Source organism: Lathyrus oleraceus, chromosome 2 (assembly GCF_024323335.1).
Source record: "Lathyrus oleraceus cultivar Zhongwan6 chromosome 2, CAAS_Psat_ZW6_1.0, whole genome shotgun sequence".
NCBI classification, from domain to species: domain Eukaryota; kingdom Viridiplantae; phylum Streptophyta; class Magnoliopsida; order Fabales; family Fabaceae; genus Lathyrus; species Lathyrus oleraceus.
The window spans coordinates 451,831,404-451,903,492 of NC_066580.1; the positions used below are offsets into that span (position 1 = coordinate 451,831,404).

At 36.7% G+C, this 72,089-nt stretch overlaps 3 protein-coding genes across 3 annotated transcripts; 1 reads left to right on the plus strand and 2 right to left on the minus strand.

The window, feature by feature from the left end:
• Positions 1–36,254: 36,254 nt before the first annotated feature.
• LOC127120282 (uncharacterized) lies at positions 36,255–38,917 on the minus strand. Its single transcript, XM_051050692.1, has 2 exons — positions 38,607–38,917; positions 36,255–38,504 (listed from the first exon to the last, which is right to left on the minus strand). Exon 2 carries the CDS (start codon positions 37,485–37,487, stop codon positions 36,366–36,368), a length of 1,122 nt encoding a protein of 373 aa, XP_050906649.1. The 5' UTR covers positions 37,488–38,504; positions 38,607–38,917; the 3' UTR covers positions 36,255–36,365.
• Positions 38,918–39,117: 200 nt separating this feature from the next.
• Positions 39,118–41,268, minus strand: LOC127120284 (BES1/BZR1 homolog protein 2). Its single transcript, XM_051050693.1, has 2 exons — positions 40,849–41,268; positions 39,118–40,362 (listed from the first exon to the last, which is right to left on the minus strand). The coding sequence occupies exons 1-2, from the start codon at positions 41,071–41,073 to the stop codon at positions 39,589–39,591; spliced, it is 999 nt and encodes a 332-aa protein (XP_050906650.1). The 5' UTR covers positions 41,074–41,268; the 3' UTR covers positions 39,118–39,588.
• Positions 41,269–62,218: 20,950 nt separating this feature from the next.
• Positions 62,219–63,208, plus strand: LOC127123679 (uncharacterized). Its single transcript, XM_051053880.1, has one exon. The coding sequence runs from the start codon at positions 62,219–62,221 to the stop codon at positions 63,206–63,208; it is 990 nt and encodes a 329-aa protein (XP_050909837.1).
• The last annotated feature ends 8,881 nt before the right edge of the window (positions 63,209–72,089 follow it).

Sequence of the window (72,089 nt, forward strand, 5' to 3'; positions counted from 1 at the left end):
CAAAACAAGCACTAACTTCCAAAAATCATAAATCAATGACAATACATGATAAATGAATGGGATCAAAACCACAATGACCTATAATGTGTCTACAATCACTCCATCAAATTTCATATCCATACAATCAATGATAAGAATTTCACAAGCAAAATACAATCATGTGTCACACAATGTCACAAAATGAGCCAACAGAAGAGAAAAATTCCAATCAAATAGGAAATGCAATCAAAAAATCCAGAAAAAATCACATGTGATCTCCACATACATATGCTCATTCATGCAAAAAATTGGCTCAATCTAACATCCCTAAGCCAGGCAAATAAAATCATGAAGTTCATCAAGCTTGGTGTGACACAAATTGTCACACCTCTATTCAAAAATTCCTATCTCAACAACCAGGTATCCAAAAATTACAAACTCTACATCAAAATCACCATCAAAATGTCCAGAATATGCACAAAAAATTTCATCCATTTCTTTGAAAGCATCATCATTTTATGAAGGATATGGCAAGACATATACAAATGTGACACATTCAATCAATCCCTAAGCATTTTAATTTTTTACGCGTGCACAAAAATCACAAAAATCATGATTAAATTCTACACATCTCAAGGAGTATCATGAAAAAAAACCTCACTCAATTTGGATAAAAAATGAGTTCTCTATGAATTTTACAAGTTCATGCATCAAAATGAAATAACAAAAATGAAAAAGAAATAGAAATAATATAAATAATATTCAATAATGGCAAACTTGTAATTTTAAAGAACTTGGCCAAAACGACGTAGTTTCAATTAAAAGCCATGGCGCTCTCTCATTGGTCCAGGCGCGCGGCAAACAAGATTTTGAAAAGGAAATTAGCACGAACGGATCAAACGCGCTTCTGGCCATCGTTTTCATCAAGAACACACACAAATTCTCCAGAAATGCTCATGAACAAATTGCAACCAAATGCATCGTGCCATACATCAAAAGAACCGTCTTCCAACAAGGATTAAAGATATGTAAACGATTTCTCCTAATTCTTAACATGGCAACGGGATCGAGCGAAAGAAGAATCACATCCAAACATTCAAATCAATATATCTCTCTCTACACTTAACCAAATCGAAAACCAAAAGCATCATGTTAATCTACACTGAAAGATCTACAAAAGCCATGTGATAGTTCAAGCAATCGAAGAATTCGAATCCTAACCTCTTGAAGATGGCAGAGGTTGATTTGTGCTTTTCCACGTGTAATTCACCAAAACAGAAGAAGATCCAAGCTATGGAAGTTGATTAGAATGATCAGCTTAGCTCGATGATGCTTCAATTGCAAGATTCAACCATTTGCCATTGTTGTGCAAGCTTTGGACAGTTGGAATTCTTGAAGCTTTGGCCACGAATTCAGCAAAACAGTTCCTCTATGATGATGATAGAAGATGAATCCAAGAAGAATGAACCAAATTGATGAAGATTTCTTGAAGAAATGTTGAAAAATGATTGATGAAGTTTTTGAGAATTTGAGAGAATTGGATGAAAAAGTTTGTTAGATCCTTGGAGAATGTGATGTGGTTAACAATTTCTGTTATGATTAGTGATATATACCATCTCCTAATCCCTTTCCTTAATCATAATTACCAAATTTGAAGTGATTAGCACAAATGAGATTTTAAGTGCAAGGGCAAAAATGACCTTTCCAAATAATGCAATGTGACAGCTCATGACAGCCCCAACATGTTCTATTTGGCATTTGGAGTGTGTTGGAAGTGGTTTCATGTCCATAGGCCTTGTATTTCTCAATTTCACTATCTCACACCAAAAATGCTAAATAGTCCACTTGAAATTTGACTTTTTGCTATGACCATTTTTGATGAATTTGGACCATACACCATGAAAGTACATGTGAAATGGGGTTTGCTCACAAAAAGATCACCCAAATTGGACATTCCATGTGAAAGTTATGCCACTTTGATTATAGGCATTTTTGGAAAATGAATGGACCATAACTTGTCAACCATACATGGGAATTTCAAGTTCTTGGACTTTTTGGAAAGGTGAGAGCAAGATATACAACTTTCATGTTGAACAAATTTTCATTTGAAGCATTTTTGGACACGTAGTCTTGAGGTGAAAAACTTTCCATTTTTGGAAACTTCCATTACAAGTCACTTTCCATTTTTGGCAACTTTTCTCCTGATTTTATTTTCTTCATTCTTGAGGTTTGAAATGTCAAATGAAACTTGTTTCAACATGAATGAAGTGTATCCAACTCTCTCCCACCTCCAAATCCATCAAATCAAACACAGTTGACCACAGTTGACTTTTCCAGCTGATAGATGAATTTGGCAATACACTGCTCAAGTTGAGCCTCAATCTTCTGATGAAATGGCTCAATGATGAAACCCTAGCTTCCACAAGCTCAATATAATCACATGATGATCCCCATATCCATTGTAGACCCCATCCCCTTGCCATGCCCTGATTGGCCCAATACAACTGATTCAACTGATTAGGGTTGACCAGTGGTCAAAACCCTAATCCCAAGGCATCTGATCAATCTCTTGAATCTCTTGATGATAACAAGACCATGATGATGATGATGTATCATTTCAACCAAGATAAAGACCAATCTCCCTTGAGAATCAAAATCCTAATTTTGACACACATCCTCAGATGGCTAATGATCCAGCCCATAAACCCTCAGGCTTGAATCTCAACCTCTTATCTTCTGATCAAGACCTAGGAGGATGACTTGCACAATGTTGCCACATGATATGCAATATGCAATGCCTAATGACCTAAAAAATGATATGCAATATGTTAAGCTAGTCCCAAGAGAGGAGGGCAAATTTTGAGGTGTTACAGATACCCGTCATCGGTAAAGATGAACATATCAAGGATAAACCAACTGAACAAAAAGTAGGAATTACATCTATCGAATACTGGATAGAAGACCATCAAAGAGAAAATCTATCACCGGTTAGGATAAACATATCAAGGATAGACTCTGTTAAGGGGAAGAGCAGGATTTACAACTACTGGTTACTGGATAGAAGACTGCAAAGAGGAGGAAATCCGTCATCGGTTAGGATGAACATATCAAGGATTAACCCTCTGGGGAACAAAATAGGGATTACAACTTCCTCTTTACTGGATAGAATACCAAGGATGAGAATATCCATCATCGGTTAGGATGAATATATCAAGGATAGACCCAAGTAAGGGAAGAAAATATCCGTCATCGATTATGATGAACATATCCAGGATATACTTCCTAGGGAAACGTGAAAACAAATTCGCTGGGGAGAAAAAGTTGCTCTTGGCGGGTATTGGGAAAAAGTGAAAAACATGAGAAGAATATTACCAGTTATTGGGTAATAGGCTCTTAGAGACCAAAAGCATCTATCTAGGTAAGATCTAGAAAGAAAAGGTCAATCAAGACTCAACCCAATGAGGATATAGCTCAAGGGGAGTAATTCCATCCAGGTACTCAACTGGGGAGGAAACTAAAACAATAATCATCCACGAGGAAATAACTCAGTGGGGAAGGGAGAAAGGTTAAAATCTTTCTGCTAAAGGGGCCGACACTCCTATCATTGAGAGGACAGACACCGAACTTGTATGGGGATGAAGTGAAATTCTGGTATCAGATATGAGATGTCGAAGGTAATGTCACGACACTAATATCTGAACAATACAAACAGGATAAAAGATAAAGAACAGTAATGCAAGAGACACAAGCAATTTTTAACCCAGTTCGGTGCAAACTCAGCTACGTCTGGGGGTTACCAAGCCAGGAAGGAAATCCACTAAGCAGAATCAGTTCAAAGACTCTCAGTAAACAACTTCAAGTTATAGTCTTTTCACCTAATCTCTACTCGTGTGACTTCTACCTAAGAACTCTTAGATATGAGATCCTACTCACTCCCCTTCAATCAAAACAGTGATATAAAACAAGAATTACAATGAAAAGAAGACACTCTTCAAAGACACACACTTGATCTTACTTAAAAGCTTCAATCAAATAGACACACACTCATGCTTCAAAGCTTAGAGTGGACAATTACAACTCAAAAATCAGACTAATTCAATCATTTATGGATGAATTGAATGGCTTACAATTCACACGACCACACAAGACTAAAACCCTTATTCTCTCTCAATATTTCATTCGTTATTTCTTGTGTATAAAATTAGGTTTTCCATGTCCTTTTTATAGAAGCATTTGGATGGGCTTGGACATCATAAAACCCTAAAACTATTTTCCATTCATATCTTCTCATGACAGTTGATTATATCTCCTTGGAAAATAAGTCAATCTAGTTGTAATTACTGATTGATAGTGTGTTCAATCATCTCATTAATCATACACAGATTGGCATTAAAAACGCAATCACATAATACATAACATTCAGACTGAATGTTCTGTATACAGATGTCATGACATCGGGTCTGACATCTCAGTAAAATCCTGCATAATCACATTTTAAACATCTTGTAGGTACATGATATCTTATGTTAACACAACACATGTGACAACTTGTGAACACTCTAACTTTTACCAAAATTGCTGCCAACATAAGAACCAACAAACTCCCCTTTTGGCAAATTTTGGCTAAAACATATATCAGTCCATTTGTTCACAAGAGTACAAAAACATATCAGCAGTTAAGCAGCAGCAGACGTAATAACCACACAATTACTAGCTATAATAGCAACTAGTAATAAACACACATCAAACACATTTGAGCTTCTTCTCCCCCAAAGTCTGTTCAACATAGACATCTCCTTCAACAACACCTGTAACATTCAGACTTACCCCATCTGACATCTCCTTCAACATCACCTGTACAACACAGAACATTATTCTGTTCAACATCAGCTGTCATCTCTTTAGCCTAGCTACTTCAGCATTTATTAACTACAACTCTCCACATATTAATTGCAGTTCTCCACATATTAACTTCTCCCCCTTTTTAGTCAAAATAGACCAAAGAGACAAATTAGACAAAATAAATGTCAATTAGTCCAGCAGAGAATGTCACATAGAATGTTATAACATATAAAATGTTAAAACAAATTGTCAGGTGTTACAGAACCATATTTATACACAGCTATATGAGCTGAGATAAAAAGAAATCCAGAGAACTCACAAAGAGCCCAAAAAAATTACATCAAGGCATCAATCAAGACAGCCCAAAAAACACAAACATCAAACAGCAAGCATCAAAGCATCCAAGCATCCAAGCATCCAGAACACACATCATTATAACAGGGGGGACTGTAGCAGGGTTTTCGTTACCTTTAGGTTTATTGACTAAACCAAAAGTAAACATACAATTCGAGTCGCCACCACACTTTTATTTATCCAAAGGAAAGGTTAAAAAGCGAACAAAAACCAAGTAAGAAGTTTTATCAAATCAAAAACTAATAAAAATGTCAGAGATTTGGGTAAGGGGTTGGTTATGAAATGGGAAGGTTTTACGCACCCAAAACATCCTTAGTACTCTAAGGGAACCTCTTTTTGCAAATGTGTGTTGTAGGTTGGTATTTGTGAAAATATGTGCAAAAGATTTGGGGGATGAGAAGAGAATGGATTATATTTACAAATCTTGTTGTTTGAATGGATGAACCCATTGTCTACGTACCATTACAAAGGTAGGATCAAAACCTCGTAGTTCGGGGTAGAAATCACAAAGATTGGTGAATTGATTCGATCAAAAACCTTAAGGTCTTTTGTTATTAAATGAAGAAAACTCAACCTAAACCAACAATCCACCATGTGAGGAGAGCTTCAACATACTAGTGAGGGGTTAACCCTATAATAAGTATGGAAGACTTATAGCCCAATCACTAAGGATGAGGTGAGGTTTACATCAACCACTATGATAACTCAAACCTATGACTAATGTTTATGAAAAGGTTTTTAACAAAGGTGGCCATTGGAACCACAAAATCAACTTGAAGTGAGTTATATTTACAAGTTAAATTTATTTACAAAATGAAGTCAAAGTTGGATTAATGTTTATTCATAATGAGTATTAATGAAAAGATTTTGAAAAGTCAAAGGTATAAGGCCTAGTTTTCTAGTTTGAAACAAAGTCAAAGTTTGAAACAAAAGAGTTTGGCTTGGGTTAGAGTGAGGAGAAGAAGAGAAGGGATGGTCCTAAAGCATACAAAGATAAGAGAGAAGATAAAACCCTTAGAGTTCCTTTTCTTGAAATCATAGAGATGATTCAAGATGCTCCTTTCCCTTGGACTTAGCACACAATCAAGCAATCAAACAATTTAGATTCAAGCTCCTAGGATCTCCATTTGGCTTGTCTCTCTTAACTTGGCTACTCATGACAATGGTCCTCTTCTATCTCAAGATGGAATCCCTATCACACAAGAGCAAACATCAAAAAGTTCACAACATAATAAGAGGAATGGACAAAGAATGAGTTTTGGAAAGGAAGTCCTTTGAAGTCAACTTTGAAATTTAGCATTCTAAAGGCATGAGGCCTAGTTGCTCTTCAACAAATTTAGCATTCTAAAGGCATGAGGTCTAGTTGCTCTTGAACTCCTTTAAGCATGGGTGTCATACCCCAAAATTTGCCCATTAATATTTCAAGACATTTCAGGGCACTCCGACTCATTTTTATGACACTTAAAGGAACTAAGGCCCAGCTCGCGAATGACCCAAACTGGCCTACTCGCTACACGCTCACCTAGTGATAATATGAAAGTGGTTTATTTGGAAGTGGAGGAAAAGGGGTACAAAAAGGAAAGAAAACGGACCAAACAGCAAAGCCCAACCCAAAGTACAAGAACACGGGTGTGGCATCTGTGACGAGCGTCACAGAGGCTGTGACGAGCGTCACGCCTCGCACACCCCTGTGACGGGCGTCACACATGGTGTGACGAACGTCACACATGGTGTGACGAACGTCACACCATTCCCCTACTTTTTGGGCGCAGATAATGCTTCGGAGACTTGAAGATCCGTTGGGCCCTATATCCACGCGCGCGTTGAAGACCTTTTTGGGCAACATGCATGACCTAATGACACTAATATAAATAGCCACCTTGAAAACCTAAAAGGGGGGCTTTTTCACATTCCTTTTTCCGTGGCCGTTTTCGCTTTTGCACATTTACTTTTCCAACAGCTTAGGCATTGTGTTTTACAAGACTACTGTTTAACTTACCCCGGGTAACCCTAAAGGAAACCCTGAAGGAAAAGTCGGCGGCCGCAAAGCTACCTCCGTCCAATTCAATCCGGCTCGCCAACTCAAGGGTGCAATTCGATTGCAAACAGGTTTGCATTATTATTACAGCTTCATTTTCTCAATTTGCATGCGATATCGCTTTATGTTCTTAACTTGCGTGTGATATCATAATTTAACTCATAAATGTATTTGAGGTTTGCATGTGGACTTAAGTATGCCTGGATACTTTGAATTGTTATAATGGATGCCGCTGTTTCTTCGCTCTGTTTTGATCCTTGCCCACCTGACCTGTTTTACTATAACTATGCTTTGCTTACCTGATACTATCACTGCTTTGGTGTAATCTTCGATTACACCCCGATTTGGTATTCTAACCCGTTTGCTGAATTTTGCAAAGGTTCATATGTCCCAGGAAAAGATTGCCGTTAGGTCTTCCACTTTATTTGTGGGATACCATTGTGAAGGCTCACCCTAAATTGCCTAATTAATTTTAATATGTTAATTTTAATAATTAATTTTAATGTGTTAATTTTAATAATTAATTTTAATGTAATTTTAATGTATTGATTTTAATGTGGAGGCTCACCCTAATTACCTACTTAACTTTAAAACATGACCTTTAAATAAGTGATCTTGGACCTCTTTTTGCTGCCTTACGGTACTACGGTAGAAATCGGTCATGTCCCGCGAATGTGGGGATACCCTTAGCAATGGCCCTGCGATTAAATCATCATAAAATAAATCATGGTCCCTCGGATGTTGCCTTCGAAAATACGATTTTGTCCCTCGATGACCCTTCGGCGTAGCCTACGGTTAAATGATGATAGTCCCTTCGAATGTTAAGGTATCTTCACAACTGTTGCCTTCAATGACCAATCGATGACCCTACGATGACCCTTCTACATCCCAAGGATAAACTACTTGCTTCTCAATAGTAAGGACAGTTTTACCCTCATAAGGATGGGAAATGCCCGGAAAGACCTCGGACAGGTACAACCTTAATTGCTCATTCATAATAAAAAATACTTTTCCCACCTTACACCTTTCAAACATCCTTTTTTAGAAAATCACCACTTAGCATACATCCGTACTAGGATCATTGCCAAGTTATATTTTTCTAAACCATTTTCTAAATTAAACGAGATAACCACTTTGTATACATTCATGCAAGAATCATTACAAAGTTAAATTCTCATTTTCAAAACATCTTTCATACATTTCTCAACCACTTTTTCAAACCTAGAAAACATAAATGATTGAGCAATTAAGAGCCCATGGATAACCATGGATACGAAGGGTGCCTAACACCTTCCTTTCGTATAAAGTACCTCCCGAACCTAAGAATTTAAAATTAAGGTCTTTCCTGTTCTTTTCCACCTTTCCTTATGGGATAAAAAAAAAGTCGGTGGCGACTCTTGCTAACCGCGACATTGCGATTACAAATCCAATAAAGTCCAGTTCACCGTATGACAGAACTGGCGACTCTGCTGGGGAATACAAAGAGAGGTCCATCTTAAAAAAAAAAAAAAAAAAAAATCATTTATGTTTTATTATTCCTTCTTTTAAGGGGGCTTTGAGTGAAAGATCCTACACCCGGATCTAGTGTACCTTAGGTAAGTAGCAATAGATTGAGATAACTGACTTCGGTTCCGATTGAGGTTGGTTGATACTCGATACTACACTCTTTGAGATTGGACTTTAGGGAAGCTTCGGTCAACCCCTTGGTGTTGCACTGAAGTGGACCTAAAGAAAGGTCGATGATCTGAGATCCTTCTAGAACCCGGTTACTAGTCTAGGACAGGTTGAACCAACCAAACTTCAGTGGGGAGGGTACTTACCTATGGAACTCATGCAAGCCTTAAAACCTAGGAATAATTGTTGTGTGACATGCTTGTGCTTGCATAACATCATAACATCATAACATCATCATACTAACCATTTCAAGGACTTAGGAATTTAGCTTTGCTCGTTGAACAGGTTATGGCTTCCAGGAAGACTATCCGGATCAATCTTGTAGCAATCTCTCCTCAACTCAAGGATTTGGTGTCAGAACTCCCCGATCATGCTCAGTTCAACAAGAAACATGGTCATCTCCTCAATCTGGTTACCACGGGTTTCAAAGAAGATATGATGAGAGTCCTATTCCAGTTCTTCGATCCTAAGCATCATTGCTTCACTTTCCCAGATTATCAGTTGGTACCCACGTTAGAAGAATTCTCCCAGCTGCTTGGGATACCTATCCTGGATCAAATACCCTTCAGCGGTTTAGAAAAGATGCCAAAGTCGGAAGAAGTTGCCGCAGCTTTACACATGACGAAATCTGACATTGAGACCAATTGGGTAACAAGAAGTGGAATTAAAGGTTTACTCGCCAAATTTCTGATAAGTAAGGCCCGAGAATTCCTAAAAGTTATGAATGTTCATGCTTTTGAAGATGTTCTAGCATTGTTAATCTATGGTTTGGTGTTATTCCCTAATCCAGACCAATTCATAGACATGAATGCTATTAAGATATTCCTCACTCATAACCCTGGGCCTACCTTGCTTGGAGATGTTTTGCATTCCCTTCACACTCGTACTATGAAGAAGCAAGGGACTCTCATGTGCTGCGTACCATTGTTGTCTAGGTGGTTTATTTCGCACCTCCCTCAATCAGTCTTGAAGAATGATCAAAATCTGAAATGGTCTCAAAGGATAATGACACTCTCCCATTCAGACATCCGGTGGTGTTCTAACCTCAGAGAAAATGTTATCATCATCGACCGTTGTGGAGAATTCCCTAATGTACCCCTCATGGGGATACGAGGAGGTATTACTTATAATCCTGCCTTAGCCCTACGTCAGTTTGGGTATGCCCGAAGAGATGGTCCACATGAAATGATTATTCAAGGTACAGTGTTCGACTATGACAATGACCCTCAAAATCTCCGTCAAAAGTTTGTACGAGCTTGGGGCATGGTGAAAAGAAGCAATTTAGGCAAGAAAAATTCTATTCCTATGGAGCCTTATCTCAGATGGGTCCGCGCCAGAGCTCGTGAACTTGTCATGCCATATCTTGCAGTCGGACCATTGATTGTTGAATCGGAGGTCGAAGGAGGTACTTCCCAGATCATTTCTTACCCAGATATGCCTACTGATGCTGAGGAATTGAAAAGATCCTGGACCCAGTTGAGAGAGGAGAGAGATACTTTCGAAGCTCAGTTCAATGCAGAAAGGAAGAAAGTATTAGAGCTCACCAGTCAGCTTAATGAGGAACGAAGACTCAATGCATATCTTCGCCCAAAAAGAAGTCGCCCCTGGGAGATTTGAGATGTCATTGTATTTTACTATTATTCCTTTTGTAATGAACATTGATTAAAAAAGTAGCAATAAACATTTCTCTCTTATTGGTGATTTATGCAAAGTTAAATTCCAAAAGTCCTTGAAAACATTTCATGCATTGCATCACATAACATAACATGGCATAACAGGTATTCTAAAGGACCATATTCTCACGGTCTGCCTCTCAAACAGAAAAATGGATCTCGAGCAAACTGTCAAAGATCTCCAGACTCAGAATGCTCAGTTCAAGGAGATGATGCTAAGCTTATCCAAGGGGCAGGAGGAACTGAAGGCTCTTTTGGCCGAAAAGAAGAAGGACAAGAAAGCTGTGAGCTTCATTAACCCGGGCAGAAGGCGTAAAGGACAGGCTACGGGAATCAAATTTGGAATCCCGAATGGTCCAGAAGAGGGGGCGGAAATTGATTCAGAGGAGGAGAATCCTGATTTCTCTAACCCTGAGGATGAAGATGAAGAGTATGAAAATGAACAGTACTCTCCAAGAGATGATAAGTACAAACTGCTGGAAGAACGCATGCTAGCCATGGAGGGTCAGAAGACACCTGGTCTGGATTTCGAAAGTCTGGGTCTGGTCTCCGATGTGACCATTCCCCGCAAATTCAAAATCCCCACTTTCACTAAGTATGATGGTGCGTCTTGTCCTCAGATGCATCTAAGGGCCTATGTGAGAAAGATTCAGCCGCATACCACTGATAAGAAACTGTGGATCCACTTCTTCCAAGAAAGTCTGTCTGGCACTCAGTTGGAATGGTATTATCAGCTCGAGAGCTCTGACATCCGCACCTGGACTGATTTAGCAACAGCTTTCTATAAGCAGTACCAGTACAATTCTGAATTAGCACCTACTCGGCTACAGTTGCAGAACATGGCCATGGGATCTAAAGAAAGCTTCAAAGAGTATGCTCAGAAATGGAGAGATTTGGCTGGCAGAGTCAAGCCCCCTATGACTGACCGAGAATTAGTAGACCTGTTCATGGGTACCCTGACTGGCCCATTCTACAGCCACCTACTGGGGAGTTCTTCATCAGGTTTCACTGAACTTATACTGACAGGCGAACGGGTGGAGAGCGGCATTCGGAGTGGGAAGTTACAGGCAGCTATTTCTACAAGCAGCAAAAAGTCCTACCATGGGAAGAATGAATCGAATGCGGTGTATGGTCAGAAGAATCATAATAAGAAAAATGGTGACCACGCCGTTGGAGCAGTGACGATCGCAGCACCGCCATCTCAGAACTTCCAACAAAGACAAGACAGACCAAGAAGGCAGTTCACCAGGATCAATATGACCTTGGCACAGGCACTGCAGGGAATGCTAAAGGCAAATTTGATCACCCTCAGAGATCCTCCTACAAATCCCAACACTTCCTCTTCTCGTTATAATCCCAATGCCAGGTGTGCGTATCACTCCGATAGCCCCGGGCACGATACAAACGATTGCTGGCCATTGAAGAATAAGATTCAGGATATGATCGAAGCTGGAGAAATTGAGTTCGAGCCTCCGGAGACTCCTAATGTCATCACTGCTCCTATGCCTAATCATGACAAAGCTGTTAATGCTCTCGATGACGGTTCTCTCATCACTACTGTAGCGGACTTAACATCTCCTCTCCCGATCATAAAGAGGAATTTATTGCAAGCTGGTTTATTTCCAGGTTGTACTGAAGATTGCAATCTCTGCATACTCCGGCCCAAGGACTGTCTGAAGTTGAAGAATGGTATCCAACGACTGATGGACGATCGTACAATCCTCTTTGAAAGGGTTTCTAAGGCAGAAAACCCTATTGAAGAGATATCTGTGATTGCGAGGTCCAAAATTCCAGTGAAGATTACTGCTCCCAGAATACCTGTAAAGATTATTGCTGAGCCCAGAATAGCTCCCCTGATCATTACTGCACCTGGCCCGATCCCGTATTCCTCAAGCAAAGCTATTCCGTGGAATTATGGAGGTGATGTTTACATCCATGGTGTAAAGCAAGTTGGCAATTCTGCTAATCCTAATGACATTGTTGGGACTAGTAAAGTTACTCGAAGCGGAAGGATCTTCTCTCCAGAGATCTCACCTCCGGTTCCCGAAAACCGAGGAAAAGGACCAGTCAACCCTTCTCAGTCAGAGACACCGATCGAAGCTACTACTGAAGATGTTGCCAAACGAGAAATGGAAGAAATGCTGAAAATCATCCGCAAGAGTGATTTCGATGTGGTAGAACAGTTGGGGCATACTCCTTCCAAAATCTCGATGTTGTCCTTGTTGTTATCCTCTGAATCTCATGCCCATGCTTTGATGAAATTCCTGAAGACTGCCCATGTACCTCAAGAGACCTCCGCCGATCAATTCGAAAACTATGTTGCTAACCTGACTGTTGACGACGGCCTAGGTTTTTCCAATGCTGACCTGACACCAGCAGGAAAAGACCACAACAAGGCCCTGCATATTTCTATTGAGTGTAAGGGAATCACTTTGGCTCATGTGTTGATTGATAATGGCTCTTCCTTGAATGTGCTACCGCAAGTCGTGCTCGATAAACTTGGCTGTAAAGGCATTGAATTGAAGCCTAGTGATATTGTGGTACGTGCTTACGATGGTGCGAAGAGTGTTGTCCATGGCGAAATAGTCCTCCCTATCAAGATAGGACCTCAAGTCTTCAATACTACCTTCCATGTAATGAACATTCGTCCTGCCTATTCCTGCTTACTGGGACGCCCTTGGATTCATGGGGCAGGTGCTGTAGCTTCGTCTCTCCATCAAAAGGTGAGATATCCGATAGAGGGTAAGATTGTCACTGTGTGTGGGGAAGAAGAATACATTGTCAGTAGTGTGCATACCTTCAGATACGTTGAGATGGATGGTGAATTCTTCGAGACTCCAACTCAGTCATTTGAAGTGGTTTCTCCGCCCGATCCTGTCCTTAAGCCAACTCCCTGTGTGCCCAAGGTTATTCGTGCTCCTCCTGCTATGATTTCTCTGAAAGATGCTCAAGCTGTGGTCGAAGATGGTGGCTGTACTGGCTGGGGTCAACTGATCAACGTACCGTACAAGTCTGACAAAGCTGGTCTGGGATTCAACTCTGAAAAGATGGTCAAAGATCAAATCAATGCTGTAGAAGATGCTGACAGTGATGGCGACCTGGATAATTGGATCTACCCAACAATTGGCGACGGACTCAATAATTGGAAGGCAGAAGACACTATCCCGATTTCCTTTAGGCAGGAGTAATTGTTATTGTCCATTTAGTATTGCAAATCTTTATTTTTCAATTGAACCTCTTAAAGCATTGTGTCTACGCCCGGGGCACAATAGCTAATTTGTTAAGGGTTTTGTCATTTCATAAGCATATTCATATTCAATAAATCAATGGACTTTTTCGCATTCAAATATTGCGCTCTTTATTTTTTCCTGCCGTCTTTCGAACAAGCTATGCTTTCTTACACACACTCACGTAACAAATTGCAGATCCGTATCCACTCTGGATCCTATTGATAATAATTTCGCTACTGTTCATTATGACTTTGAAAATCCGATCTACCAAGCCGAAGATGGAAGTGAGGAAGATTGTGAAGTCCCTGGAGAGCTTGCCAGATTGTTACTGCAAGAGGAAAGGACTATACAGCCGCATGAAGAGTCCCTCGAAATCATAAACCTGGGTACTGAGGTAGACAGAAAAGAAGTCAAAATAGGAGCAGATTTGGAAAGTAGTGTGAAAGTAAGGTTGATCCAGATGTTGCACGACTATGTGGAGGTTTTTGCTTGGTCTTATGAAGACATGCCCGGGTTGGATACTAATATAGTGGTGCATCGGCTGCCTACGAAGGAAGACTGCCGTCCTGTCAAGCAAAAGGTTCGCCGCATGCGTCCCGAAATGTCTGAGAAAATCAAAGCCGAGGTTATGAAACAATTCAATGCCGGTTTCCTAGCCGTTACTTCTTATCCTCAATGGGTTGCTAATGTGGTGCCTGTGCCAAAGAAGGATGGTAAGGTGCGAATGTGCGTAGATTACCGAGACCTGAATAAAGCAAGTCCCAAAGACGACTTTCCGCTCCCGCACATTGATGTTCTGGTAGATAACACCGCTCAACACAAAGTATTCTCATTCATGGATGGGTTCTCGGGTTACAACCAGATTAAGATGGCGCCTGAGGACATGGAGAAGACTACGTTTGTGACGCAATGGGGCACGTTCTGTTATAAAGTAATGCCATTTGGTCTAAAGAACGCCGGGGCAACGTACCAGCGTGCTATGGTGGTTTTGTTCCATGATATGATTCATCATGAGATAGAAGTATATGTGGATGACATGATAGCTAGATCTCATACTGAAGAAGAACATCTCGATCATTTATACAAACTGTTCGAGAGGTTGAAGAAGTACAAGTTGAGATTGAATCCGAACAAATGCACCTTTGGAGTAAGATCCGGTAAACTCTTGGGCTTTATTGTCAGTGGTAAAGGAATTGAGGTGGACCCAGCTAAAGTGAGAGCTATTCAGGAAATGCCAGTCCCCCGTACGGAGAAAGAGGTCAGAGGTTTCTTGGGACGTTTAAACTACATTGCTCGATTTATCTCCCACTTGACCGCTACCTGCAAACCCATCTTCAAATTGCTGAGGAAGAATCAGGAGATGATATGGAATGACGAATGCCAAGAAGCTTTTGACAAAATCAAGAACTACCTCCAGGAACCTCCGATTCTGATACCACCAATTGAAGGAAGACCTCTAATCATGTATTTGACCGTGTTAGAAAATTCAATGGGGTGCGTATTGGGGCAACATGACGAGTCTGGTCGAAAAGAGCATGCCATATACTACCTGAGCAAAAAGTTTACCGACTGTGAAACAAGATACTCACTGCTCGAGAGAACTTGCTGTGCTTTGGCCTGGGCTGCTCGCCGACTAAGACAGTATATGTTGAATCATACCACTTTGTTGATTTCTAGGATGGATCCCATCAAATACATGTTCGAGAAGCCTGCCCTCTCCGGAAGAATAGCGAGATGGCAGATGATCTTAACAGAGTATGATATCCAGTACACTACCCAGAAAGCCATCAAAGGAAGCGTGCTGGCTGATCATTTGGCTCATCAAGCGGTGGATGATTACCAATCTATGAATTTTGAGTTCCCAGATGAGGATGTCATGGTTGTTGCTGATAATGAAAAACCTAAACCAGATGAAGGACCCGAATGGGGATCCCGATGGACTATGGTTTTTGATGGATCTTCTAATGCATTGGGCCATGGTGTTGGGGTTGTACTCATTTCTCCTGAAGGTTACCATACGCCTCTCACTGCTAGACTATGTTTTCATTGTACCAACAATATGGCTGAGTATGAAGCGTGTATTTTTGGACTCAAAGCTGCTATAGATTGGCGAATCAAGTTTTTGAGTGTGTACGGAGATTCAGCCTTGGTAATCAGTCAGATCAAAGGGGAATGGGATACTAAACATCCAAATCTCATCCCTTATCGAGAGCAGGTGATGACATTAATCCCATACTTCGAGGAGATTACATTCGAACACATTCCACGAGAAGAGAATCAGTTGGCAGACGCACTGGCTACCATGTCATCTATGTTCAGAGTCAGATGGGACGGTGAAGCTCCTAGGATCACTATTGAACGATTGGATGAACCAGCACACTGTTATGAACTTAACACTGAGGAGGTACAGGAGAAACCTTGGTTCCACGACGTAAAAAGATATTTAGCAGCTCAGGAATACCCTGAAGGGGCATCCACCAATGACAGAAGATTCCTGAGGAAGTTCTCCGCTAAATTCTTTCTGAGTAATGGAGTGTTATACAAACGTAATCATGATTCGACTCTGCTTCGCTGTGTGGATAGAAAGGAAGCAGAAAGGATTATGGAAGACATGCATGATGGTATTTTTGGGACTCATTCTAGTGGACATACAATGGCCAAGAAGATCCTGAGATCAGGGTATTATTGGTCTACCATGGAAGCGGATTGCCACCATCACTCCAGAACCTGTCACAAGTGTCAGATCTATGCGGACAAAGTACATGTGCCTCCTGCTCCATTGAACGTGTTAACAGCTCCTTGGCCCTTTGCAATGTGGGGCATCGATATGATTGGAGAGATTAAACCCACGGCTTCTAATGGACATCGCTTCATTCTCGTCGCTATTGATTACTTCACAAAGTGGGTAGAGGCGGCCTCATTCGCTTCTGTCACCAAGAATGTGGTGGCACGGTTCATCAAGAATAGTCTTATTTGTCGATATGGCATCCCTGAAAGAATTATCACTGATAATGGTACTAATTTGAACAACAAGATGATTACTGAACTCTGCACGCAGTTCAAAATTAAGCATCACAACTCTTCTCCGTACCGGCCAAAGATGAATGGCGCCGTGGAAGCTGCTAATAAGAATATCAAGAAGATCATACAAAAGATGACGGTAACATACAAAGACTGGCATGAGATGTTACCGTTTGCCCTTCACGGTTATCGCACTTCAGTACGCACTTCGACAGGGGCAACTCCTTTCTCTTTAGTCTATGGAATGGAAGCCGTTTTACCAGTGGAAGTTCAGATTCCCTCCCTAAGGATCATGAAAGAGGCGGGCTTAGATGAAGATGAATGGATTCAGACACGACTCGATCAGATAAACTTGATCGATGAGAAGAGACTTGCGGCTGTTTGTCATGGACAGATATATCAGAAGCGCATGACCCAGGCATTTAACAAAAAAGTCAAGAGACAGGTGTATCAAATTGGCGACTTGGTGATCAAGCGTATCATTCTACCCCAAGGTGATCCCAGAGGCAAATGGACTCCCACATACGAAGGGCCATTTGTAGTTAAGAAGGTATTCTCTGGTGGAGCCATGATACTTGCTACAATGGATGGTGAAGACTTCCCACATCCCGTGAACGCGGACATAGTTAAAAAATACTACGCATAGAAAAGACCCGCTAGATCGACGTATCTAGGCAAAAGTAAGGGCATCCCGGCGAACCAAAAGGGTTCGGGCAAAAATTAGGGATATATATATAAAAGATGTACACCCGGCAAGTCGAAAACCTGAAAAGGCGGCTTGGGCAAAAAAGGGTATCCTGTTGGACTGAAAACCTGAAAAGGCGGTCCAGGCAAAAGTTAGGGATTAAAGCGTATGACTATGTCCCGTTTTCAGTCAACTTTCATCCAAGTTCAAGGGACTGACCAAGCCAATCACTTCTATCCGACAGCAGAGGATGAGATGCTTGAAGACATAATGGCCGTAGTAGACTTAAAATCAATAGGACTTTTTCTGCATAGTTTTCTCTTTGTTTCGACAATTTCCTCTTACCAGGATTTCTGTCTCCTTGTACACAAATTGCCTGTTTATAGGCCTCCTTTCAAAATCAATACAACCTTCTTGCAAAAAAGATATTTTTGTTTTTTACTTTTTCCGTCTTGTTTGCGTAAACGTCCATTGATTTAATTCGAATTAATATGTGCATTTGAATATGATCAATGTTTATCAAAAATATGTACATAGAATAGCAATAGCAGTTACTACAAGACTTTGGGATCGAGGATAAGGTCTAATCATGCTCCCGATGAGTCCACTACCAATTCTCTTCCCCCAGCAAGCCTGTTCTTCCCCAGAAGAAGTGGGCAGTATTCCCCGGCACAGCCAGCTATCCCCCAACAGAGGTTGGCACCATCAGACAGATTGATCCTCTCTTCCATCCCCAGCCAGGCTCTGTTGAATATTTCCGCCATCAGACCAAATCAACAACCCCCTGCCGCGAAAGGGTCATCATTACAAGTATCTCCAATCAGTAGATGGGGGTTTATTTTCCCCAGTAGAGTCTCCAAGCAGAACTTCTCATACGCATAACTCATTCCTTACATCATTTCACATCATACGCATGCATACAACATTCGCATTTATTTTCGAAAGCATAAAACATCTCATGCATCATGACATGGCATAAAGCTAACCTTTCTTTGCAGGTTAATTATCCTCCTGATATAGTCAAAGTAAAAGGCTCATCCAGGCAGACGCCTTTATCAATCACAGACAAGATTCAGATACATATTCCAGATGCAATTCACGGGAACATTCATTCAGACAGACACCTCTATCAATTATGTACAAGATCCAGATATGTATCTCAGATACAATTCCCGGGACATTCATTCTGACTACAGTTCAGTATCTTCCTAACGATGGCATCTTTAAGCCCATCCCAGACATTTATTGCAAGTACAACATGTACAGATATTATCAGATACAGCCTAACATACGGTTCATTCTGATTCAGCCCAACATATGATTCCTTCAACTATTTCAAGACGGTCTAATGTACGACCCAATTAAGACCTTTGTCTCCTCAGATGCTACCTAGTGTACGGTACATTTCTGAAGCGTAGTCTAGTGTACGACTACCCCCTTTTTATCATCAGATTCGGCCTAATGGACGGCTCATTCTGCTCTGATACGGTCTAATGTACGACCCAATTAAGACCTTTGTCTCCTCAGATGCTACCTAGTGTACGGTACATTTCTGAAGCGTAGTCTAGTGTACGACTACCCCCTTTTTATCATCAGATTCGGCCTAATGGACGGCTCATTCTGCTCTGATACGGTCTAATGTACGACCCAATTAAGACCTTTGTCTCCTCAGATGCTACCTAGTGTACGGTACATTTCTGAAGTATAGTCTAGTGTACGACTACCCCCTTTTTATCATCAGATTCGGCCTAATGGACGGCTCATTCTGCTCTGATACGGTCTAATGTACGACCCAATTAAGACCTTTGTCTCCTCAGATGCTACCTAGTGTACGGTACATTTCTGAAGTATAGTCTAGTGTACGACTACCCCCTTTTTATCATCAGATTCGGCCTAATGGACGGCTCATTCTGCTCTGATACGGTCTAATGTACGACCCAATTAAGACCTTTGTCTCCTCAGATGCTACCTAGTGTACGGTACATTTCTGAAGCGTAGTCTAGTGTACGACTACCCCCTTTTATCATCAGATTCAACCTAATGGACGGCTCATCCTGCAACTCCAATACAGTCTCTCATAAGACCCATTTGGATCTTCAACTCAGATACAATCTAGCGTACGATCCGTTCTGATTTTTCATCCTCAGCAAAGTCATCTGCCTAATGGATAGCCCACTCTGGTCTTCAGACACGGTCTAATGTATGATCCATTCTGATCCCTTATCCCCAGCAGTATAGCATACTCTGACTCCCCGACGAAGTCAACAGCATAATGGAGGGTTCACTATACGGTCTGATGTATGACCCGGTGTGACACCCAGGTCTCTAGATATCGTCTAATGTACGACACAATCTGGAAATCTCCTCAGCAAGTTTCTTGGATGGTATCTTTAAGCCCATCTCCACCAAGACTAATTGGTAAGTGCAAAATTTTGGGGCATTCTAGTGTTCAATAATCTTTCACCTCTAGACCACGAGCGGCACATACCATTCTACTCTCTCGGCTCAAGAATATTGAACAGGGGCAGCTGTCATACCCCAAAATTTGCCCATTAATATTTCAAGACATTTCAGGGCACTCCGACTCATTTTTATGACACTTAAAGGAACTAAGGCCCAGCTCGCGAATGACCCAAACTGGCCTACTCGCTACACGCTCACCTAGTGATAATATGAAAGTGGTTTATTTGGAAGTGGAGGAAAAGGGGTACAAAAAGGAAAGAAAACGGACCAAACAGCAAAGCCCAACCCAAAGTACAAGAACACGGGTGTGGCATCTGTGACGAGCGTCACAGAGGCTGTGACGAGCGTCACGCCTCGCACACCCCTGTGACGGGCGTCACACATGGTGTGACAAACGTCACACCATTCCCCTACTTTTTGGGCGCAGATAATGCTTCGGAGACTTGAAGATCCGTTGGGCCCTATATCCACGCGCGCGTTGAAGACCTTTTTGGGCAACATGCATGACCTAATGACACTAATATAAATAGCCACCTTGAAAACCTAAAAGGGGGGCTTTTTCACATTCCTTTTTCCGTGGCCGTTTTCGCTTTTGCACATTTACTTTTCCAACAGCTTAGGCATTGTGTTTTACAAGACTACTGTTTAACTTACCCCGGGTAACCCTAAAGGAAACCCTGAAGGAAAAGCCGGCGGCCGCAAAGCTACCTCCGTCCAATTCAATCCGGCTCGCCAACTCAAGGGTGCAATTCGATTGCAAACAGGTTTGCATTATTATTACAGCTTCATTTTCTCAATTTGCATGCGATATCGCTTTATGTTCTTAACTTGCGTGTGATATCATAATTTAACTCATAAATGTATTTGAGGTTTGCATGTGGACTTAAGTATGCCTGGATACTTTGAATTGTTATAATGGATGCCGCTGTTTCTTCGCTCTGTTTTGATCCTTGCCCACCTGACCTGTTTTACTATAACTATGCTTTGCTTACCTGATACTATCACTGCTTTGGTGTAATCTTCGATTACACCCCGATTTGGTATTCTAACCCGTTTGCTGAATTTTGCAAAGGTTCATATGTCCCAGGAAAAGATTGCCGTTAGGTCTTCCACTTTATTTGTGGGATACCATTGTGAAGGCTCACCCTAAATTGCCTAATTAATTTTAATATGTTAATTTTAATAATTAATTTTAATGTGTTAATTTTAATAATTAATTTTAATGTAATTTTAATGTATTGATTTTAATGTGGAGGCTCACCCTAATTACCTACTTAACTTTAAAACATGACCTTTAAATAAGTGATCTTGGACCTCTTTTTGCTGCCTTACGGTACTACGGTAGAAATCGGTCATGTCCCGCGAATGTGGGGATACCCTTAGCAATGGCCCTGCGATTAAATCATCATAAAATAAATCATGGTCCCTCGGATGTTGCCTTCGAAAATACGATTTTGTCCCTCGATGACCCTTCGGCGTAGCCTACGGTTAAATGATGATAGTCCCTTCGAATGTTAAGGTATCTTCACAACTGTTGCCTTCAATGACCAATCGATGACCCTACGATGACCCTTCTACATCCCAAGGATAAACTACTTGCTTCTCAATAGTAAGGACAGTTTTACCCTCATAAGGATGGGAAATGCCCGGAAAGACCTCGGACAGGTACAACCTTAATTGCTCATTCATAATAAAAAATACTTTTCCCACCTTACACCTTTCAAACATCCTTTTTTAGAAAATCACCACTTAGCATACATCCGTACTAGGATCATTGCCAAGTTATATTTTTCTAAACCATTTTCTAAATTAAACGAGATAACCACTTTGTATACATTCATGCAAGAATCATTACAAAGTTAAATTCTCATTTTCAAAACATCTTTCATACATTTCTCAACCACTTTTTCAAACCTAGAAAACATAAATGATTGAGCAATTAAGAGCCCATGGATAACCATGGATACGAAGGGTGCCTAACACCTTCCCTTCGTATAAAGTACCTCCCGAACCTAAGAATTTAAAATTAAGGTCTTTCCTGTTCTTTTCCACCTTTCCTTATGGGATAAAAGAAAAGTCGGTGGCGACTCTTGCTAACCGCGACATTGCGATTACAAATCCAATAAAGTCCAGTTCACCGTATGACAATGGGTATGTCCTAATTCTAAGTCCTTTCTCCTTTTTTTTTGCATTAGGTTCACACAATACAAAAGCAAAACCAACACAAGACAACAATATATTTATATACAATAATGAGCTCAAATGAGCAAAAGGAAAATGACATAAACATAAAATATGTGCTCAAGTGAGCAAAATGAAAAGCAATATGAATAAATGAGAAAGAAAGTAAATTGAATTAAAAGTAAATTGCAAGAAATTAAATGCTCAAATTAAAGTTAGTAATTAGTATGGTTATGTTAGTTTGTCATAAGATAATTTAGCGCTATGTTAAGCAATCGTAAGTGGACTAATGTAGTAGTCACACCTATCTGAGGCCGGTCAATAAAATTATAGGCAAATAAACACAAGTTAGAGATCATGACTAGTAAGTCAAGCTCCAAAAACTTGTCATGCCAAAAGAAAAGAGAAATGCCTTGTATGGACTTTAGGTTTTTTGCTTGACCAATAAGCAACCTATCTTGGACAAAAAGCAACTCACTTGATCTTGGATCAAGTTGAGTTTGATTTGGATCAAAGAAGGTTAAACCTCTCATTTGTCAAGACCAGCCATAAGACATTAACTCATTGGCCAAAAATAAAAAGAAATGAGATGAAGATGAAATGAATGGAAAGAGAAATAAAGTGTCAAATACAATTGGTCAAAAGTGAATCAAATCATCATCAACCAATGCTAAACAGAAGAGAAATGAAGATCACAAGTCAACAAGTCAAACATATTTTTTTTTGAATTAAAAATAAGTGCAAAATAAAATGAACAAAATATGGTCAAACCTCAAATTTAATTCAAATCAACTTCAATAAGTCCAATTAAATTCTCATAGGTCTAACATGGTCAAACAAACTTTGACAAAAATTTTCAACAATTTTTGAAATCAGAAACTATTTAAAATCAATTAAAACAATAAAAATAACACAATATGAATTAAAATCTCAAATAAATCTCAAATCAATTAAGAAATTGATGAGACTACTTTTCATTGACTTATCATGATCCATAGGTGTTAGGAAAATATTTTTGGATTTTTCAAATGTCAGAAAGTATTTTAAAGTGAATTAAAACTATTAAAAACCAAATAATTCACAAAAAATATTAAATGAAATCACAAAAATAATTAAAAATCAAAATATGAAACTAGATTTTTCAAGAATTTTTTTGGCATTGGTCTCATATTTTTGTGACTTCAAATAAAATATTTATGAATTTTTGAAAATAAAAGGAATTAAATGAAATTAAAACAGAAATAAGAAAATCAGGAAAATCCAGCACCCTTGGATCAATTCATTAATTGACGTGGCAATGATCTCATGGTTCAGAGGCGCGGTCACATGGTGATCCTTGGTCAAGCGCGCAACACATGGAATTAAAATAAATCAACACGAGCAATTGCCAGGATTAGAACGTTTCAGTGAGATCCAAGGGTCCTGAGGCTCCCACGTGGGGATGGTGGTGGAAACCACCATCTTCTCCGGCCACCACGCGCAGAAATTAAATCTTAATAAAAATGAAAAAGGAAGGTATCAAAATGAAGCTGAGGTGATGTACATCACCCCTGTAACCATGGATCATTCTCAAAGTTCCTATTTAAAGAGAAACATGAGCTTGAAGATCATGGTGCTTGATCTGAAATGGCACGATTTGCAAAATTGAGACCACCACTGGCCTGCCTCATGCATGAGAACTTCAGAAAACAGCACAAACCAAAGAGATTCACATTATATTTCAAGATCTGAATCAAAAAAGTTTGGTGATATACCTCTGAAATGGAGCTTCAAACAACACGTATTGTTCAAGCTCTTGATCCAATTTTGATCTGGAAGTGTGATGATGATGCAAGGTTAAGGAATTGAGCTGTGAAGATCAACTAAGGATGTTGAAATTCAAGCTTGAAAATGAAATAGAAAAACTGAAATTCCTTTAGGTGAGGGTTTGGTTTTCAATCCAGCAACACTCCAGATCTCCTTGTGGTTATCATTTGAATGAGTATGAGCTTCTATTTATAGCTGGAATAGATGCGAAACAATGCTTTCCCTCGTGTGCATGAAACTTGAACTCTCCTTGCATGGGCCTGTACAGACGCATGTAAGGCCCAAGAATGAATGCAAATCCATGATGAACTCAAATGGAAGTGAATTGGACGTGCAATTGGCCTGGCATTTGCTTGCACATGAAGTTACAAAGTGAAATGCACAAATGAACATAAACATTGAGCTCTTCGAAACTCACTCATGGAAAGTCCAAAAAATTAATGTGAGTAATGGTTGGTAAGCCCTTGAAATAAGGAACAAAAGTCATCTTGGGCAAAAGTTCATTTGGATTTTGGAAATTTATGAAAACTGGCTGTGAAGTTTTGGGTATAAAACATGTCTAGGTTCCCTTTGAAAATTTTCAACAAAAGCAACCACTTTCAAGCCCTTCTGTTTCCATGATGCAAGCTTCAAATGGAAAAACTTTCAACATCAAAGTTGTAGATATTTTCAAGATTATCAATTTAGACTTAGATTTTGCATCATTTGGATTTTTCGTGAGAAAGTTATGGGCACTTGAAGTTGGACATTTTTCAAATTCAATGACTTAGGTCCAAAGTGACCTATAATGTTTTGTATTATCACATGTGTTTCTTTTAGGATTATGAAATTTTATCCAACATAAAATTTGATTTAGACATCTTAAGATTTCCAATTAATTTGGTCTCTCCTCAAAATAATCAAAACTAAGGAAGTTAGGTCCTTGGGAAGTTGACCCAAAATTAGGGTTTCAGTCAAAATGACCTATAATGTTTTGAAATTAATGATGACCTTCCAAGTTTCAAATGGATTTTTGATGAACATGAAAGTTGTTCATATGGTTCTTAAGAACATGTTTACTCTTGGGGTCATATTCATTTGACAAACACATCACAAGTTGTGTCTCAGTGGTCCTCAGTTTAGTCAGATGACTTGACTCGTCAACTTCTCAAGGCCAAACTTCAAATCTTGATGAATGAATGATTGAGGAACCTCAAATAAGCTCATATATGCATAAAATAATTAATAAAAGAACTTACCTTGATTAAATTTGATCATAGGTTGAGGTTGCTTTATGAGCAAGGCACAGTCAATGCACAGTTGAATTAGGGTTTCCTTGGGAAACAATCCTCAAGCCCTTTGGGTTATCTTGATCAAATTGGCAAATTGAGATACTTGGGAGACATATATCATGCTTAAGAGCTTTGTGGACCATTGTCATGCTTGTTCTCATCTTCATCTAGCCACTTCATTGAGCTTAGGAGCCTCCTAGGAGCAAGGGAGCACATGATCACTTGAGCTTCAAAATAAAAAGAGTTAGTGACATATTTTTGTGCTTTTGGTTAGTAAACAAAATAAGAAAAACAATAATATACAATACAGGAATGCTTGGTGGTCTCAAACCAACTCACACAAGTCCCACCCCTAGGGTTAAGGAGTCACACATGATATGATCCTTGAGGCAATGCAATGAGCAATGATATGATGCCATGAGGGATCTTAGGGTCAAAATTAGGGTCTTATAGATGCCCCTATTTAAGGTCATTCTAGCCGAAGATATGAAGGTTAAAATCTTCATCTCGACGAGATAGAATGGGCTTAAATAATAACAAAGAGACGAATATTGGTCCCTAAGAGACCTCATGATGCAAATGTATGCATGCAAAATAAAATCTTCATGACGAATAATTGTCATGAAGGAAAAGAAATCGGGGGAAACTGAAAGTCCACAGGAGTAACACACTCACTAGGGAGACAGATACTCTTGGGGAAATAAGGTAAAAATGCGTCAGCAGGTCACGACTTGAAAACTTGCTGGGAGACACGAAGGGATTCCACGAAAATAAATCGATGGAAAGACTCGAGCTGACGCAAAGATGCATGTATTGGGGAATATGCCAATACAGCAAAACTATCCACAAAGGACACATCGGATAAAAATCCGGACTCAGACGAGGATGTCCACAAAGGACTCAGCTGAGGAAGAAACAATGAGATATTACTGGCTATCGGGTAATAAACTCAAAGAGAGACATGTTATCAAAACACCGGTTACTAGGTGAGAGAACAATACGCCCAGGGGGAAAGAATATCTAAGATCGGTATAGGCGAGAGATATCAATCCTCCGAAACATTTGAGGAGAACCTAAAAGGCACATCTCAACTCAGGAAACTCTGACTCCATAGGGGACAAAAGTCATAATAGGGAGCAGAAGGAAGGAACACCAGGGATACCGGTTACTAGGCATATAATAGGTGACCAACCAGGCGTGAATTGGGAATATATCCAAGACACTCATCATCCGAAAGGAGGGCTGAAAAAAGCAAACTCAACTTACAGGATGGGCATTCGATTCCACAAGGGAATACGAATCTTACTCAACTGGGGAAGAAAAAGACTCCGACTAAAGAGCGCATGAGATATATTATCTATTACCGTCATAACGTAGATAACATGCTCGCATGGAAGATTATCCATAATCGGTTACTGGGTTAATAAGGGATAAATCGACCGAAAAGAAAGGACATCGGGATACCGGGTATTGGGTATAAAATGATGACCAATCAAAAAGGAGGAACAATCATTACCAAACAAGGGTAAATGAAAGATGACTCGGCGGGGGAGGAATTGCTGGATAAGAGCAATTATCCAGGAGCTATATCACCGGTTACTGGGTGGTATACTCAAAACGAAGGAATATCGATACCAGTTACTGGGTAAAGATAACCAGCAAAGAGGGGATTACATCTACCAGTTACTGGGTAGAAAACCACAGAAATGGGACTTACAACTACCGGTTACTAGGTAGAAGGCCACAAAATCCACTGGGGAAAAAGATGGACAATTATTGGTTACTGAGCAATTGAAAAACTAAACCACAGGGAAACTGCAGGGGAATAACAAGAAAGGAGTCAATCTAGGAGCAAACTAGAAAGACACAATCAAACAAGACTCAACCCGATGAGGATATAACTTAGGGGAGTAATTCCATCCAGATACACAACTGGGGAGGAAACCGAAACATTAATCATCCACGAGGACATAACTCAGTGGGGAATAAAGAAGGAAAGATAGACACTTTCTGGCAATGGGGCTGACTCTATATGGAGAGATCAGACACAACATCTGCTTAGGGAAGAATATTTCACCAATAGCAGGAGATAACAAGCAAAGATATATGGCAAAGAATGCATACATGAATATCTGAATGTTATGATTATGCATGTATATGCGTGATTTATATATGATTAATGCTGACAGACAAACATATCTAACACAAACAGGCTTAAGAGCCACAAACGGACATCCGGTGCAATGTCTTCAAAAAGAAAGACAAGGCCCACAGGAGAAATCAGCTCTGGCGGGGACGATCTAATACCAGGAGACATAGACCACTGTTGAGGATAGCCAAAGCCACAGCTTCCAACTGTCGGGGATTTTCCAACAATTCTTGAAGACAAGATGCTGAATATCAATAAGATACATCGTAGAAGAAACTCTACTGGGGAACTTAACGGATAAGATCCATCGTAGAAGAAATTCTACTAGGGAGCTTATCAAGGAATGACGTGAAACTCTATGGGGAACAACCGCCAAACAGATACTCATCAATCAAAACACTTCCTTCCAATTGATGGAGAAACATCTCTGCTAAGGGGAGAAAGAACAATCTGCTCCGCTGGGGGAGGAAACAACACATCTCCCTCGTCATCCCAATACTAGAAGACACCTTCAAATACGAATGGGATACAAATTCATCAACCCGGATCAAGCAAATCTGCAGGGGATGACTGTAGGCAAACCTACAGGGGAAACTGCCTCTGCTGAGGAGATCGGAGACGAATCCTTCGTCAACACGTGCCATGCTGGGATGAAAGGGACACAAGCCCTTCTCTAACTTCTCTAGACAACTTCTTGCTGAGGAGACAAAAATCTGGAAAGATAGCTCTATAGGGAGCGCATGCCTACTCCGCTGGAGATTCTTACTCATGCCGGGGAAAGACAAACTTCCTCGTAAATAGATAGCATATCAACTTTTATCAATCTATAAGGGATTTCAGGTCAGTCCACACAATAGATGACAACCATATGATCGATAAAACATAAATGCTAGTGCCAGAATCTTTGGGAAGCTGATGATGTATTATTCTTTCTGCGCTCGCTGGGGAGACAAATGAAAGCTGATGAAGAGGATATAAGAATGTCAAAATATGAACAAATGTCTTATCTTTTGGAAATCATATTATCCTTGGGAGAGCACTAAAGACGTTCCATTTATCCTTTTAGTCATTGTGAATGTTCATTTTGTTTAAAATGGTTTATAAAAAATTTGTTCGTTTAAAATAATGATATTCATCAGTTAAAACATGCAAATATTTGTTAAACAGAAACAAGCAAGAGTGTCAAGAATTGGATAAAGGCTCAAATTTATTTAATAGAATGGTAGTTCGCAAATGGCGAGACTTCATGGATCTTTACAAATTTGAAATTGGTGATATATGTTGGAAAAAGGACTACATTGAACATAATGACCATTTCTCCACCAACTCTGAATCCAATGTATTTGAAGCTTCAGTTGACGATGATTGAGCGAGAATCTTTGACAGGAGGCAGCTATAGAGCAAAGTCTTGTCAGGATGCAGTTACTTGTCAAATCCCTAATTTTTCCTAGATTGCCCCAGGGTGAGGTACTCAATCTAGCAGGATATATATATATATATATATATATATATATATATATATATATATATATATATATATATATATATATATATATATATATATATATATATATTTTTTCATGTCTCTAACTTTTGCCTGGACCGCCCTTTCGGGTTTTCAATCCATCGAGACGCTCATTTTTTCCTAAGCCGCCCTTTCGGGTTTTCAACTTAGCGAGTTATTCTGTTTTTACTTTTAGGCGAAGTATTTCTTGACTGCATCTGAATTCATAGGACGAGTGAAATCCTCCCCATCCATAGTTGTAAGCAACAAAGCACCGCCTGAAAAGGCTCTCTTAACAACATATAGTTTAGAGTCCACTTGCCCCTGGAATCGAGCGCGAAAGACAAGACTTTCTTGAGTACGAGGTCACCTTCTCGGAACACACGAGGTTTGACCTTTTTATCAAAGGCTTTCTTCATCCTTTGTTGATATAACTGACCATGACACATGGCAGTTAATCTCTTTTCTTCAATCAGATTCAATTGATCATAACGACTCTGAACCCATTCAGCCTCAGTCAACTTTGCTTCCATCAAGACTCTCATTGATGGGATCTCAACCTCCACGGGGAGCACAACCTCCATGCCATATACAAGGGAGAAAGGGGTTGCCCCTGTTGAAGTGCGAACAGACGTACGATAGCCATGCAGAGCAAATGGCAGCATCTCATGCCAATCTTTGTACGTAACAACCGTCTTCTGAATAATCTTCTTGATGTTTTTGTTAGCAGCTTCAACAGCCCCATTCATCTTGGGTCTATAGGGAGAAGAATTATGATGTTCAATCTTGAACTCGCTACACAGCTCTTTCATCATCTTGTTGTTCAAGTTAGATCCATTATCAGTAATGATCTTATCTGGCACACCATATCGGCATATGAGTTGATTCTTGATAAACTTCACAACCACTTTCCTAGTCACATTCACATACGATTCCTCTTCAACCCACTTGGTGAAGTAATCAATAGCTACGAGAATAAAACGGTGACTGTTAGACGCCTTTGGTTCAAACATGCCAATCATGTCAATTCCCCACATGGAGAAAGGCCATGGTGAGGAAATAACATTCAGAAGTGTCGAGGGAATATGAATCTTATCCGCATAAATCTGACACTTGTGGCATTTCTTCACATATTTGCAACAGTCAGACTCCATTCTCAGCCAATAGTAGCCTGCTCTCAACATCTTCTTAGCCATAACATGTCCATTGGAATGAGTACCAAATGAACCCTCATGGACTTCAGTCATCAACAGGTCTTCTTCGTGTCTATCCACGCATCTGAGCAGAACCATGTCAAAATTCCTCTTGTAAAGCACATCACCATTAAGGTAAAAACTACCAGATAATCTTCTCAAAGTCTTCTTATCTTTAACAGATGCCCCCGGCGGGTAAATCTGACCTTGAAGAAAACACTTGATATCATAATACCATGGCTTATCATCTTTTACTTCCTCAACTGCAAACACATGAGATGGTCTATCCAAACGCATCATAGTAATATTGGGAACTTCATTCCAATATTTCACCACAATCATTGAAGCAAGCGTAGCAAGAGCATCTGCCATCCGATTCTCGTCTCAAGGAATATGATGGAAATCAACCTCAGTAAAGAAAGCTGAAATCCTCCTCGCATAATCTTTGTATGGGATGAGACCAGGCTGATTCGTCTCCCATTCACCCTTAATATGATTAACAATAATGGCCGAATCACCATAAACATCAAGATGTTTGATCCTCATATCAATACATTCCTCTAAACCCATAATACAGGCCTCATACTCCGCCATATTATTCGTACATTTGAAAGTTAGCCTTGCTGTAAAAGGAAAATGTGTGCCCTGGGGAGTAATAATCACTGCCCCAATACCATTTCCATACTGATTAACAACGCCATCGAACACCATACCCCATCGGGAACCAGGCTCTGGCTCTTCATCGAGCATAGGCTCATCGCAATCTTTCATCTTCAAATACAGAATCTCTCCATCCAGGAAGTCGTACTGCACAGACTGATAATCCTCAATTGGTTGATGCGCCAAGTGGTCAGCCAAGATACTACCTTTAATAGCTTTTTGAGCTCGATACTCGATATCATACTCAGATAACAACATCTGCCAACAGGCAATCCTCCCAGTTAAAGCAGGATTCTCAAAGATATACTTGATTGGATCCATTTTGGATATCAACCAAGCTGTATGATTCAGCATATACTGGCGTAAACGCTTAGCGGCCCAAGCCAAAGCATAGCATGTCTTCTCAAGCATTGAGTACCGAGACTCACAATCAGTGAACTTCTTACTCAAGTAGTATATTGCATATTCTTTCTTCCCTGATTCATCTTGCTGACCCAATACACATCCCATGGAGTCATCAAGCACGATCAAGTACATAATCAATGGTCTCCCTTCAACAGGCGGAGACAGGATCGGAGGCTCAGACAAATACTCTTTGATACTATCAAAGGCCTTCTAGCAATCCTCGGTCCAATCATGGCGCTGATCTTTCCGAAGGAGCTTGAATATAGGCGCACATGTGGCAGTCATGTGGGATATAAATCTCGAAATATAATTCAAACGGCCAAGAAAACCTCGGACTTGCTTCTCAATTTTGGGCGCAGGCATCTCTTGTATTTCTTTGACCTTGGCAGGATCAACTTCAATACCTCTTTCACTGACAATAAAGCCCAATAACTTGCCGGAACGGACTCCAAATGTACACTTGTTCGGGTTCAGGCGGAGTTTGTACTTCTTCAAACGCTGGAAAAGCTTCAACAAGTGCTCTACATGTTCAACTTCCATTTTCGACTTTGCAATCATATCGTCAACATACACCTCGATCTCCTTGTGCATCATATCATGAAACAAGGTAGTCATAGCTCGTTGATACGTGGCTCCGGCGTTCTTCAAACCGAAGGGCATCACTCGATAACAGAATGTTCCCCAAGGTGTGATGAATGTTGTCTTCTCCATATCCTCGGGTGCCATTTTAATCTGGTTATAACCAGAAAATTCGTCCATAAATGAGAAGACATTGAATTTAGCTGTATTGTCTACCAACATATCAATGTATGGTAGAGGAAAATCATCTTTCGGACTAGTTTTATTCAAGTCACGGTAATCCACACACATTCGGACTTTTCCATCTTTCTTAGGCACAAGCACAATATTGGCCACCCATTGAGGATATGTAGAAGTCACTAGAAACCCCACATCAATTTGCTTTTGAACTTCTTCTTTAATCTTCACTGACATATCAGGATGAGTTCTTCTGAGCTTTTGCTTTACAGACACACACTCAGACTTCAACGACAAGAAATGTTACACGATATCAGTATCTAGACCAGGCATGTCTTCATACGACCAGGCAAAGACGTCGACATATTCTCGTAACAACTTAATCAACCCCTTCTTAACAGATTCTTCCAGGAGTGCTCCAATCTTCACTTCACGAATGCAGTCTTCAGACCCCAAGTTGATTGTTTCCAGATTCTCAAGATGTGGCTGAATGATCTTCTCCTCGTGCTCAAGCAGACAGGGAATCTCATCAGGAATCTATTCAACATCATCTTCTTCTGCTTCAAATACAGGGAACTCAAAGTTGGGAGATGGTGTTGGATCATTATGTTCAATGGGTTTAATTAACCTGCATAATGATTTTGAGTATAAAAGAGATTTCAGAATTCAAACAAGACAAATCATTATGCAGATGAAAAGATTGATTTTATTCTTTCTTTTAGGGTTTTATGGTGATCACCAATTTCATGCAAAAAACAAAAAGGAAAAATAATATGGAAAAACAAACATTTAACATGTGATTATTGAATGAATATCATTGTATTAATCAAATATGCCAACAATGTCTTCACTTCTCCTTTTGGCATGGGAGAAGGGTTTTCAAACAAAATGAACACATTACGTTGACTTATGGATAACTGTTGGAACATCAACAGCGACCCAATTATTGCAGATTCCGCCAGGTATGACAAAGTTGCCAAGGTCTTCCTCTTCATCATCTTCAACAATGGCAGCAGCCTCCTGATCTTCAACAGTGTGGATGAAACCTCCACTCTGAAATAACCCACGCTCATTGGAAACACCTGAAGAATACCCTATGCCAGCTCGGGACTTGTTATCTTCCAATTTGATCATTTGCCCCAAACCAGAAGTTGCACCATGCTCAATGGCCAACTTCGCATCATTGTAGGAGACAAATGAAGAAAGTCCTTTCCTTGAAGGCTCAGCAATAGATAAGGCTTGGAACGGAGTTCCAACCTCATCCTCAGCGTCAATATAGGAGAAGGAAGATAAATTATTGACCAAGAGAGCCTTCTCTCCCCCTATCACCACCAACTTTTTGTTTTTCACAAACTTCAACTTCTGGTGTAGGGTGGATGTCACGGCGCCTGCTTCGTGAATCCACGGTCTGCCAAGCAAAAAACTATAAGACAGATGGATATCCATGACCTAGAAAGTGATCTGGAAATCACTAGGTCCAATCTTGATCGGGAGTTCTAATTCGCCGATCACAGTTTTCCACGATCCATCAAACGTCTTCACAACCAATCCACTCTGCCTCATGGGAGGCCCCTGGTACGAAAGTTTAGCAAGAGTGGACTTTGGCAACACATTAAGAGATGACCTTGTGTCTACCAACACATTGGACAAGGCATCATCTTTACAGTTCATTGAAATATGTAAAGTCAAATTATGGTCTTTTCCCTCCTCAGGAAGATCAGCATCACAGAAGCTCAAATTGTTGCAAGCGGTTATATTCGCAACAATGCTATCAAAGTGTTCTATTGTGACATCGTGATCCACGTATGCCACGTCCAACACCCTCTGCAAAGTTTCGCGGTGTGGCTCGGAATTCATCAATAAAGATAATACAAATATCTTTGATGGAGTTTGTAGCAGCTGATCAACAACATTGTATTCACTCCTTTTGATGAGCCTTAGCATCTCATCACCATCCTCTTTCAAAATGCCAGACTGGCCAACCAGGATAGGAGTACTATTATTTTTAGCAACAATAGGGTCAACACCCTTCACAATAGGATCAAGATTATTAGAAGAAGAAGTCCCCACGGGACCAGCAGGATTAACGACAGTTCTTTTCACGACATCTTCACGGGGTTTCGGCTGCGCTGAGAAAACACGACCACTACGGGTCACACCACTGACGTCTGAAATGCTCACCACGGAAGTTGAGGGCAACGACGCCTCCTTCCCATCTTCTAGCATAATTGCGTTGTATCAATAGGGAACAACTTTGTCGGATACATACGGGACAGGACCCGCCGACTTGATCACAAGGTGATACCTTCTTCTTGCTGCCATCATACTTGACAACAACAGGCTCAGGAATTTTGAACACCGGGGTGATAACATCAACTTCGTCCTCATTACGATTCTGAAGTATTTCAATCATCCCCTGATCAATCATCTCTTGGATGTCCTTTCTAACTTGTCGGCATCCTCTCATTGATAGTGCACACCTGGCACCTATCATGGTCATGCTCGTAGTGGCTGTGTTCACACAACAACTTATGCATCTCAACCAAGATTGCCTTATGTCATTAACATAAAGAACTTTATATTTTCCAGGGCATCCCTGGACCATATTGACAGCTGCTTTCCCATGCTCGGGCAATGGGTTCTTCTTTACATTTGGACCTACGTCCTCAAAAAATAATATACCGCTTCTCACGAGGTCTTGCACCTTGGTCTTCAACGGGTAACAGTTCTCCACGTCATTTCCGGGAGCACCGGAATGATATACACAATAAAGTTCTGGCTTATACCACCACTGAGGGTTGGTTGGTACAGCAGGAGGGTCTCGTGGAGTGATCAGTTTTCTGTCTACCAAAGAAGGATAAAGCTCAACATAAGTCATCGGAATCGGGTCAAAAGTTACCCTCTTCCTCTCGTAGTTGCTGGTGCTGGTGTTATTATTGTTGCGAGGCTGGTAGGCCTGTTGTTGTTGACGATGTTGTTGTTGATGATGATGAACTTCTCAAAAAGCATGTGCTATATGAGCCACCTGGTGTTGGTTGACGGCAGGACGCACATCCTTCCTCCTAACAAAGGGCCTTCTTTTTGTGTGAGAGGATACATCATGTGTCTCTCCCTCCTTCTTCCTAGCAAAGCCTCCATACTTCTTTGCTGAGGAGCTGTCATCTTTGGATAATCGTCCTTCACGGACCCCTTCTTCCAATCTCATCCCCATATTCACCATTTCGGTGAAGTCTGAGGGAGCATTGACGATCATTCTTTCATAATAGAAAGAGCTCAAAGTCTTCAAAAAGATCTTTGTCATCTCCTTCTCTTCTAGGGGTGGCACTATCTGAGCTGTCAACTCTCGCCATCTTTGGGCATACTCCTTGATGGTCTCCTTGTCCTTCTACGACATTGCCCTCAATTGGTCCCTATCTGGAGCCATATCCACATTATATTTATACTGCTTGACGAAGGCCTCGTCTAGGTCGTTGAACGAGCGGATGCTAGCACTCTCCAGCCCCATATACCACCGGAGCGCAGCACTAGTCAGACTATCCTGAAAGTAGTGGATAAGCAGTTGGTCATTATCTGTTTGAGTTGACATCTTGCGAGCATACATCACAAGATGGCTGAGCGGGCATGTGTTTCCCTTATACTTCTCAAAGTCAGGCACTTTGAATTTAACAGGGATCTTCACGTTGGGCACCAGGCACAACTCAGCAGTACTTTTACCAAAGAGGTCCTTACCCCTCAGAGTCTTCAGTTCCTTGTGCAGCTCAAGGAATTGGTCTTTCATCTCGTCCATCTTTTCATAAACATCCGGGCCCTCAGACGGCTCGGAATGATAGATGGTGTCTTCAACACGGTGTAAGGTGTGCACAACGGGAGGTGGTACAGATAGGACCGGGCTAGATGTCGGCAAAGAAGCGAGAGTAGGAGCAAAACCCTCTGGCACAAAACTAGCGGGCATTCCCCAAGGGAACCCGACTGGCATAGACGGAGCAAAATGGGCCGTTGCAGCAGGCACGGTAGAAGATGCTATCTCTGATATGACAGTCCTCGCGGGAGGAGTTGCAGGAGTTGGCGAAGCTTGACTTTGGGCAGCCAGAACTGACTCCATCATGGCAGTCAGCCTAGCGATCTCTTCCTTCAAGTCCCTGTTCTCTTGCTCTAAATGCTCCATTATCCTCGGATGATTGGCTCTGGTATTATACCGGTGCGTCAGCTTGTCTTCAAAATAAATGAAGAGCAAAGAGTTAGACCACTGATCAAGAGCTTGGTACAAAACCGGCTTATGCATATGATGCATGCAATTCATATGATTTGTTTTTTTATCAAAGGAACTTTATAGAGATCTATTTGAAAATATTTAACTGTTAAGACATATATGGAATACTCATAGCAATAATATTTAGAAAAAATTTACACCAATGAAGTAGTACAATTTTGGTAACCAAATACAATACAAGAGGAAAGGAGAGTAAACATTCTATGGAGCCCTAGAAACAATCGTCCAAAGCCCTCGAGATCGGAAGATAGGCTGCACGAAGCCTCTTCACATCTCTCTCATAAGCTGCTTCCATATCGGCCTTCTCCTTGGCTAGTCGATCATACTTCCTCTTCCAAAACCTGGATGACTGAGGAAGAAGAGAAGTAACCACATCATCAGGCTCATCAATAACCCCATGCTCTAGAAATTCTATCACTGCATCCTTATCTTTGAGCTGCTGAAGAAGTTCCTCTCGTTCACGAACCCATGCACGCGACTGGTCTTCATCTCTCAACTCCTCTACTCCTTGGTTAGGGAGGGTTGAAGGCCCAACCATAATCATAGGGGTAGGTCTCGGATACTCGTATGGGATGCGGTACTCAAGGACTCTCTCCCTCACCCAAGCGGTGTAGGGCTCCAAAGCAATACAATTCTTCGGACCAAGCTCATTCCTACCCTTCTTATGAACTTTGCGCCAGACGCGGACCATCCTACCCTTCAAGTTCTGGGGATCTTTACCCTCTTGAAAGAACACACCTTCCAACAAAATATTGTTAGGTTTATCCTTTAAGGGGAACCCAAGCTGACGGCGAGCCAAAGCAGGGTTGTAGTTAATTCCACCACATGTACCAAGAAGAGGCACATTGGAGAACTCACCACAAGAGTCAATAATATGAACGCCATCATAAACACGGTTATACCAAGAGATATCATCATTAGTGAGAGACATGAGTCTCGCAGACCACCGTAGACATCCCTTATTCTCCTTGAAGGCGAGCGTCTGAGGTAAGTGTGAAATAAACCACTTGTACAACAGAGGCAGACAACACACAATGGATCCACCACCCTTTGCATTCCTCATATGTAAAGAGAAATAAGTGTCACCCAACAGAGTCGGAACGGGATTAAGAGAGGAGAAAATCCTAATAGCGTTCACATCCACAAAATTGTCGATGTTGGGAAATAACACTAGCCCATAGATGAGGAGTACAAATATGGCTTCAAAGGCGTCCTCACTCATGGCCTTCCCAAACAAAGTAGCTTGGGCAATGAGAAAATCAGATGGGAGACCTTGAATTCCACCTTTGGTAGTCATATGAGCAACAATATCAGATCCATCTATGTGAAGCATATCAGCAATATCTTGAGAAGACAGAATCTTCTCCAAACCACTGAACGACAACTGATCAAGAATAGGTATACCCACATGATAGGCATACTCCTCAAGTGTAGGCAAAAGTTGGAAATCCAGAAAAGTGAAGCACTGATACAAAGGATCCTAGAACTGCACCAACACACTCATCAGACCTTCATCCATCTTGGTAGAAAGAATAGACAGAAGCTTCCCATGGCGAGATTTGAACTCCAAGGGCTCTAATATATAAGATGTCAAACTCCTTAACACTTTCAAGTCGGGTTGTCTGAAACTGTACTTCTTCGTATTCCTTCTTTGCTTATCCATGTCTGCAAATTTGCAAATAGACCTCTTAAGTTCCTTGAAAATCTTTATTGTTGATGATATGAATGCAAATGAATGCATGAATGCATGGATGCAACAATCACACTCAAGGATCAAGCAAGTCACACCACACAAAGGTCACGAGATGGCTCACGTCATCATCAATATCAATCATCCATTTTGGTGGATTATGGTTTACACCTTATCAACACCCAAGTTCCATTGATATTGAGAATATACGAGAACGGATCAACCGTGAATCAAGGGTTTGTTGTAAGTCACGAGCATGGAGTCTCGATTAAGAACCATCCAATGGGAGTGTACTATGGTTAAACCTGACAATCATGTTCTAAAAAGGTCCCCATAGTCATCATCTCATCTTTCGGATATTATCGGATAAAACGACTACTCCAAACTTTGACGGCTACAGTTGCTTATTGTTGAACGGCAAAACACATGGCTTTTGACGTTACCATCGCCCGATGGATTTGGTGGAAAGAGTTCGACTCCAAACTTGATGAAATTAACTGGGAGATGGAAATCCTCGTTCCAAACGAAGGAAATCTAGATTTGATTCACTCGGATCCAAAAATGGTGGATCGTGGATATCGTAAGAATCAAATGTTCTGCTCTGGAACTAAGTGATGATTAGAGAGATTAAACTGGTGATTCTTGCGGTTGTTCAAGGTTCTGATGCAATGGAGAAAAAGTTAACCTACAAAATTAGTACTCTAACGCTCATGTCAGTAAGAAGATAAGAAGTAAAGTTTGAACGGATACGAGATTCAATACCTGAGAAATGGTGGAGTCCACTAAATAGGAAAGTTAGTTGTCAACTAAATATATGTGAGGGCATGAAACACAATCAACCGTCAAATCGATTTGGATGGCGAGAATATACTTCGCCAATGGACTCACCTCTGTAGTAGAGCAAATGAAATCCACTTTTTCTGCTTAATGTTTACACTGCATCGGAGTTGGACTTCGCCTTTTGGACCTCACGGTGACCCATAACAACATCCATTATCGTTCATCTAACTTCTCAAACCAATTAAATAAGCAAGTAGAAAACTCTACGTTTGTTTTACTTCTATTTTCAAATCATGCTAAACATCCAATTATTTTATATCTCTTTTTTTCCTACCAACATTTCCCTTATTTCCTTTCCTCATTCTAACAAAAAATTAAAGTTGAAACAACATAGCAATAATCAAGATCCCTTTATAGAAAACCACTGAATCAACATATAAATGAAAAACAATAATGCAGTAAGGCCAATAAATCAAACTTAGAAGATGAAGGATATCTCAAACAATGTGAAACTATTTATAGCCATAACAAACACACAATACAAAAACTTAGTTGGATGCTCAGACGTGTAATGAATTATCAAGATGAAGAAAAATGTCAAAATGTCATCAGTAAGAGAAGCAAGAGTATCACCTTGTTTCCCTTGATCTTGGTAAGATTCAAGTCTCAAAATACTTCCTTAAGGTTGCTGGAAATGCAACTCTTCAACAATAAACAAGGCATTACAATTGAAGTCAAATTTTATAGAGTAACCACTAACCACAGCTATATAAAAGAACTGTACACAAGGAAAATAGAGCATAACACCCAATTTGGAATTTCCCTGACTAATGCAGAAGTAGCAAATCCATGCAATGTCCTTGCTAACCCAGATAGGCAGGCACACTTTTTGAGGAATTGCAACTGAATCTTTGTTTTTTCGAAACGGTGTATAATGTAGAACACAAATGTGTTTTGATCATCATCAAGCCTTACCAAACCCCAGAGTAAGGTCCAATTCATCCATTCCTACCTCGTGAATTCTCTCCCCTTCCCACGGCTTCACGACTCTTCCATTCTCAAAGTCAAAATCTGAGCCTCTACATCTCTCAGCGGCTGAACCTGAAGTCCATTGCATGCCTTCATTCATATGAATCATATCCATCGAACCCTGGGGAGTAATCTTCTGCATTACTGGTTTCATGAGATTAAAAGTAGGGGAAGGAGGAGCTGCACCGTGGGCAGTTGTTGTCTGAAAACTAACCCACCGACCAGAGTCCACTGTTGAAACATCTGACTCATCACATTCCGGAATGGTGGATGGGGGTAAGTGGTTACGACGCGAGGGGCTTGACGGTGCAGAGGTAGCGAAAAGAGGGTGGCGAAATGAGGAGTTAAAAGAACCATTAGAGAGGGATTCAAAATCTGCTTTTCTCTTTGAACTTCTTGGAGAAGAAAGAGGTGGAGTAACCGGAGCACTGTTGGAAATCCTAAGGGGTGGAAGATTTGTAGGGATAGAAGTTATGTTGCGAATGAATGGTAAAAGAAAGGAAGAGTGGTTTGTAATTCCATCCATTCGAGTTGGACTCGGGAAAGACGATGAAGTTGGACTTGCATGGTAGGATGGTATTGGACTCGGGAACGAAGAGGATTGTGGACTTGGAAACGAAGAAGATTGTGGACTAGGTTGAATCGAAGAACAAGCACTCATATTCGGCGGAGTTCCTCCAATCTCATTTGGCAGTGGTCTCTTACTTCCCTGTTTCAAATTCATTAACTCATATTAACATATGCACAAGAATCAAAACTTTCTATAACACTTCACATCAACAATTCTCCAAAAAAAAATAGTATTAATTTCTTCCAATTTAGTAGTTTATAATTACATTCTCTACAGAAATCAGTTTCACCAAGTAAACATTATAGTGCAACATAGGAACAAAATGGAATCAACATACCTAATTAAAGGTCAAAGATCCTAAATAAAGGAAATTAACCAACAAGCTCAAGAAACTAATTAATTTAGTTAAACTAAAACAACTTAAATCCGAAAATTACAAAACCTAGGTTAATTAATATAAGATCAATTCAAAGGTTCAATTTCAATTAACACAAAACAAATTCACTGAAATTGAACTAGATCAGGACAAAAAAGCAAGTAAAACTGAGAATTAAACAAAGTAAATCCAAATTTAAAAGCATAATTAAACCAGATCTGAGATTGAGTTTTAGTTTGAACATTCACCTTTCGATAAGTAGTTCCATCTTCTTCAACGATCCATCCAGCTTCAGAACAAAGAGCTTTCAAAACCTCGTTGTTATCACAGTGCTTAGGAAGCTTGAAGTTACCTTGAGCTCGAAGACCAGAATAGATCTTAGCAGCAATAGCTCTTCGTCTTCTCTCTCTTCTCTTATTATTTTCTCTCTCTTTCCATGTCGGTAACCTCCCCGACGATCCGCCGCCGGTCATGGCTCCGGCGAAGTCCGTAATGGAAAGAGAGAAGATTGTTGTGGTGTGGTGTTGTAGTGTGTGAAGATGTAGAAGTAGAAGATGAGAAAAGAAGAAGAAATGTTGCTTCCTTTTTTAGTAGATTCTTCTTTCTACTATTGCTTCTTCTCTCTCCACCCTTTTCACACTATCCTAGTTTTCACTTGCTTAATTATTGTTGGAGTTTTTTTATTTTTTATTTTTTATTTTCAAGAAAATAAATTGGATTGGATATGGAGATTGGAGAGGGATGGACCCCAGTAACATTGATCAGAACATCAGGTTAATAAATATATTTGATATTTGTACTTTTTTTTATTATTAAAGGACTGTCTTAAATTTTAGAATATAGTAATATTTTTATCTTGAAGTTAAACATTAACACGGTTTATTTCCGCCGAAAATTAGATATTAAAACCATTATATTTAACAATTTAATAACATATCATTTCTTTTAAGTAAATCAAATTATTCTCATGCATAACAGTTACTATCTCCGTCAAGTAATAAATTTATTAATTAGAAGTTTTACAAATTTATCTTAGAAGAGATAATCATTTAATATTTATATAAAAATATTTAATATTAATAATAGAACAAAATGCTAACTTTATGAAATCTATATAAGTAACAGAACTATTAATAACGTCAATTGGTAGTTTTATTAAAACATAGACGGTATGATGCGGTAACTCGTAACAAATTATTTATTTATTTAAAAAATAAAAAATTAAAAAAAATTATTAAATTATTTAAATAACCAAGTTTAATTTTTAGTGATTAAAAAATACATTTTTTTAAAATTATTTTAATAGTATAATATAATTTTATGTAAAAAATATTTATAAAGAAATTTTTTATAAAAAATTTAAATAAAAATTTGGTTTGAATAATTATTCTTAAAATATTATTTTAAATATTTCATTCTTTTATTAAAAAAAATTAGACATCAAAATTTTAAAAAAAAAATATTTAATTTTAAAGCTATTTCAAATAGTTTTTCATAAAAAAATATTTTTAAAATATAATTTTTGAAAAAATTACGATTTCGATTATATTTTGATTTTCAATAAATAATATATATTTATTTTATATGATTTCAACCTTAATTTTTTAATTAAAAATAATAAATATATAAAAATTTGTAATATTTTAAAAGTAATTTTAAAAAATCTATTTTTTTGAAATAAAACAAACACACCCAAAATTAACAAAATTAAGAATAATATGGTTTGTACCATTAGCATTCTTTTGCTACCTAACCTTATTCACAACATATATCCAAATCATAAATAGCATTAAATTTAGGCAATCTAATTAGTACTAAAAGATTCATAGAGTTTGATATATTTGCACAAACTCAAGAGATCTAATAATCCCTTATGAGTTAGTCCATTTCTGGCATTTCAAAAGTGTATGTTACTCCTATGTATCACCACAAAAGCGTGTAAAATCAAGTTATTTGAAATAGGAAACATGCCATCAGAGGCCTAACACATCTCTCCTTCACGAATCGCAGATGACTTGTTGGTTAACAATTGGCATTCTTACAGTTGTGCACTATAGCTTGCTTAATCACGGATACTACAGTCCATTTATGCGGCGTAGACTCAACCACGCGAACGTGGTCCACCTATGCCTGCTAAATAGTTCCCTATCCCCTAGGTCAGTACAAGAAAATAACACAAAAATTATTAAAGTGTTCATTTTAATTAGTAGTAGTAATGGTGTGTTTAGATATAAAAAATTAAAAATTTATCAATATTAAATGAATTTGACAACATCAAAATATTTTTGTCAAAATGTGTTAGTAGTATGTAATCGAATACTTCATCTAATAAGTATGTGATGATGTAAATTTGAATATATCTTGAGGAAGTATTTTCAAATATTTCATTTCGTCTTATTTATAAGAGGTAAATTAATTAAATAATTAACATATTTATTATATTATTAGATTGTTTATATTGATTGTTGAATGAATTTAAAAAATAACTTATCTCTTATAAATAGGATTGGAAGGAATAAAATCATCATATTATTATTTATTTTTCTTGAAACTCGAATAATCTAATTATTCCAAGAATCAATACATAAATACACTTGAGAGACTCTCTTTTAAGTGTAAGTTTTTTCCTAGAATATTGAAAGAGGTGGTCTTGTGTTGGTACACAAATATTCTCATGTTCTTTATGATCAACTATCAAAATATTTGTATAAAGTTTATTTACTAGTTCTTAGCGAGCAAATACCGCAAGGTGTCCACCATCAGTTTATTTTATGTACGTTAGGGACAGTGAGATACTCCAAAAATACCTGGTGAGATTCATTGAGGTCGTCATCAAAGTGATAAACCTTAACTAGGAGATGTTCATGAGAGCTTTTCAAAATGAGCTTAATGCTGAATATTTCAATGAGTCATTTGTTGTCGTACCTCGGAAAATGAGAACACGACCTCACAAAGTGCAATCGCACGCTCGCATAATGGATTTAACAGAGTCGCCACCGAACTTTATTTATTTCCAAAGAGGAAAAGGAAAAAATCGATAAAACCCCTAAAAGAACGACAAAGACCATGGTCGTCGCAGTCAATTTAGGATCTGAGAGGCGATTATGCAAGGGGAAGGTATTAACATCCCTCACATTCGTTGTACTCAGCGGGAACCATTTGTTAGTTATGCGCATTAGTGTTTGTGAAGACAAACTTCTCAAAGTGTTTTGATGAAGACATGCTCGACAAGCAAATATTCATTGCAAAAGGAATGCCTCAAGACTCAAGCATAAGCTTCACTTTCAAAAGCATTTCAAAGTCTTGAAGATTGCTATTGATTTGATCAAAGTGTTAAGGTATTAAGTTCTCAATCTCTCTATGATGAGTCAAGTGCTCTAGTTTTTTTCATCAATACATATCTTGGTTGTTTAGGCCTCTTAAACTTTTCATTTGGCCCTTACACTTCACTTTCAAATGCATTTTGTCATTCTGCTTGTGTGGTAATCGGTTACCAGTATTAAGGTAATCGGTTACCAGTATTAAGGTAATCGATTACCAGTTATGTGTGTTGCCCTGTGTGACAAATTTTACAGCATGTAATCGATTACCAATTATGGGTGTTGCCCTGTGTGATAAATTTTACAGCATGTAATCGATTACATCTTTTAGGTAATCGATTACACAGTTCATTTTTTCAAAATTTTAAACGTTGGCTCAGGTGTAACCGATTGCACCATATTGGATAATCGATTACCACTGAACCAATGGCAGAAAACATTGCATTCTTTCATGGAAACTCTTTCTGAAATGTGTTCTTGAAGCATGACATCCTTTCATGTATCATAACCATTTAGAGAGGTGTCTAAGGGTTATATATAACATATTTATGCAAAATTTGAACACACCTCCTTTTCACAAATATTTTCAAACAATCTTCTTCAATCATATTTTCAAATTATTTCAAGTGTTATTGATTAAATTTTATGGTGAAACTTTTTACACAGATTTTTCATACACATTCATATAGTTTCATCCATATCATCATTAGAGCACTTGTTTGTCATAAAGAAGTTTGATTACTTTAAAGGAGAAGATCAATCAATAGATTGATAAATTATTCCATTTTTCAAAAACTTATAAAAACTCATACTATTATTTTTTTTCCTTGTTGTCCAGGATTATTGGAAACAAGAGGTTCATTAAAAGGGGGGATTGTTCTCTTTTTGAACTTGGTGAAAGATCCAAGAGGATTTTTCTTGGTATGATTGTTAGTGTTTATATAGAAAGACTAGGAAGAGTCTTGTAAAAGTTCTCACAATAGTAAAATCTCTTTCATGTTGAAAGGGGACTGGAGTACTCTTGATCTGTGAGGGGAACCAGGATATCTCTCTGTGTTCTTTACTTTATGCACTTTACCATTCATTGCATAACCAAACTAGAAAAGAAAGAACAGGTTTTCATAAAAACCAGAAAAAGTTTTCAAAGAACTTAATTCATCCCTCCTCTTAGGCGCATACTCAACCTACAATTGGCATCAGAGAAGGTTATTGGTAACTTACTCCTCAGATCTAGAAAATGGCTTCCGCAAGCGTAAATCCGGATTTTAAAGATGGTGGTAGTAGCAACAAACCCCCTCTATTTTTTGGAGAATATTTTGACTTCTGGAAAATCCGCATGAAAGCATATTTAGAAGCACAACGAGATGGTATATGGGAAACCGTTGAAAATGGTCCACATAATTCAACTAGTGTGGTCAATGGTGTTGGCACTCTAAAGGGTAAAAGTTCATATGATGAAGACGATAAGAAAAGAATACTTAATGAAAAGAAATCTATCAATATTCTTCAAAGTGCATTAAGTATGGACGAGTTCTTCCGTATATCTCAATGTAAATCGGCAAAAGAAATATGGGACACTTTGGTGGAAACTCACGAAGGAACCGCTGAAGTTAAAAGATCCAGATTAAACACATTGAGTCAAGAATATGAAATGTTTAGAATGCATCCCGGAGAATCCATTTTTGCATTGCATAAAACATATATTCACTTGACGAATCATGTAATTGCTCTCGGAAAGACCTTTACAAATAATGATCTCAACCTTAAAGTGCTAAGATCTTTGACTAGAGAATGATAACTAAAAGTAACGGTCATATCGAAGAAGAAAAGTCTTTCTACTATGACGTCCGCATCATTATTCGGAAAACTCCAAGAACATGAACTTGAACTTGGAAGACTTGAAAAGCATGAAAGTCAAGAGAAGAAATCCAAAGGAATTACTTTGAAGGTAGACTCTAAGGAAGATAATGATGATGGCGCACTGAAGGAAGATGAAAATTTCATGCTCCTTGTTAAAAGGTTTGGTAAGTTCTTTGGTAAAAATGACAAATCCTTTTATGCAAAAAGAAATAAACATTTCAGGAAAAGGGAAGCTTTCACATCTACACAAGATGTCACATGCTATAAATATGGAAATCAAGGTCATATAAAGCTGGATTGTCTGAAACTCTCCAAGAAAGGTGGCTTTAAAGGTAATACGGAATTCAAGAATAAAAAGGTGTATGTTGCATGGGAAGATAATGAGATAAGTTCTTCATCCGGATCGGAAAGCGACGAATGTGCAAATTTAGCATTAATGGCTTCACACCATCCTGACGATGAAGAAGATGAGGTTAGTAACAATTTTTCTATTTATGATAGTGATGCACAAGGTCCTATAAATGAACTTTTTAAAGAATGAAATTTTTTGTATAAAACTATATCATCTCAAAAGAAACTAATTCAATCTCTAGAAGAAAAAGTCGTGACAATGGAAAAAGATGTCGATGATGAAAAATAAAAGGTGATTAGTGAAAAACAGAATTTTGTATGTAAAAAATGTGAATTACTTTCCTTCCATATTGTCCAATTAAAAAGGGTTCTTGAAAAGTATGAGAAAGTACAAATTGGGTTGGAAGGTGTCCTTAGTCAACAAATATATTCCAATGAAAAAAGTGGACTTGGTTATTCAAAGTTTTCCAAACTAAGTTCTAATAAAACTATCTTTGTTAAAGCTAATGACCAACCATCCAAAGAGAAAGTGAACAATCCAAAAGATATTTATCATTATCCTAAAAGGAAAAGATTTTCTAAAAAGAAATCTTATGTTCCTAGATATAGAAGTAATTTTGAACCTACTTATTTTTATTGTGGAATAGTTGGTCATACTCCTAATGCATGCTATGTTAGAAACTTTAGCATAGCAAGTGGGCATTACGTATGGGTAAAGAAAGACACTAATTATGAAGGACCCAAAGAAATTTGGGTACTTAACAAAACGTAATTTTATTTTGTAGGTATGCTTGAAAACCACATCAAACCTTTGGTATCTTGATAGTGGTTGTTCCAAGCATATGACGAGAAACATTAACAAATTTTCAAATCTAGCATTAAAGGCCAAGGGTTATGTCACATATGGAGATAACAACAAAGGGAGAATTCTTGGTATAGGCAAAGTTGGAGCACCACCTTTCACAGCTATTGAATATGTCCTTTATGTCGAAAGACTAAAGCACAATCTTCTAAGTATTAGCCAACTTTGTGATAAAGGCTTCAAAATCAAGTTCGCCAAGGATGAATGCTTAATTGAAGATGAAGTCTCACATGAGGTAAAACTCAAAGGTACGAGATTTAATAATATATTTATGATTTCCCTTGATGATGTGTCTTTGAAGGTAAAATTTCTTATGGCAAACAATAATGAGTCATGGCTTTGACACAAAAGATTTGCTCATATTCATATGGAACATTTGAATAAACTAATAAAGCATGATCTTGTTATTGTATTTCCTAAGATAAAGTTTGTCAAAGATACATTATGTGATGCATGTCAAAAGGAAAAACAAACCAAATCAACTTTTATATCAAAGAATGTGGTGTCCACTTCAAGTCCACTACAATTGTTGCATATGGACTTATTTGGTCTATCAAGAACAAGAAGCTTAAGAGGTAATGTATACACTTTAGTTGTTGTTGATGATTTCTCTAGATATACTTGGACATTATTTTTGGTACAGAAAAGTGATGCATTCAAAGCATTCAATAAGTATGCTAAGCAAATCCAAATTATAAATCTCTAACTATTTCCTACATAAGAAACGACCATGGTGAGAATTCCAAAATGACTCTTCAAAGAGTTTTGCGAAGAACATGGATTTTTTCATGATTTCTCGGCACCAAGGACTCCTCAACAAAATGGAGTGGTGGAGAGAAAGAATAGGTCACTTGTGGAACTTGCAAGAACAATGCTTAGCGACTCAAATCTTCCAAAGTATTTTTGGGTGGATGCGGTAAGCACGACATGCTATGTAAGTAATAGAATTATTATTAGACCTATCTTGAAAAAAAAAACCTTATGAACTCTAAAGGAAGGAAACCAAACATATCTTACTTTCATATATTTGGATGCAAATGCTTTGTCTTAAACAATGACAAAGACAACCTTGGTAAGTTTGATGAAAAGTCCGATGAAGGTATTTTTATTGGCTATTCTCTCACTAGTAAAGCATATAGAATTTATAATAAACGAACTTTAACTATTGAAGAATCTATGCATGTTTGTTTCGATGAAACTAACCCTCCCAAGGAGGATGTTGTTTGTTGTGATGATGATGATAATGTAGATGTTCCTCAAGAAGATACTTTCAAAGGCATCAATGTTAATCAAATGAAACATCATGAAGAACCAATTCAACAAGAGTCAAATGATAATGATCTACCTAAAGAATGATAAACTCATAGAGATCATCCAATTGATAAAGTCATTGGTGATATTAGTCAAGGCGTTGCAACAAGATTAAACCTCAAAGATGCATGCTTGAATATGGCATTTGTTTCACAAATTGAACCTTCCAAAGTTGATGAAGCCTTAGGAGATTACCAATGGATAGTTACTATGAAAGAAGAGTTAAACCAATTTGAAAGGAATCAAGTTTGGGAACTTGTCCTTAGGCTAAGTGGTAAACACATCATAGGTACCAGATGGGTGTTTAATAAAAAGCTTGACGAGAATGGTATAATTGTTTGAAACAAAGCAAGGTTGGTGGCCCAAGGATACAATCAAAAGGAAGGCATTGATTTTGAAGAAATGTTCGCTCCAGTTGCAAGGTTAGAAGCTATCCGTTTATCACTTGCTTATGCAGGTTCATTAAACTTTTAGTTATTCCAAATGGATGTCAAGAGAACATTCTTGAATGGCTACATCAATGAAGAAGTCTATGTCAAACAACCCCCGGGCTTTGAAGACTTCAAGAATCCTTCACATGTTTTCAAGTTGAGGAAAGCTCTTTATGGCCTAAAGCAAGCACCAAGAGCATGGTATGATCGTCTCAGCAACTTTCTTTGTGAAAAGGGATTTGAAAAAGGTAAAGTTGACAAGACCTTGTTTATTAAGAAAATAAAAGGTAACACTTTATTGGTTCAATTCTATGTTGACGACATCATATTCGGCTCAACAAACAAAGAAATATGTGAAGAATTTTCATTAATGATGCAAGGAGAATTCGAGATGTCCATGATGGGTAAGATGAACTATTTTATTGGACTCCAAATTAGGCAACTAAAGGATGGCATCTTCATCAACCAATCAAAGTATTGTAAAGAGTTGTTGAAAAGATTCGACATGGATAGTTGCAAGGCAATGTCTACTCCAATGGGATCTGGATCTTATATTGATCAAGATGAATCAGGTGTTTCAATTGATATCACAAAGTATCGAGGTATGATTAGTTCCTTACTTTATTTGACGGTAAGTCATCCTGATATAATGTTCAGTGTGTGTCTTTATGTGTGTTTTCAAGCCAATCCAAAGGAATCGCATCTCACCGCTATTAAAATGATCATGAAGTATCTCAAAGTAACAACGAATGTCAGCCTATGGTATCCTAAAGGTTATATTTGAAATTTAATTGGTTATTCTGATGTTGATTATGCAGGAAGTAAAACTGATAGAAAGAGAACTAGTGGTCCATGCCACATTCTTGGAAATGCATTAGTATCGTGGGATTGCAAGAAACAAGCATGTGTTTCCCTTAGCACTGCCGAAGCTAAATACATAGTAACAGGTAGTTGTTATGCTCAAATACTTTGGCTTAAGCAACAACTTCGTGACTACGGACTAGATCTTGGATGCATTCCTCTATGTTGTGATAACACAAGTGCGATAAATATTACAAAGAATTCGGTCATGCACTCAAGAACCAAACATATTGACATTCAATATCATTTTCTTTGTGATCACGTGCTTCAAGGAGATGTAGAAGTCACATTTGTGGATACTCATAATTAACTCGCCGAGATTTTCACAATACCATTGGCACGAGAATTTTTTTACAAAATTCAAAGGGAACTTGGAATTTTAGATGATTGTGACATTTGATTCTTCAAAAAACTAATCAACTCAAATACAAAGGTACACTCTCTTATTGCCCAATATCTTTTATTTTTAAATGTATGTATGTGTTTTCTTGCATGAGTTTGAAGAAAAATCAATTTTGTGTGTCCTTACAATGTTTGTGTAACTTGTTTGTTTCAAATAAAGTTGCCAAAGGATATGTTAGATCATATGTAATTGTTGACATTTTAAAAGTCATTGCATGGTGATCTTGTTGAAGTCACTGTTTTTTCTCTTAAGGTAATCGATTACCACTTGGGGTGTAATTGATTACATCCCTGAGTATGTGATTCACTACTATTTATGTTTTTGATGTAATCGGTTACCATTTTGGGTGTAATCGATTACATCCCTATTTACGTGATTCTCTTATGTCTCTGTTTATGGTGTAACCGATTACACCTCATAGGGTAATCGATTACACCTGATCGTTTCATATTTTTTTAATTAAATATGTGTCATTTAGATAAGTGCTTGTTCATATTTTTCGTGTCTCTCAACAAGCTATTCTTGACAAGAAGAATCCAGCTTCTTCCTGGGTACTTTTGTTTTCAAAGAATTTGATTGTAAGTGATAGGACACTTCATTACTTGATTTCTTATGTTTTGATGCCTAAAGACTCAAATCACTCTCAAATTGGTGATATGGAATTACAACTTATGTATTCTATCAAAAACAAGATTCGGGTTAATTGGGCATATACCATCATGTACCACATGAAGCATCAAAAATCCCTAACTGGTGGATTACCCTATGCTAGGATAATCACCAAAATCTTGGAAGGATGTGGTATTGATCTGAAAAGGGAACCAAAGAAGAAGATGATTGCAAAAGAATGTGAGATCAACGCTTCAACATCGGTTAGGAATACCGGTATTTTTTTAGATATGGATGGTATGTATAAATACAAGGATAAATCCTCAACCTCTTCAAATTCTCCTCCACCGGCTCCGGAAGGAGGTTACTCAAATGAAGTCCCCTACAACAAAATCTACTCAGTTGAGACTATTATGATGAGAAATTATCGTGAGCAAAAATTTGAAATGGCTTCTATCAAAAGACTTTTAGAAAACCTTACCAAAACTCAAAACCCGAATATGAGTGATGAATAAGAAAGTGATGAAGATCAAGGAGAAGATGAAGAGGATATGGGAATGTTAGAAAGTGACTAAAGTGTTTTTAAAAAACAATTGTTATGTTTTGTGTTTCTTTTGTTATGCTGAATTTCTCTCTCTTTAGAATCATGTTTTAATTAGTAAGTATGAACAATTTGGTTGTGTATTAAGTTATGTGTGTTATGTTTTTTCATGTGTTCATATTATTTGCCTTATCAACATACAACATATATGTGTTATATTATTTTCGTTTTTCCCATCCTTTTTGCTAATGGCAAAGGGGGAGAAGATATATTTTTGGTTGTTGTATGTTGTTTATCTCTCTAACAATGCAGCTAGTAAATCATTCACTTTAAAAATCCATCAATCTTCGATCAAGGGGGAGCTTCGATCAAGGGGGAGTTTTCAATTGTTAGAGAAAGCAAGATTGGATCAAATTTTCAATAAAGAGTTGTCATCATCAAAAAGGGGGAGAATATGAAGACAAGCTTCTCAAAGTGTTTTGATGAAGACATGCTCTACAAGCAAATATGCATTGAAAAAAGAATGCCTCAAGACTCAAGCACAAACTTCACTTTTAAAATCATTTCAAAGTCTTGAAGATTTCTATTGATTTGATCAAAGTGTTAAGGTATTAAGTTCTTAATCTCTCTATGATGAGTCAAGTGCTCTAGTTTTTTTCATCCATACATATCTTGGTTGTTTAGGCCTCTTAAACGTTTCCTTTGGGCCTTACACTTCACTTGCAAATGCGTTTTATCATTCTGCTTGTGTGGTAATCGGTTACCAGTATTAAGGTAATCAATTACCAGCTATGCGTGCTGCCTTGTGTACAAATTTTACAGCATGTAATCGATTACATCTTTTGGGTAATCGATTACACAGTTCATTTTTTCAAATTTTTAAACGTTGGCTCAGGTGTAACCGATTACACCATATTGGATAATCGATTACCACTGAACCAATGGCAGAAAACATTGCATTCTTTCATGGAAACTCTTTCTGAAATGTGTTCTTGAAGCATGACATCCTTTCATGTATCATAACCATTTAGAGAGGTGTCTAAGGATTATATATAACACATTTATGCAAAATTTGAACACACCTCCTTTTCCCAAATATTTTCAAACAATCTTCTTCAATCATCTTTTCAAATTATTTCAAGTGTTGTTGATTAAATTTTATGGTGAAACTTTTTACACAAAATTTTCATACACATTGATATAGTTTCGTCCATATCTTCATTAGAGCACTTGTTTGTCATAAAGAAGTTTGATTACTTTAAAGGAGAAGATTAATCAATAAATTGATAAATTATTCCATTTGTCAAAAACTTGTAAAAACTCATACTGCTGTTTTTTCCTTGTTGTCCATGATTGTTGGAAACAAGAGGTTCATTAAAAGGGAGGATTGTTCTCTTTTTGACCTTAGTGAAAAATCCAAGAGGATTGTTCTTGGTGTGGTTGTTAGTGTCTATATAGAAAGACTAGTAAGATTCTTGTAAAAGTCCTAACAATAGTAAAATATCTTTTATGTTGAAAGGGGATTGGAGTACTCTCGATCTGTGAGGGGAACCAGGATATCTCTCCGTGTTCTTTACTTTCTGCATTTTACCGTTCATTGCATAACCAAACCAGAAAAGAAAGAACAAGTTTTCAAAGAACCTAATTCACCCCCCTCTTAGGTGCATACTCAACCTACAATGTTAGCCTAGAAATGTTAGGGCTTTCGGGTTATTAAAAGGAAAGAATATGAAAAAAAAAGGTTTATATTTTATTAGGGTGTCTGACGAGATTTTGAATCTCGCTCTTACGTATCTCCGGGTGAAATGGAGAGCTCAAGGCTACATAGTTTTAGGTATAAAATTTTTCTTTATTGGTTGATTTTAGCGAAAACTATTTTGTCTCAATCGGTAGAAAAACATTGCTTGCTACCCAAAATAGATGAGAAGAGGGTGTTTACATCATATTGAATTAAATTTTACATATCAACATTCACAGGAAAATGTCACGTATCTCAACTCACACATATATGGACGAAGCGTTGTTTTGCATCATCTCGAGAGGAAATATCTTTCGTTTGTGAAAAGGGTTCGAAGTTCGCACAACAACGATAAAATAGTTTGATTGGTTTGAATGTATTTTTGGGTGATGATGAGATCTCAGACGAGCGAGAATTACATCTCATTTCCCAACTCTCGGGAGCTCATGGACTACACCACGTTCCTTTTTCATCTTATTTGAGAAAGAGTTTTAAAAAATTTAGGTGTTTTTGGTTTCATTGAAAAAATGAACTCGATGTTTGATTGAGGTTTATTACAAGTTATGGAATTGATTGAAGGATGATGAGTGTTTGAATTGGAGATAACTACATCTCGGATCCCAACTCTCAAGAGCTCGTGGGCTACACCCTGTTCCTTTCATCCAATTTATTAAAAGTGTTTAATAAGAATTAAGTGTTTTGAATTTTGATTTAGAAAAATGGTTTAATGTTGAATCAAGCGTTTTATTATCATTACAAATGGATTGAAAATGGTTGATAGTTAAATGGACTTGAAGGTTTTAAAAATGGATTGATATCGAAGTGGATTTAGAGTGGGAATGGTGATGAAAAACTTGGTGTACACCAAGTGTTTTTGAAAATGGAACTTGGTATTGACCAAGTGTTTTTATTGTTTGAAAAGGTTGTTTTTTATTTTTGTTTTTGTATATTATTTAATTAGTTTATCTAGCTAATAAAAATAAAAACGAGAAAATAAATACAAATTACAAACAAGGGATGGGGGTACATTTTGTCAATGGGGAGTATTAAAGCGAGTAAAATGCAAACCCATCAAACAAGTAAATGCAAACAAACAGAAAAAGAGGAGTTCATTGTAAGAAGGTTCAAGAGTAAACCACATGATAGAAGATAGTAGCACACACGACATATGCACAACACATGTTCATTGTAATTGAATCGAAATAAGTACAGCAAAATTGAAGCGTGCACGAATCAATATCATAATGCAAGGATGTGAATCGATGTCACATAATGTAAATATGTGCAAAGCCATCGAAAGTAGGGTTTCAAGTTCGATTTAAGTGTAACGACATTGGATTGTTGTAAGTTAACGCGAAACATATCATCACAAAATAGATCGGAATGAGAATGGACTTAAAACGCTCAAAAATGAAATAATAATGAACGGGATTTAAAGTGCACAATGGTAAAACACATTATATTTAACTTGAAATGATGTAAACCTTGTAATCGAAATTGAACTAAAGCGTATAGCAAAGAAATGCACGCAACACTACACATGATTTGCTCAAAGTTGGTTTGTGCATAACAACAATATAAGTAGAATATCGTACGCAAGGGTTATAACATGGAGAAATTAAATCATTATATCAAAATAGAAACAAACTCAACAACATAAATTATTTACAAAGTTACGAATTTACTTACAATGATCAAAGCATAATATAAAATCCAGCACAACCTAATCGAATTCAACACAATAATAAATATTATCGAAAAGCAAACTCAACATAGAGATGTATGTGAAACTGAGTCATTACCAAGAATCAAATACTTTTGTCAGAGTATGACTGAGAAGTCGTGCGACTTATCGGAAAAATATGACTTCTTTTGGAGTAGGAAAATGGTGAATGATACAACAGTAAAATCAACATCGAATAACTATAGAAAATTCAAATGTGAATAGGACATAAAACCTGCACAGAAGTCAAACAGACAGCAATCCAAATCGAAAAAAACTTCGCTAATTCGAAACCGACAAAAATAGAGTTGAAGAATAGAGTTCAGTTGAAGGAAAACAAGTTGTGTTTATTAAAACAAGATTTGTTTATGCCCTTAGAAGGTTTTGATGATAACAAAGTATTTAAAGAACAATAGAGTTTGCTAACATTTTGTTTAAGTGTGCAGGATCACAAACATAGAACTAATCCTGATTATTAGCATATGAGGATAAGTAATTTAAAGTCTGATTCTGATTGATTAGAATCTGAACAAGTTCATTGCCTCTGAAGGCATCAGACTCTGGCCTCATGATCCAACTTCTGATGACAGCTCAGACTCTGAAGGTATGGAGAGCAGTTGATCCGTACACTGATCTAAAGCAGTCTTGTCTAATAAAAACCCTAGATTTCTGGACAAAGTCAACTAGGGTTTTCGTTTTTTAAGGCTCAAGAAAAAGAGATTTGGCACCTTTAATCTGTTCTACCTTTTGGTAGATACCTAGTATGATGAAAGATATTGAGTGCAGTGCTATTATTCAATGGATAAAGCTTCAGACTAGATACAAGTCTCCAATATCTCTCTTGACATTCTTCTTCACTAAGTTTGCACATTATGTTCAAACCCCTCAATGACTCTTTTTAAGTCTCTATAAAATAAAGTTGAAGAGTCAAAGGAAGGCCATAACATCACAACACATTATAAGATCTTTGACATGACTCTGAGTTGTAATTTTTATAACTATTATAGCTTAAAGATCATAAGATTTCTTATCTTTGATTATCTTATAAATCTTATAAATCTTAGAAAAGTTGAAAACCTTTGTGATTGTTGCGCAATTGTTATAATTGTGTATCAAAATATAGTAGTTATATTGTCTACTAAACTTTTATTTAAAGTATAGGAAGTCTCTTGCCTGCATGCTTGAGCAAGAAAGTCTATTTCTAGATTGATTGAGCAAGTAAGTCTATTGTCTAAGGACTTGAACAAGAAAGTTTATTTCTAGGTTGATTGAGCAAGAAAGTCTTTTGTCTGAGGACTTGAGCGGAAGTCTCTTTCTAGGGTGATTGAGCATTGAAGTCTCTTGCAAGTATGCTTCAGAAATTTGTAACTTGTTTGGTTATAGTGAAAAGCTCTTGTTGAGGCAAGGGAATTGGACTACTCTCAGTTGAGGAGAGGAACCAGGATAATCTTTGCATGTTACTTGCATTTACTTATGAATATTATATTTCCCTTGTTGTGTTTAATTATGATATTAGAGTCTGAACATTGTTTAGAATCTTAACTTACTGGTTCAAAATAAAAACGAATTTTAAGTATACACAATTCACCCACCACCCCTTCTTGTGTATTTTTCTCACCTTCAGTTGGCATCAGAGCACGGTCTGTACTAAAGAATTAACTGCGGTATAGAAAAGATCTTGAGAAAAATACTTTTTTCATCATGCCAGAGAGTTCTAGTATTACTAGCTCTGGTGAAGAACCCCATCATTGTAATAACAATCATGATCAAAGTACATTTGGTTAAAACACCTATACTGCTAGACCATCAACATTCAGTGGAGACTCCAATGAACTTGAATGGTGGAAAATCAAGATGTACAGTCACATAATTGGTCTAGATAATGAGTTAGACGATATCTTGGAAGATGGCATTAACTTTCATGTTGATGGTGTTGGAATGGTTTTTGACAGAAAGTCTCTCACTCCTGATCAAAAAGATTTATAGAAAGCATCATAGAGTGAGAGGCATTCTTATTTATGCTTTACCTTATTCTGAGTATGTAAATATTATTGATAAGTGTACTGTAAAGACTATCTTTAAATCCATATGTGCTACTTATGAATGTAATCAACTGGTTCAATAAGCTTAAGTTAATCTTCTGATTTAGAAATATGAGTTGTTTAAGATGAAGAATGATGCGAACATTGAATCTACATTTTCAAGATTTTAGGTTCTTGTGTCCAGACTTTAGGTCTTGAACAAGAGTTATACGATTGTGGACCATATCAAGAAGATTCTTAGGAGTCTTCCTATCAAATTCAGACCCAAAGTGACTGTTATTTAAGAAGCTAAATACTTAAACTCCTTAAGTCTTGAAGGTCTTATTATAAATCTCCAAATTCATGAATTGGAGCTAAATGGAGATGAACCTGAAAAGCAGGTTAAAAATGTGGCTTTAAAATTTGTGAGGGGATCTGAGAAATCCTCTCAAAAGCTCAAAGAAGCCACTCATGATGAAGCTTCTGATGAAGAATTTGATGATGATGAACTATCATTTTTCATCAAAAGATTTAAATATTTGGCCAGAAAGAAGAACAAATTCTCTGGTAAGAGAGACAACTTCAAAGGGTCAAGTTCTGAAAGTACAGATTATGATGATTGTTACAACTGTAAGAAGCCTAGTTATTTCATTGTTGAATGTCCTGATCTTCAAAAAGAACAGAGCAAGAATGAGAGCTTCCAGAAGAATAACTTCAGAATCAAGTTCAAGAAAAGTCTCATGGCAACATGGGAAGAACTTGACAATGAAGGAGAAGATGAAGAAGTCAATATTGCTTTGATGGCCTCAACCTTCTCAAACTCATAATTTGAAGTTGATTCTGACTCCGAGTTAGAAGACATAGAACAAGTATTTTCTAATCTCTCCGAATCTGATCTAAGTACTATGTATCATGAGCTTATGGAAAGATGCCAGCAGAAAGTCGGGCATATAAAAACATTGAATAAGCAATATGATTTGTTAAAAGAGGAACTAAAACTTTCTAAAGAAAAAATTGAAAGTCTTGAAAAAGAACAAATTGCTTCAATGAAGAATATGTATGACAAATCTCTGGACAAAAATGAATTAGCTCTTCAAGACATTATTATATCTGGTTATTATAGAATCAAAATTGCCTCCATAATTTATGGAGTAGGTAAGATAAAAAGGGAATTTTACTAACCAAAACACAAAAATATGTCTTTGCATTTACCTAACTCTTTTGAAGGTAGGGCATGATCTCCATTGATTCATCAAGTTCATATCTAGGGTTTGAGACCCTCATGACAAAGAGCACAACCATGAATTGATCCAAGAATGGTTATGAGAAACATATATGAGTTCCATTGATTCCTACATGTTATACTAATCAAGTTTTCTTCAAGAGTTTGAGGGTGATTTGCCTTGGAAACCCTAGTTTGACTAGGTATCTTGAGTAACTTCTCCAACAAGCTATCTCATCAATTGATCAAATTTCTCAAGGTAAACTTCAAAATTCATCATATTATGCATATATGAGCTACCGTGAGCCAAGAAAGTCAAAAGAATTGAAGGTTAGCAAGTTGGTTGATGGTGGTTGGCCAGATGAATTCATCTGATCAAAACTAGGTCTCCCTAGACCCTATCTCCTACATTTTTCACCATATGAAAATGATTCCAAGAGAAACGTTACTCTACATGACATTCTAAACAACTTTCATGTTGAGACCTAGAGCTAGTTTTTCTTGTAAAATAATTTTCTATGTTGAAACATTATAGGTCATTTTGTCTAAACCCTAATTTGAAAGTCAACTTCCCAAGGCCATAACTTGCTCAATTTTTATGAGATGAATATTTCCAAGTTTCACAATAAAATTCAAGGCGTCTACTTCAACTTTTATGTTTGGAGTGAGAGCTAATTCAACTTTTATGAGCATGTGATATGAGGTTACATTATAGGTCACTTTTGACCTATACCATTGAACAAGTGATTTTTCCAAACTTCAAAAATGGATAACTCTATCATTATAAATCCAAATGACATTAAATTGGTGACCATTTTGAAGGTATTTTAAAGAGTTACAACTTTGATGAAGATACCTTTCTCATTTGAAGCTCACATAAAAAGTTAAGCAAGATGGAATATTGAGATATATGGCTTGACACTTAGAAAAAATTTCAACATGTTGAAATTTCCAAACTTCCACCTCAAAATTCTCCATGTTCCAAGCTCCAACTGAAAAAGTGTTGAAAATCAAACTTGTTCCCCTTGATCCAAGCCTTCCAAAGAACCTAACTTCATGCATTTAGGATGACATTTGCTAGGTCTGGGCATGGCTTTAACAAAGCTGCATCTTTGGCAAGAATCAAGCTTCAAAACTTCAGTTCACTTTGCCTTGCCAATCAAGCTTACATTCAGACTTCATTTGGATTGATTTTGGACCTTTTTGTATTGCATCATAGGCCTGCACATGTCCATGCTCTCATGCCATCAACATTTCTAAATTTGGACAAAATTTAAAGTGTGCAAATATCATTCATTCATGCTATAAATACATGCTCTCTGTGCTCATTTAAAGGACACCTTGCACGCCAGCTTTGCCCCCCATTGAAATCCTCTCATTCCAAAGGAAAACCTGTTAAATTTCAACTTAAAATTTGAGTTTGAATCTCAACTGTTGGAGATTCAAGAACTCCAGGATCCAAAGCCTTACAACCTCTCTAATCACTTCCTGCTAGCTTCTCAAGTGTGATCAGATCGTGTTTGGAGTAAGCCACATCAAGAACTGCATAACATTGAAGGTAATTTTCAAAAAACTTCATCTCTTTGATTCTCTCTTAATTCTACTCAACTCTCTTGGATCTTTAGTTGTCTGAAGTCCTACCAATGTAGGCAAGAAGATTGAGTTGCTTAGAGGTCAAATCGAAGCAACTCAGTTGACACACCTCAAAATTCAACTCCTCATATCTTTCTATATATGTGGAGTTAGTTAAAATTGAGGTCAGATTCGTGCTCTACGCCATTTTTTCTTTTAGATCATGTCCTCCTTTTTTATTTTGGTGATGGTTGAAGGTGGACCAGTCCGGTGAGGTCCACCGAAGAAGAAGACCGAAGCTACAACTCCGGCCGTGTGTTGGCACGTCTCCAACCATAGGATCCATTTAAATTGATCTAATCTCACGCGTTTGTTCTGATTACCATTCCTGTGGCACATTGACTCAAGTCCAAGATGGAAAGCGCTCTGATGACCATTCGATCTGCCACCTCAATTAATGAGGGAGATCAAGTGGTCCACGTTTTTTTAATTTTTTGATTTTAATTTTTATTCCTTTGATTTTCATTAATTCATATTAATTTTAATATTAATCCAAAAAATATGAGAGTTTCACCAAAAAAATTTAAATAATTTCCTCTTTCATATTCTGAATTAAAATTATTTTTTGGATCATTATTAATATTTTTCATGATTTAATTAATTTTGCATTTGTTTTTAATTGTTTAAAAATACTTTTAAGTCTTTAAAAATTCTGAATTTTTTTCTCCAAGGTCCTTTGATCTTGTTTGACCTATGATAAATCTCATGGCCATTTATTTGGTGTTTTGATGAGGTTTTAGGAATTTGACAAACCATATTTAATTTAAATGAATGGATGATATTAATTTAGTAAAAGTCCTCCTTTGATCAATTTGAGTTTTGATCAATTCCCCTCCCTCTTCACCTCATTCCCATTCTTTATGCATTCATCTCATTTGGCCTATGATATCTCAAAGTCCTAAAGCTAGTTGATTGAAAAATTAACATGAGTATGGATGAGATTAGGCCACCTCTTTTGCATATTCTTTTTGTGTGTGGTATATTTCATGAGCGTAGTCCATTATACTATGTCTCTAACATGCATTAACACCAAAATTCTATTGCCCGACCTCGAATAGTTGTGACTTCTATATAAGTCCAATTACGATTGCTTAACATAGCGTTAAACTTGTGACATAAAAGGCATAACATTCTAGTTAGTGAGATTGTAAGTCTCCCCTCTTTCATGGTATTGTGTGGAAACTTGGCCTTTTTTCCTTCCTTTGGAAGATGTCTTGGCTCAAGGATCCATGCTTGTGATAAGTTGGTTGAGTGTTCTCCAAAGAATGTCTAAAAAAATGAAAAGCAAAAGCAAAACAATACTAACCTCTAACCTATTAACAACTAACTTTTAATTTCAAGCCATTTACTTTAATGTCATTTAATTCTAGCTTTTATTCATTTTCCATTGTTCATATCATTTTAATTGTTTATATTAATGCAATTTTCACTTTGTCCACTTGGACCATATTGTGTGATATATCTTGTTTGTATATACTTTGCTTGTTTGTGTGGTCTTTGACCATTAATGTACATAATAACAACAAAAACCCTAAAAAAACTTTTGTGTGGACTCTTGGCTTGATCTTGGAAAAATGGACTTAGAACTTAGGCAACATTCCTATGCTAAAGGACTTGGCCAATGCCAACTTATTGAGAAACCAATTGCTTGCAATTTGAAACTTCATCTGATACATTATTCAATATCCCTTTGAGTTCATCTGCAACATGATCATTGTGTAGCTGTCATTTTGAACTTGTGATTTATGGAATTCATCTGTTACATGGGCTAACTTGAAGGAGATCATGGAGTGATTAAAGCTTGGATGTGGCTATCTTTATTTGATGCCTTTGCTCTTCAAGATAATATAATTGTCAATTTGTGTGTTGCTTGATTCTAAATATCCAGGGGAATTCTAGGTTTCTATTGACATTCTTGTCTATTGGATTGCTACCCATTTGGTCAGATCTTTTCAACTCTTAACTTTTAATTTTGTGCATAGGATTAGTCTCCTCATATTCTCCCCATTTATTTAATTTCAAAATATCTCCCTCTCTTTTCAAAATCTTCTTTGTCTGAACTTATTTTGTTCTCAACTTTGACCATTTTGCAAAAAAGATAGAAACTTTGGCCTTATGCCATTGCATTTTCAAACTTATCTTTCTTAAATCAAACTTGTAAATAAACTTAACTATACTTGACTTAAACTTTTAAAAGTCCAAAAATAACTAACTCATTCAAACCATTTTTAGGCCCTTGTGCCTTTCAAATTTAATTTTTGTTAAAAGCAATTCATCCATTTTGAAATTTGTATCACGAACTACGAGGTTTTGATCCCTCATTTTTATGTTGGTACGTAGGCACAAGTACGAAGGGCTTGTAAAACACAAAAATATAATTAATGAATTCTTTTCCCATCTCCCCATTCTATTTGTTTGTAAATATCATTTTTGTACCAAATACATATGCACACAAAAAGGGCTCCATAGGAGTACCTAGGACACTTTGGGTGCTAACACCTTCCCTCTGTGTAACCAACCCCCTTACATGTAATCTCTGACATTTTATTAGTTTTGATTTGAAAACTTCTTACTTTTGGGTTTTCTCCGTACTTTTTCCATTTTCCCTCGGAGACAATAAAAGTGCGGTGGCAGTCTTGTTATTTGATCTCTAGCTTATCCATAGCTTGATGATCATGAATTTACCGCTACAACATTCTTGAGGTACCACTTGACGACTTCTCTTTTCACTCTATGGAAAATGTTGAAAAATGGAAATATGTTTATCAAAGAAGGTTAGCATATGAAAGGGAATTGGGGAAGGATGCATTTGAATGTAAAAAGGTGTTGAGTCTGATTCAAGAAGCTGGTCTGATGAATACTGTAACAGGTTTTGGGAAGTGCTATGAGATGCTGGTCAAAGAATTTATAATGAACATCTCCAAAGAGTGTGATAACAAAAGGAGCAAGGATTTCAGAAAAGTGTATGTCAGAGGAAGATGTGTGGATTTTTATCCTGAAATAATCAACAGGCTCTTGGGAAGAAATGAAGAAGAACAAGCTGAAATTGAAGTTTCAGATAATTTCATATGTAAAGAGATCATAACTAAGAAAGTAAAAGAATGTCCAAGGAAAGGAAAATTGTATGCTAGTGCCTTAAGTGTCAAGTATGCTATTTTCCACGTAAATGGAGCTGCTAATTGGGTGCCTACCAATCACACCACTAATATAGCTATTCAGCTAGGTAAGTTCGTCTACATTGTTGGGACCGAGTCAAATTTTGATTTTGAGGCTTATGTTTTTTATCATACTATGAAACATGTTGCATCTTATGCTGTAAAAATGCCAATAGCTTTTCCCTCTTTGATTTGTGGAGTTATCCTGAGTCAACACCCCACCATATTGATCAATTATGACAGTACCTACAAAAGGGACCCTCCTCTCTCATTGCATTATAGACTGTTCATTGTGAAACATGTCCTATACATTGTCATGACATCTGGACATACTTCTTTAAGGTCCACTGATAGAACAAGCATTCTTACTGAGCTGAAAGACACATGCAAGACTTTGGATGAGACTATAAAGAATTGTACTGAAAGGAAATGCAAACTTGAAATGTTGGTTAAGGCTCTTTCTGAAGAGGAAGGTGGTGAGAAAGATGATGGAACTGATGAGGAAGAGGAAAATGAAGACATAATTGCTACTAGTGATGAGGAAGAGACTAGCAGTAATGCAGATTAATGTTCTCTAGTTATTTTATATGTTGTTCCTGAATTTGTTGTTTTTTGTGGGCTATGCCCTAGAATCTATTTTGTGCACCCTTAGGTGATTCTTGGTTTGTAACCCTCTTAATCTTGTGTGACTAACTTTGATTGTATGGTAATTGTGTTTTGTTTTAACAACTTTATGCTAAAAATGGGGATTAGATAGTGTGTTTTGACTGTGTTGGACTGGTATGTTTGTTTGTTTGGATGGGTTACTCTTTGAGGGAAAGCATGTTCATGTCTGTAGGTGGAGTCTCCCTTAGGGAAACTTAACCCGTTGTTGTGATACTCAGGGGGAGCGTCTGACCTGGTGATCTGGTTCTGTTGTTCATGATGTCAAGAATAATGTCCTGACATCCTGTCTAAGACAGGAGAATTTTTTTCTTGTGCACCTTTATTTTTTACAGGGTGAGGCTTGTTAATTCGCTGCACTTGCCTCTGTTGACTGTGTGGTAAATGATGTTGTATGATTTCTTATTGATATACATCCCCTTGTCTATCCCTTCCATTTATTGACACCTGACCATTGCAAAGATTGTTTTAGCCAAAAATTGCCAAAGGGGGAGATTGTTAGGTTTGTCTTTTGGTGATTGGCTGCTTTTTGGAAAAACAAGTATTTGCAAGATGTCCTGACATGTTGCTTCAACATTTTGCATAATCTAGCTTGCGTTAGTTATGAGATCTAGTATCTTTAATTGTGCTTCCTACAGATTCTCTGAAGAGTTAGTTTTGGTAATCTATTGCGGGTTTCCCTATGATTAAAGAAGATCGTATCTTGACTTATACACGAAGGAACAATGTCAAGACATATTAGGAAACATTTGATTTTATGAGAATCGTATCTTCAGAAGATTGAAAAGAGATCTTGGATCTGCTTCATATCAAAGACTAATGCCCATGCGTATCAATGTTATATACAGAGGAGTTCTTAACCTAGGAATGGATCAAAGCAGTGTAGAATTATGTTATCATTAGGGTTTCGTGTGTGTGTTTTATGTGAGCCATTCGAGTATCACATTGATACTAGAATTGGACTGATTGTATTAAGTTGTAATTTATTATCCCTTAGAAGCTTTTAAGTAAGAGCGGATTGTGCTTTTGTGTTGCGTGTTAGCTTGTGATTGAGGGAAGTGAGAGGGGTCTCATATCTAGGGTTGCTCTAGATAGATACATCCACAAGTAGAGCTTAGGAGAGAAGTCTGTAAACACTGAGGTTGTTCAGGACTTCAAACTAATTTTGTGATAATGGATTTCCTTCCTGGCTTGGTAGCCCCCAGATGTAGGTGACGTTGCATCGAACTGGGTTAACAATTGTGTGTATTATTTACTGTTTTATTTATCTTGCTATTGTTTGATGTGTGATAATGTGCAGACCCTGAGGTCGTGACATCGTGTTTGACATCAGGGATCTGCTCGCCAGATTTTCACGACTAAATAACCTTTCTAGTTGAATTAGAAATTTATAATATAAAAAATTAAGTTATCTTAGAAAACAACTTACATTGATCAAGGTTGATCAAGTTTTCTTCCTTTCATCCTATGCATGTCATTCGCTTTTTTAAGTGTTAGAATTAGGTTCAATGCTTGTGACTTTTCAGCCAACACTTCATCTTTTACTAGTTCATTAAACTAATAAAGAATTAAGTTTTGATTGAAGAGCTATAAGCATTAAACCAAATTCCAACTCTCAAAGAGGAAGAAAATTACATAGAATGCAAGAAAGAAAACTTGATAAACCTTGATCAATGTAAGTTGTTTTCTAAAATAACTTAAGTTTTTAATTATGAATTTTAAATTCAATTAGAAATGTTATTTAGTTAGTGAGGGGTTGGTAAAATACTTAAACCACATATGACATGATAAACTCATATAATATAAGTGTTGGTTTAACATAGTGAAATTTGTAATATACAAGGTATATGATTAAAAATCGATAACATACAACATATAAATCATCATCGACAAGATTGACTTTTATCAACAACAATATACAAATTTTATCAATAACAGCATACAAATTTTATCAACAACATACAACTTTTATCAACAACAAACAGATTTTATCAAAAACCTACAACTTTTATCAACAACACTTACAAAAGACTATAACTAAAGTAATCTAATTTGAGTAAATACCTTCACATTGTAATAATTATTCAAACCCCTAAAAACATCCTATTGATTCACCCAAAACTACTCATGAGCATTTTGATACAATTGACATACATACAATGCATAAATATTGCATCATGTGAAACCGAAATAAAAAAACGTCATCCCAAATGAAAACCCTTTGTAACATTAAATGGATGGAGCAGGTCGTGGAATGACGTAATTTTAAAGTTCTTTAAAAGTGATGAATATTATAACCTATACAAAGAAAAATGGAGGCAAGCATATGAATAACATGATTACATTTACAAAATACTATTAATCAACTAATCTAATATGAGTAAATACCTTCATATTGTAATCATTATTCAAACCCCTACAAACTTCCTATTGATTCACCCAAAATTTGTCATGATCATTTTGATACATTTGGCATACAGTGCATAGATATTGCATCATGTGAAACCGAAATCAAAAAACACCATACCAAATGAAAACCCTTTGTAACATCAAATGGATTGAGTAGGTATAGGAATGACGTACCATGAAAGTTCTTCAAAAGTGATGAATATTAGAACCTATACAAAGAAAAATTGCATTTACAAAATATTGTCAAGAAACTAATCTAATCTGAGTAAATACCTTCACACTGTAATAATTATTCAAACCCCTACAAACTTCCTATCGATTCACCTAAAATTTCTCATGATCATTTTGATACATTTGGCATACAGTGCATGAATATTGGAACCTATACATCAAATGGATGAAGTAGGTATAGGAATGACGTACATTAAAAAATCTTCAAAAGTGATAAATATTAGAACCTATACAAATAAAAATAGAAGTAAGTGTTTGAATAACATGATTACCTTTTAAAATAAGAAGAAGAAGGAGGAGGAGGAGGAGAAAGATAAAGAAGAAATAATGTTGATCTTGATTACCTTTTTGTATAAAGAAGATAGATGAGTATTTGGAAGTGGAAAAGAGAGATGTTAGGGTTAATGTTTTGAGCTAGACGGTTATTCTTTGGTGAAAGTTATACACACACACACACACACACATATATATATATATATATATATGTAATTTAATAGTATATGGACAAGCTCATTTTGTAACAAAAAAATAAAAAAGTTATTGGTGAAAGGATTCGAAGCATGTAACCTTCCATCTATCACCATGTTGTTTGTTTGAACCTATGCTGAAATATAATTTAATAAAATAAAAGTCAAAGTTCAGATGCGTTAAGATGAGTTATTACTACAAATGCTTAAATGATCGTCATAATATGGTATTACCAAAGGTATATTTTGTAGTAGTGATCTCTCACTAATGGATTACCACATCTTCTACATTTGAGGGATGACTCGTCCACTCTCTTGTTACCTAGCCAAGGTAAGATTGCATACGACTGAAGTTATGAGCAAAGGAGACGATCTCCCTCGAGGAAGGACTAAAACTATAAATTCCTAACTCAACAATTTAGTTAGATATCACTTATTTAAATAACAGAAACCTAAAGTCCCTAGCTTGATCAATTGCAAACAATGTCACCTCTATTGTACTCGTTGCAAGTACAAATAATATAATAGTAAAATCATTTATTGTGAAGTTTTTTTGTCATTTTTATCATTTGTAAAAATTCGAAGTTAAATTAAAACTTAAAAACTAGGAATCAATATGTAATTTTTGAAAATCTAAAGCACTAATTTAATTATTAGGGATTAAGTTTTTTTTGAATATTCTAGGGTTTAAGTTTTAAAAAATATAGATACTAATTTTCAAAATTAATAATAATTAATTTAGCATTCACACTGTATAGAATAAAAAGGATAATTTTAAATTCCTTACTTTCATGTCGTTTTAAATTTCATATAATAAATTTGGAGAAAAAACTTGATAGATTCTCATCATTTTAATAATTCTCCCTATTTTTTTTTATCAAAATATTAATTTTGGCCAATTCATTTTAAATTTTTTTATGAAATAATTTTATGTCATTAAAATTTCCTGCAATTGTATCCAAAAAAAAAATCATCCAAAAAGACTCTAATGGTGTGTTTGGATAAATTATTTTAAAAAAATTGTTGTTACATTTTTTGGGTCATTTTTATAAATGTTAAAAGGTTTTGCTCAAATTTAAAAAATATAGACCGATTTACATTTTCCAAAATTTTAAAAGTCTGATTTGTAAAAGTTAAAATTTATTAGGGACTCATTTTTAGTTTTTTGAAAATTTAGGGGATCCATTTAAAATTTTCAAAAATTATGGGACCAACTTGCAAAATCTATAAAATTAATAATAACTAATTTGATATTCAAAATAGGGATAGAAATGGGTACCCATGGGTACATATACTAGTCCCCCGCTACCCGCTCCGTTTAGTAAATATAATACTCGTACCTGTCTTATATCCGTGCAGGTATCAAATGATTTTGAGATACCCATGGTTATTTTCGATTACTCATGGAGAGCTTTTTTTAATTGTAATTTATTATTTTTTCTTATATATGATGTAAATAGAAAATTATGTGTATAACTTTTGAAGAATATGCCGAAGAAAAACATGAAAGCGCATAGTATTATTTAATATTGTTTACGTGATTTAAGTATCTATTTCATTTTGATATTTTATAATTTGATTATTGTTTCATTGTATATTTGTGATTTATATACTATTTCAATTCATCTATGTGATTGTAATATTCTTTTTATTTGATTATAATCACTTAGGCTACTTAATTGTACCGGTGAGAACCGTTTCATTTCATAATATATTCATTTGATCCTTGTTAGCTATTTCTTTTTTGAGCCTATGAAAGTTATTGATTTTTCATTTCCACATGAGTAGCTTGAATCACAAGTTAGAACATTTGAATTTTGAATATTTGGTATTTGATTCGAATCATGTGTTATATTTGATTTGAATGATTCACCTATTGAAAATTGGAATTACATTCTGGATCAATTGGTTCAGATCAAAAATTGAACATGATTCGTATCATAACCCCATTTGATTCGAATCAAGTGCAAATAATGATTTCAATCATTTGCTTTAAAAAGTGTCTTTTTTTGATACTGTCCATATTGATTTGAATCAAATATCATTCTTGATTCGAATCAACCCATATAAAATCCAATTTTCCATCACTTATTTAAATCATTGTTTCTTTTGGTGAAAGTAACAATTGTGGGAAACCTATGGTGATCTGTAGAGACAAAAGTTGTAATTTTTGTCTTCTCTTCTTAGTGTGTTCATCTTTACACCATTCTTCTCTCTTCTTATCTAAACACCAACCTTTTGATATTGAATCCATGTTAATTCTTTATCATTTTTTTGTTGCATCTTGTTTTGTGCAATTTGGTTATTGTTCTTGTGTGAATTTGAGAATGAGTTAATCAATCTTGTTGAGGATTTGATCAAGCGCTTGATAACCATTAAGAACCAATACCCACTTACCTAGAAACTTATTTCAACCTTGTGTGTGTGTGTGCTCATCATTCATCAAAGCTAAATTACTTGATTAATCGCTCGTAATGTCAGTTGTTGTTGAGATTATCTGGCATTGTTCACCATCTTCATCCTTAGTATTTTTACTTGTTCATGGACCCTTCTATAAAGAATGAGTGTAAGGGAGACTAGTGGTACCTTAGGGTATCTAATGTGCCACTAGTCTCCCTTACACTCAATCTTTAGAGGAGACTAGTGGTATATTAGGGTATCTAATGTTTTTATGTGTAGCTGATTTTTTATTGTAACAGGTGCATGTATCATTTCTTAAGTGAAGTTTAACATTGATAGATTAGCTAACAAGATGAGAGTTTCTATTATACTCCAAGTAATTCTTTGGCAGAATCAAGTATCAATGGTCTGTAAGGAGGAGTTGGAAGTTGTCATTCTTTGGTGGTGTTGGAGAAAGATTTCTTATAGACAAAGTTGTCTAATATAAGCTCAGTTAATGGTAATTATTCAGACAAGAAATCTGTGGGATCAAGAGGATAGCCATATAAAAATACTTGGAGCAGGTTACTGTGGATAGTTAGGTTATTGGATCAATATCTTGAGGGATCATGTATTGCGTTAGCATTTTAGTGCCAACTTCATAAGAGGGAATTATAGTGTGATAGTTCTTTGTAATCAAAATGATGTAATCATTTTATCATCATAGTGGAGGATCATGATTATGTTCTCATGGTATCATCCATTGTATGTAGGCAAAGCGAGGACGAATGTCGAAATACTATATATCTTTTTGTATCTTTTTTTTTCCTTATCCTTTTACTTTACAGGCATTCATTGATACATATTTGTTGTTGCATATTTGTAAGATTGCATTGATTGTATACCATATAGGTTGTAGTGTGTTTATATCAATTTAATGTATAAGTTTAGGTCTGTGGTGTATCAATCTTAAGGAATCGATACGAAGTCAATTATGCATAGTTAAGAACATCTAAGTAATGTGTTTTTAAATTGCTTTGTTTAAAGCGACTTTGATTGTCATGCAAGTGATTTGCATTAGAAGCAATCAATCTCATGGGAACCTCATGTATTATTTCATATGGCTTGATTCATTGAGATGCTTCAAAACTCTCATTTTTGTGTTTTACTTCCGTGCTTCTTAAAATCTCTTATTTCGTTATATGGGATCTAAAAAGTTTTTCAAATTGTCTAAAAGGATTTTGGGTCTATTCAACCCCCTTTCTAGACATTGTTGTTTCCATATTCTCACCCAACAAAATGTGCACAACTAGGGTTTTAAGTGAAAAGAAGATTATCAAGTCAAATTAAATGCTATTAATGAATTAAATTTATTAAGTACTAGAATGCTGACTCGTGCTTCGCACGAGTATATTAGAAATAAAACAACATTTTTGTATAATAGTTGATATTTTATTTTTTATTTGCATATAAAATTTATTTTGTAGGCCATTTAGATTATTTTTGCAATTATACTATTAATATTTTAATGTGAAAGACAATAAATTAGAAAAAAATTTACTTTTTAGTCAATAATATGTGAGATTAAACTACACATATTTATATTATATCTATTTACATAGACAAATTATCTAGATCTTTATTTGTAAGAAATCATAAAATTTAGACCTTTATTTTATATGTGTGGTTCATTTACTCATTATATTAATGCTAAATTTTAATTAATAAATTAATTTAGTTACATTTTTTATCAACGGTTATTTTCATTAGAAATAATTTTTTTTTTATAATAGTTGGATTTTAATTTTTTATTTGTATATAAAATTATTTTGCAGGCCATTTAAATTATGTTTGCAATTATACTATTAATTTTTTAACGTGAAAGACAATAAATTAGAAAATTTTATTTCCATCACACCAACCATTGATCTCTTTTTATTTTACTTTTTTTATTATAAAATATTATTCTTTTTTGGATATTATATTTATACAAAATAATTAATTAATATATTCTAAACTTACAATTTTATTATAGTATATTGTATTTTTATTAATATAGTATTGAATTTAATTTGACAACTTTTATTTTCACCCTAATCAATAATAAATATTTTATTAAAAAAGTATTTTTGTTTAGATTCGTTTTATAAATTTAAATTTATTTTATCATATCATTAATTCGAAGAAAGATAGAGGATATCATTTTATGTGCATCATTGTATGAAATTTAGATTACTCGACAAAATAATGCATATTTTTTATTTTATATTTTTTCACTAATAAGATATAACTGTAATTTGTTCCAAAATTTATTTATTAAGTAAAAATTGATGAATTTCAATCTACTTAAAAATTAAACATAATAAAGTTATAACTTAGTCATCAAAAATAAATTTTGTATTGTTTTTAGGAATGACACAAATTTATTTTAAAAAATTAGATAATAAAATTAATTGTATCTAAGTTATCAAAAACTATAAAAAGAAACAATTTTAATAATAATTACTCTAATTTAAAAAGTTATCTAACTATTAAGGTAAAAAATATAAAAATTCTTTTTCCTTTCGTTTTCATTTAAATAAGTGGTTTCACATATATTTTTTGTTTTTCTTTATGATTTTGTCATCTTAGTGCGCCGTTGTGTTGGTTGTCGTCTTATTGCGGCGTTATTTTGTTTTCTTGTCTTAGTGCGGTGTTTGTTTGGTTTAGATTGACATATTAGTTTCGACTCAGTGCATATTCAACCAATGACTTTCACGTTGTCAACATTGCAGACTTGGAGATATGGGTACTCCGAGCATTTTAATTTCGTCATTTTTGTAGGCTTTGTCACATGTGTTGGCGTTTTATTATTATATGTTATTTGTTGAGAATGTAATTCATGGTGTCGAAGCATCTTACTGTCGAACCACCTAGATGTCGAAGTGTCGAAATGTTGAGGAGTTGGCCTCGACATGGATCTTTACTTAGCCAAAATTTGCAGTGTTAGCAAAATTAGGTATTTTGGGCTTCACTTGAGGAGCAAGACAACCCAACTCTATAAATAGGGAGTAACCCTTATTGATTGTAAGATAACACATACTTACAGTTGCAAAGGAATAAATAATTCAGTCTGAGAGCAGGGAGTTACTCTGTAGAAATTCTTCTTCTTCTTCTTCTTCTTCCTTATTCGAAAACCCCAATCTCTCTTTCTTCCCCAATTCAATTTTGTTTCTTTTCATTACCATTGTGCACTGAAATCTTGCAACCAAAGTTGGTTGATTTACTCGACTGAAGAGCGAAGAACAAGAGGAATAATCA

What these genes read in the sequence shown, in the direction of transcription:
- LOC127120282 (XM_051050692.1), bottom strand. Translation starts at nt 37,487, where the DNA reads ATGCTTCACATAGATGGATCTGATATTGTTGCTCATATGACTACCAAA.
- LOC127120284 (XM_051050693.1), bottom strand. Translation starts at nt 41,073, where the DNA reads ATGACCGGCGGCGGATCGTCGGGGAGGTTACCGACATGGAAAGAGAGA. An exon ending in ATGGAACTACTTATCGAAAG is followed by an intron (nt 40,363 to 40,848) that starts GTGAATGTTCAA and finishes AATTTGAAACAG; the next exon opens with GGAAGTAAGAGACCACTGCC.
- LOC127123679 (XM_051053880.1), top strand. Translation starts at nt 62,219, where the DNA reads ATGGAAAATGTTGAAAAATGGAAATATGTTTATCAAAGAAGGTTAGCA.